Source organism: Pseudophryne corroboree, chromosome 3, assembly GCF_028390025.1.
Source record: "Pseudophryne corroboree isolate aPseCor3 chromosome 3, aPseCor3.hap2, whole genome shotgun sequence".
Classification (NCBI taxonomy): Eukaryota; Metazoa; Chordata; class Amphibia; order Anura; family Myobatrachidae; genus Pseudophryne; species Pseudophryne corroboree.
In genome coordinates, this window is record NC_086446.1 from 145,475,163 (window position 1) to 145,546,597 (window position 71,435).

General features: G+C 46.0%; 15 non-coding genes across 15 annotated transcripts; 7 read left to right on the top strand and 8 right to left on the bottom strand.

Moving 5' to 3' along the window:
- Positions 1-23,245: 23,245 nt before the first annotated feature.
- Positions 23,246-23,409, top strand: LOC134898860 (U1 spliceosomal RNA). The gene has a single exon (XR_010172548.1). It is a non-coding gene; the product is annotated as a U1 spliceosomal RNA (small nuclear RNA).
- Positions 23,410-23,561: 152 nt separating this feature from the next.
- Positions 23,562-23,724, top strand: LOC134899421 (U1 spliceosomal RNA). Its single transcript, XR_010173098.1, has one exon. It is a non-coding gene; the product is annotated as a U1 spliceosomal RNA (small nuclear RNA).
- Positions 23,725-24,398: 674 nt separating this feature from the next.
- On the top strand, positions 24,399-24,562 carry LOC134899136 (U1 spliceosomal RNA). The gene has a single exon (XR_010172818.1). It is a non-coding gene; the product is annotated as a U1 spliceosomal RNA (small nuclear RNA).
- Positions 24,563-24,714: 152 nt separating this feature from the next.
- LOC134899342 (U1 spliceosomal RNA) lies at positions 24,715-24,877 on the top strand. Its single transcript, XR_010173021.1, has one exon. It is a non-coding gene; the product is annotated as a U1 spliceosomal RNA (small nuclear RNA).
- A 675-nt stretch (positions 24,878-25,552) lies between these two features.
- LOC134899137 (U1 spliceosomal RNA) lies at positions 25,553-25,716 on the top strand. Its single transcript, XR_010172819.1, has one exon. It is a non-coding gene; the product is annotated as a U1 spliceosomal RNA (small nuclear RNA).
- Positions 25,717-25,868: 152 nt separating this feature from the next.
- LOC134899343 (U1 spliceosomal RNA) lies at positions 25,869-26,031 on the top strand. Its single transcript, XR_010173022.1, has one exon. It is a non-coding gene; the product is annotated as a U1 spliceosomal RNA (small nuclear RNA).
- A 675-nt stretch (positions 26,032-26,706) lies between these two features.
- Positions 26,707-26,870, top strand: LOC134898946 (U1 spliceosomal RNA). The gene has a single exon (XR_010172634.1). It is a non-coding gene; the product is annotated as a U1 spliceosomal RNA (small nuclear RNA).
- A 357-nt stretch (positions 26,871-27,227) lies between these two features.
- LOC134899616 (U1 spliceosomal RNA) lies at positions 27,228-27,390 on the bottom strand. Its single transcript, XR_010173269.1, has one exon. It is a non-coding gene; the product is annotated as a U1 spliceosomal RNA (small nuclear RNA).
- Positions 27,391-27,542: 152 nt separating this feature from the next.
- On the bottom strand, positions 27,543-27,706 carry LOC134898989 (U1 spliceosomal RNA). The gene has a single exon (XR_010172677.1). It is a non-coding gene; the product is annotated as a U1 spliceosomal RNA (small nuclear RNA).
- A 671-nt stretch (positions 27,707-28,377) lies between these two features.
- On the bottom strand, positions 28,378-28,540 carry LOC134899449 (U1 spliceosomal RNA). Its single transcript, XR_010173127.1, has one exon. It is a non-coding gene; the product is annotated as a U1 spliceosomal RNA (small nuclear RNA).
- A 152-nt stretch (positions 28,541-28,692) lies between these two features.
- Positions 28,693-28,856, bottom strand: LOC134899148 (U1 spliceosomal RNA). Its single transcript, XR_010172830.1, has one exon. It is a non-coding gene; the product is annotated as a U1 spliceosomal RNA (small nuclear RNA).
- Positions 28,857-29,526: 670 nt separating this feature from the next.
- Positions 29,527-29,689, bottom strand: LOC134899308 (U1 spliceosomal RNA). The gene has a single exon (XR_010172987.1). It is a non-coding gene; the product is annotated as a U1 spliceosomal RNA (small nuclear RNA).
- A 152-nt stretch (positions 29,690-29,841) lies between these two features.
- LOC134899189 (U1 spliceosomal RNA) lies at positions 29,842-30,005 on the bottom strand. Its single transcript, XR_010172870.1, has one exon. It is a non-coding gene; the product is annotated as a U1 spliceosomal RNA (small nuclear RNA).
- A 676-nt stretch (positions 30,006-30,681) lies between these two features.
- Positions 30,682-30,844, bottom strand: LOC134899271 (U1 spliceosomal RNA). Its single transcript, XR_010172951.1, has one exon. It is a non-coding gene; the product is annotated as a U1 spliceosomal RNA (small nuclear RNA).
- A 152-nt stretch (positions 30,845-30,996) lies between these two features.
- On the bottom strand, positions 30,997-31,160 carry LOC134898866 (U1 spliceosomal RNA). The gene has a single exon (XR_010172554.1). It is a non-coding gene; the product is annotated as a U1 spliceosomal RNA (small nuclear RNA).
- Positions 31,161-71,435: the final 40,275 nt, after the last annotated feature.

The following is a 71,435-nucleotide window of genomic DNA, read 5'->3' on the forward strand; positions in this document are numbered from 1 at the left end:
GAAGCCCCGCCCCCTCGGAGGCGGGCTTCTGTCCCGCTTAAACTGTAAAATTGGTGGGGGCTCCTACATATATACAGTGCCCAGCTGTATATATGTTATATTTTTGCGAAAGAGGTTTATATTGCTGCCCAGGGCGCCCCCCCTGCGCCCTGCACCCTTACAGTGACCGGAGTATGTGAGGTGTATGGGAGCAAAGGCACACAGCTGCAGTGCTGTGCGTTACCTCAGTGAAGATCATGAAGTCTTCTGCCGCCTCTGAAGTCTTCTTTTCTTCTCATACTCACCCGGCTTCTATCTTCCGGCTCTGCGAGGGGGACGGAGGCGCGGCTCTGGGACGGACGGCGAGGGTTAGCTCCCTCTGGAGCTAATGGTGTCCAGTAGCCTAAGAAGCAGGACCTTGCAACTCAGAGAGTAGGGCTGCTTCTCTCCCCTCAGTCCCTCGATGAGGGAGTCTGTTGCCAGCAGTGCTCCCTGAAAATTAAAAACCTAACAAAATACTTTCTGTCAGAAAGCTCAGGAGAGCTCCTGAAAAGCACCCAGTCTCCACTGGGCACAGTATCAAACTGAGGTCTGGAGGAGGGGCATAGAGGGAGGAGCCAGTGCACACCCAGAACTAAAGTCTTTCTTAAAGTGCCCATGTCTCCTGCGGAGCCTGTCTATCCCCATGGTCCTTACGGAGTCCCCAGCATCCTCTAGGACTTTAGAGAAAATAGGATTTTAATACCTACTGGTAAATCCTTTTCTCTTAGTCCGTAGAGGATGCTGGGCACCCGTCCCAGTGCGTACTGTGTCTGCAGTTATTAAATGGCCCTTAACTCCAGAACATTTATGTGGAGACAACTTTCCTGACTTGACCATCTTCCTTGGATGTTTTCCCCCTGTGTGACCGCTCCCCAGCCTCGGAGGGTTGCATCCGTGGTCCCTAGGATCCCGTCCTGGATCCCAAACCATCGCCCCTCTAGGTGGTGAGAACTGTGCAGCCACCAATGGAGTGAGATTCTGGTCTTGGAAGACAGTATTATCCTCCGGTGCATGTGTAGGTGGGATCCGGACCACTTGTCCAACAGGTCCCACTGGAACACTCTGGCATGGAGCCTGCCAAACTGAATGGCCTCGTAGGCCGCAACCATCTTCCCCAGCAACCGAATGCATTGATGGATTAACACTCTTGCTGGTTTCAGAATTTGTTAGACCAGACTCTGGATCTCCAGAGCCATTCCACTAGAAGAAAACCTCTTCTGTGTCCAGTATCACTCCCAAAAACAATAACCGCGTCATTAGGACCAACTGCGATTTTGGCAAGTTTAGGAGCCAACCATGTTGTTAAAGAACTGTCAGGGAGAGTAGATGTTTTGCACCAACTGGTACCTGGATCTCGCCTTTATCAGGAGATCATCCAAGTACGGGATAATTGTGACTCCTTGCTTGCGAAGGAGAACCATCATTTCCGCCATCACCCTGGTGAAAATCCTCGGAGCCGTGGACAGACCAAACGGCAACGTCTGAAATTGGTAATGACAATCCTGAATTGCAAACCTCAGGTAGCTTGATGCAGTGGCTAAATGGGAACATGTAAGTAGGCATCCTTTATGTCTACCAAAACCAGGAAATCTCCTTTATCCCCCGGACTGGAGATCACTACCCTGAGAGATTCCATCTTGAAATTGAATTTCTTTAGGTAGAAATTAAGGGATTTCAGATTTAAGATTGGTCTGACTGAGCCGTCCGGCTTCGGGACCACGAAGAGGCTTGAATAAAAACCTTCTCCCTGCTGACTAAGGCTGATTTGAACAATCGGTGAGGGGGAACTTCTTGAAACCCCAGTTTGTACCCTTGGGACACTATTTGTAAAACCCACGAGTCCAGGTCCGAATGAATCCAGAACTGACTGAAGAGTTTTAGACGTGCCCCCCAGTGGTGGAACTAGCGAGCAGTGGGCCCATGTGCGACAAAATGGCTTGCCCCCCCCCCCCCCATCCCTTCCCATCCAAGTCCACCCCCTCACCCCTGGAGAGGATCTGGTGAGGGGGGCCTGCTCAGGGAAGTGGATACCTAGCAACAGTGCCGTAACTAGACATTTTAGCAGTGTGTGCAAGAAACGGCATTGGAGCCCCACCCCTGCATGCAAAACAGGGGCAGTGCGCGCTGTAGGCGCGCGCAAAAAAACATAGTGGCGTGGCTTCGTGGTTAAGGGGTGTGGCCACAAAATAATACCAATTCATAAAACGGTGCACAGTAGTCTCCATTATTCGAATTACGCCGCACAGTAGCACCACTACACCAGGTAGAGACCCTTTTACACCTTACGGCGGACAGATTCCTCTTTTTACACATTACAGCAGACAGCGTCCTCTTTTTACACATTACAGCAGACAGCGTCCCCTTTTTACACATTACGGCAGACAGCATCCCCCTTTTTTACAAAACGGCAGACAGCGTGCCCTTGTTACACATAGCGGCAGACAGCGTACATTTTTTTCACATAACGGCAGACAGCCTGCCCTTGTTAAACATAGCGGCAGACAGCGTACACTTTTTACACATAACGGCAGACAGCCTGCCCTTGTTAAACATAGCGGCAGACAGCGTACACTTTTTTCACATAACAGCAGTCAGCCTGCCCTTGTTACACATAATGGCAGACATCGTACACTTTTTACACATTACAGCAGACAGCTTGCCCTTGTTACACATTACAGCAGACAGCTTGCCCTTGTTACACATTATGGCAGACAGCGTGCCCTTGTTACACATTACGGCAGACAGCATCCCCCTTGTTACACATTACGGCAGGCAGATTCCCCCTTGTTACACATTGCGGCAAGCAGATTCCCCCTTTTTACACATTGCGGCAAGCAGCTTCCCCCTTTTTACACATTGCGGCAGGCAGATTCCCCCTTTTTACACATTGCGGCAGGCAGTCCCCCTTTTTACACATAGCTGCAGGCAGATTCCCCCTTTTTACACATAGCGGCAGGCAGATTCCCCCTTTTTACACATTGCGGCAGGCAGTCCCCCTTTTTACACATAGCTGCAGGCAGATTCCCCCTTTTAACACATAGCTGCAGGCAGATTCCCCCCTTTTACACATAGCTGCAGGCAGATTCCCCCTTTTTACACATAGCGGCAGGCAGATTCCCCCTTTTTACACATAGCGGCAGGCAGATTCCCCCTTTTTACACATAGCGGCAGGCAGTCCCAACAAAGAAAGAAAGAGAAGAAAGAAAGAAAGAAAGAAAGAAAGAAAGAAAGAAAGAAAGAAAGAAAGAAAGAAAGAAGAATTATACTTACCCTCTCCGCTGGCTCAGGCTCCTCGTGCAGCTTGACGATTCCCGGGCAGTAGAGAAGGAGGAGGAGGGAGGTGGAGGAGGGAGCCGCAGCAGCGCTGTCTTATTGGTGGAGGCGCTGCTGCTGCTGCCCCTCTGCTTCACTATAGGCTGTTCTCGGAAGACAGCCTATAGTGAAGCAGAGGGGCAGCAGCGCCTCCACCAGTAACAAAGCGCTGCTGCAGCTCATTCCTTCACCTCCCTCCTCCTCCTCCTCCCCCCCGTGCCGCTGCTCCTCTCATCTCCAAGCGACCCTCCTCCCTCTTCGTGTGTTACAGAGGCGGCAGCGTGTCTGGTGCTGCGGCTGCTGCCCGTAGTGCCCTGGCCTGATCTGTTCGTTACGACGGGCGGGCGGCGGGAGTCGCAGGACGCAGACCTGACGGGAGCGCTGGTGTGCGGCTGCGGCATGATACAATGAGTCATTGTGACTCATTGTAATGCCGGCGGCTGTGGGCCCTTGAGTGCGGCGGGGCCCCAGTGCAATGCACTGCCTGCCCTGCCAGTAGTTTCGCCCCTGGTGCCCCCCACTGGTGTGGGCTCCTGCAAGAGAGCCCCAGCGTCATGCAGTGGATTTGGCAGAAGCAGAGGACTCTGCTCCTGCGATCTTGAAGAGTCAGCATCAGCATTCCCTTGGTGAATCCACAATGCCCTCCTATCCGAGACTGCCATGAAATTGGCCCGTGAGCACTTGTGCCCGGTGTAGGATTTTTAAATATGTGTAGTTTACTGTATGCAAGGGTTTAAAACCTTTTAGGAACTGAGATCTAAGGTGTATTACATGTAGTTTAAAAAAAACAAAAAAGGTTTATTTTATGGCAGTAGTTTCCAAACTGGGGTTCTTGCACTGGTAGCATAGTTTGGTGGTCCAGGACCAATTAAAATTATTTATACTTTATTAAATTGGCAAAACCATTCCCTCACAACATAACTGAACCTGAGGATGACATGCTATAAACACAATTTACTTAATTTTATATTTTTTTCTGAATTTCTCAAAAAAAAAAACTTTGGCCTAGGGGTGCCGTGAAACAAATTTTGATACTATTTATTTATATAGTGCTCTTTCTCCAACAGGACTTGAGATATGGCTTCTGGAACTGAACACAGGATTCTAAATGTGGCTGTACCAAGGACCTATACAGTGGCATTACAGGTTGAGTATCCCTTATCCAAAATGCTTGGGACCAGAGGAATTTTGGATATCGGATTTTTCTGTATTTTGGAATAATTGCATACCATAACGAGATATTATGGTGATGGGACCTAAATCTAAGCACAGAATGCATTTATGTTTCATATATACCATATACACACAGCCTGAAGGTCATTTTAGCCAATATTTTTTATAACTTTGTGCATTAAACAAAGTGTGTGTACATTCACAGAATTCATTTATGTGTCATATACACCTTATACACACAGTCTGAAGTTCATTTAATACAATATTTTTAATAACTTTGAGTATTAAACAAAGTTTGTGTACACTGAGCCATCAAAAAACAAAGGTTTCACTATCTCAGTCTCACTCAAAAAAGTCCGTATTTCGAAATATTCCGTATTTCGGAATATTTGGATATGGGATACTCAACCTGTATTACTTTTTTCTGCTACTGGTTCTTTACCTATGCAAACAAGCATCTGACTTGCCTTTCCTATTGCTTTGTTACATTGCTCACCTGAAATAGTAATACTTAGATAGCTTTCCTCTTGCCATTATAATGCCCTTAATATTATAGTTAGCCTTTGTATTTTTGAGACGTGTATGATTTTGCATTTTTTGGCATTAAATGTTGCCATGTTCTTGACCATTCCTCTAGTCCAGGGGCGGAACTGCCAGAGACAACGGAGTCAGTTGCCGCCGGGCTCCAGCCCTAAAGGGGCTTCCTCCATTGCCCTCCGGCTGTTACGTGCCCTTCCTACTAAATAGACAAAGGCGCTACCAGCAGGGTCTCGCAGTTTGTACATTCCATGCCGTAACACCCTTCTTTCCACCTTTTTCAAGACCCAGCCCAGCAGCCTCGCAGCTGCCACCACCGCTAGCTGCAGCACTGCCAGCGGTGGGGTGCCCCTGCTTCTTCTCACACCACAGATAGCTGGGCAGCACTGCAACTGCCTGCCTGATTGCTCCGCCCCCTTCCGGCTCCCAAGCACCTCTGCTGCCCAGTGATCCAGGAGCCTGCTGCTAGGAAGAAGTGGCCGAGCTTCAGCAAGCGAGTCTGGACACTGGCGGAGGAAGCCATGATAACCAGATAATGGGGAGTGGAGAGCCAGTTCCAAGGTAATACTTTATACAGCTGGTTGAGATCCTGGTCGGTGGATATGGATTCCAAGAAAACCCTGGAGGTGCTTCCTTTCAAGGGAGACACTCTCTTTGGAGAAGACCTCAATAAGATTGTAGCTGATCTGGCTACTGCTAAAACAGCTTGCCTACCTAGTATGACTCCTACCACGCAGAAGGCTAAAAGTACTTTCCCTTGGCCCTTTCATCCTCAAGGTAAAGCGTACCCAAGGTCAGGCATACCCAAAGCAAGCTCATGCTTCCAGACCTGCCAAGCCCAGACTGAAGCAAGCCTGGGCTGCCCATCAGCCTGCTTCCAAAACGGACAAGCCTGCCGCATGACGGTGCAGGCCTCCCTCTGGGGGATCCCAGGGTGGGGGGCCCGACTTCTAGGTTTGGCATAATTCTAAGCTAGAGAATTCTGTTTGGAGCTCACCTTGTACTTTGTGAAGAAATAATCAGCATTGTGGCTGAGCAGATACATGTAGTGTGTGGCTGCAAACTGCATGGATCTCCTGCGTTGTAATGCTGATACTTTTTTTTTCAAAGTACCAATAGCTTCATATAATGTTCACAATTTTTATGCAGGATCAAATAGCTCAATAGGTAGGGTGTTTGATTAGAATTCAACAGGTTATAGGTTTGAATCCTGGGTATGGTAGTTTGAGATGTGTTATTTAATAAAGTATGTTGTTCTGACTGCCGGCATCCTATCACCTGGGATATCATACTAAATAAATGGAGTTGATCAATTTTTTTTTATTTTTTTTTTAAACTAGGGACAATTTCCAGATACTTTTCTTTATAACTGAGATTGCCCCCTGGAACTTCACATCAGTTGACAACTATGCATGAGTGGGCAGTGCTTGCTCTGGATCTGCCCACCCATTTATGTGCCGTCATAAAAGAAAGCACAACTGACAGTTATCCTGGGCGTACACTACACAATTATCTGTCAGGCTATCTATCAAGTCTGGATGGATGGAATGAAAATCTGGTAATGTATAGGAGCAAATGTCAATTAACCATTTGCTCCCAAACACTAGAAAAGTGGTCAAAAATGGTCATTACACAAATTGGTTAAACCCAAAATTTAACCAATTTGTTTAGGGGACCATTTTTGTCCATTTTCTAGTGTTTGAGAGTAAATCGTTGATGGTCATTTGCTCACATAGATAACCGGATTTCTATTCCAACCAGCCAGTGTTGGAGATATGGTCTGCCAGATTACATAATGCATACCAGAGCCATAACTAGACTTTTTGGTGCCCTGTGACAGATAATTATATGCCCCCCCCCCTCCCCATTTTTGCAATATGGACAAAAGGCGCATGCCTTGTGGGGAAGGGGCATAACAAGATTGGTCTCAGAGAAAGCACATGAGATATGAAGATATATCTAGTATACTTGACACTCAATGGTTTGTGGTATTGCCGGGGTGCCCTCCTTAAATGCATATACAGTCACACATGGCGTGTTTGTGCAAATGGCATATCAGCAGTCAGCACTAACTGGTGACATGCCATTTGTACAAGTAAGCCATGTGTGACTAATATATAAACTGTCAAAGTCAGAAAAATGTCTCAATGCACGTTGCCATATTTGCACCGCACACTGGTCCGCGCTGCGTGTGCGTGCGCTCTCCCGTGGAAGCGCATACCCGCAATAGCGTGCACACGCAGGCGCGGTATGCGTATTTACGGTAGAGTTTATGTGGTCGTAGCGTGCGACTCATTCGTTACATATTTTCACAATTAATGTAGTTTATAGATCATGGTCCCTTTGATAGATTCTGAAAGTTTGGTTAAAATACAATGTCCCAGAGCTGAGGAATCCCTCTTTATATCGTACGAAGGGTCTAACAGGAATCATACAGCAGTGTTTGGTACCCATCGGAAGAGTATTTAATTAGCAATATTCCGGTGTTGGTTTGGAGCGTATTAATCGCTCGTGCGAATAGTTATGGACATAAGAAGTTTATGTCCATTTCTATTATTTACACATACTCAGGTATGCGGCGGGAAACCCAGTTTCCCACCCACCTGAGCTGTTGGAAATCGTCACAGCCCACCTGTATGAATCACCCTATGACCTTTTGTTATGATGCAGGGCCGAATTCCTTCGGCCAATGGACAATGGGATTGTAGGACCAGGAGATTGCATTGTGTGTGGGGCATAAATAGGCAGGCCGACCACATCCAGCTCTCACTCTCTCATCAACGGTTATCTGCTGATAGCCGGGAGCTGGATATCGAGGCGCAGGCGATCATACCCTTTGTGCGTAAGTTTCTCTCCGTAATCATTGTCTTTCTGTGAGCCAATTTCTCTCTCTCTCTCTCTCTCTCTCTCTCCCTCTCTCTCTCTGTTCTGTTCTCTCATATCTCCCCTAGACTAGGCTAGTATCGTATTGTATTAGATAGTATTGTATTGTATTGTATTTAGGTCAGTGTAGTATTGTCTTTTTGTATTTATTGTTTAGTTCTGTGGTTAGGAAGTCTCTGTTATATTGTAGTGTATCATTTGTACTGTTATCCCCTTTTACAAGTATATTAGATATAATACAGTTAATAGGCTTTGGAACCTAAACCAGTATCTGTGCATTTTCTATAGTGTTAAGTGTTCACTTGAGCGTCGGTGACGCTCAAGCAGCTTTGTAGTTAGTCAGGTTACACAAGGTTGCATTTACACCCTGTACTCACATTAAGGTATTCAGTGTATTTCATTGATATAAGGTTTTAACATAAAGGTATAGTGTTGTGAGCGTCTGCATCGCTGGTGACCTCCTCGTGGTCTCGAGCGTACGCTACGCTACAGCGAATAATTCCCCTAGACATAGCCAATAACGTGTCCTGTGATCACTGGGCCGTGAGCGAACGTGACGCTTGAGCGTCTCGCCTACGGCTGAGCGATCGCTACGCCAATAGCGTACCATTACGGTACTTCTTAAGTAAACAGCGTACAGTGTTCTTAGCTTCATAAAGGGTTGTTTATACGACAAGGAATTTAGCATTGTCAATTGGGGACTCGTCCTATACTTCTCACATCTGCACTAGGTAGATCAGCAGACATTATCCCCCAGCAAAGGGTGGGAGGTTGTCTCGCAGTTGCTGGCGGGATAAGCGTCTGCTTCGCTTAGACAAAGAGTGCTGAAGGAATCCGGTAACCGGAAGTAAGAACAAAACGCTTGTGTCTTTTAAAACTGTTTATTTTTCTTCTGTCTTGCGTATACACGCACGCATACATTTATCTGCATTTCTGTTTCATTTTCGTATATCACTATTCCTGTTTGCCAATTTTTATAGTTGATAGAAAGTGCTAAAAAGAGATTTGCTGTTATTTCATAGTAGAGGTAATAGTTAAAGTATAGAACAAACACACGGTTTGTCTGAGATACAAGGCAGTCAGTGTGGATTGCGGTAGATGATCAGGGATCATTTACATTGATAAAAATATATTGTGTTACGGTGGATCTTTGCATTGCGTACACGTGTCGCTAACAAAGACTAGCGTACGCAATCCAAAGGCAGACGCACGCAGCGTACATTACGCAACGTAGCGTCCGGTTACGCCCACGTAGCTCAAGTTGTGATAAAGTGAAGTAACGCAAAGGCGATAATTAACGCACAGCGGTAGATAACGCGACGCGGTAAATAACACAAATCTATTTTTGGAAAAATCTGAAATTTAGTTTAACAGATCCTGCTCCTAATTGGTAACACTTTTGGCCTAAAGACAATTTCTGCGCAGAAATAGATATAGAAACAAAGTGTACATGTGTTGAGTGAGTGTGTTTTGTATACAAAAGTTTATATAACTTTAAGGTGGAACCAAAAGGAAAGCCGGGTACTCGTCAAGGGACATACGTGTAAGTGACATATACGGTGGCTAGGGAGGCATCCCTGGTTAAATAATATTTGAGCATTAGAGTATAGCGGACCATAAGGTAACAAGACCAGGAGGTCATAAGGTAACAAGACCAGGAGGTCATAAGGGAACAAGACCAGGAGGTCATAAGGTAACAAGACCAGGAGGTCATAAGGAACAAGACCAGGAGGTCGTAAGGTAAAAGGTCCGCTATAAAAGTCCAGTGGCACAACGCCTGGGGTGTTGGTGCAGAACCCATATAGGCCATAAGCTCTTGCTGAAGGAATCGCGGCCGGAAACATCGATTCCATTGGTCTTTCAGTACATGACAAGTAGTGCTCGTGTACTGAACGATTGGACCGCACGTAATTGTGTGCAGTAGTTAGTAATCTGACCTAATACCATTAGAGTAAAGTGGTCACAAACGCTATTTGTACATTCTGACGTGATTTGTGTAATTTTTTATTTTTGGAAGGGAAGTTCGCTGGTCACTCAGGAACTATCTAACAACCCCACCTTTACTGGAAAGAGTAAGTGTCCTGCGGGTAACCCTCATATGTTCCAGTAAACTGAAGGTTCCATAGGGGCCCTGTATCGAGTACGCCAGCACCACGTTGGTGTGATCAGGTCGTATTGGTCGAGGTGGGCGAGTGAGTGGGGTACTCGGTAAACCGCCACCGCCGGCCTACTGTGGAGTAATTTGGTTGTCTGTAAAGGCTTGCTGAAAACCTTGATACAGAGATCCAAGGAGGACTAAGCAACACCTGCAGACTATGGGGGCCAGTTGCTCAGGTAGGGGGCGATCAACCCTGGTTCAGGTTGATTCTGTGAACCGACCAGTTGGGTCGGCACGATATGTAATGTGTGAAAAATACGGTAGTCACACAGAGGTTTTATGTGATGAATGGGAGAGAATGACAGTACAAGACAGGGACAAATTCCCAAGAATAGGTAGCTTCAGTCCAGAAGTGTTACAAAATTTAAGGAGGAGGATATGTCTCGTAAAATCAGCAAAGAGACGAATTCAGCATCATGATTGTTTACAGTTATGGCACCAGGAAGGTGAGATACAGAGAGGTTTGGCTCTGGCGGCAGGATCTGGGGCAGTCAGGAAGTTGATTGCCACAGCTCCTCCCCCACCATACATTGCAGGAGAGAAGTTGATTGCGGAGAGAAACGCACTGGGTTGTAAAACACAAACTCTTAGTAACACTGTAAATGTTAATGATGTTAACCAAATAACTCATGCAAGTATTAACCCGTGCAAGTTGTACCCTGTTGTGAACCTTCCTCAGGAGTGTGATCAAGAAGACGATTCAGCAACAATTTCAGCTCTCTCTCTTGCGGCCACCATAGCAGAGACCACAGTAGGCACAGCGACACCCACGAGATTAGTGAAAGCCCCTAGCGGAGGGATAGGTGAGGTCGTGTCAACGGGTAAGTACGGCACCATGCACTACACTGAAACAATTGTACCACAACAAGCAGTAGAATCTACACAGGAAGAGGCTGTTAGAATTGCTCCTGTAAGGGTAATAGCAGTTCCCAATGGAAAAACAGATGTGTCTGGAGCCACTCCCATAAGGAACATTGCCATGTACACTCCATTTTCCAGAATGGAATTAAGAACAATAGTGTCCGAATTTCCTGACCCCAGGAAGGATTTAGTTGCTAGCCAAAAATACATCAGGGATTTAGGTAACACGGTAGAACCCAACAACAAGGATTGGCAGATACTGCTAAGAGCTTGTTTACCTTCCAATGTTGATGCAACTCAATTTTTAGCTGATTGTGCATTGGATAAAGATGTACCGCTTACAGACGTGTACAACAAAGATAATGTAAAAAGGATAAATTTACAGCTAAAAGAGTATTTCCCTGCCGTTGTTAAATGGAATAAAATATTTTCCATTAAGCAAAAGGAGTCCGAAACGGCAACAGAATATTTTCACCGGGCACTATTAGAAATGGCAAAGTACACTGGTATAGAAGACATTAAGACCAACCCAAACCATCGAGAAGTAGCAGTATCTGTACTGATGGATGGTTTGAAAGAAACATTAAAAGCTAGGGTACAGACCACGCAGCCATGTTGGCGAGGTCTGTCAGTGTCCACCTTGAGAGAGGCTGCTATTGATCACGACAGAAATATCACTAGGCACAGGGAGTCGCAAAGTGATAAGTTGATGTCCGTAAGTATACAGGCGCTGACCACAAGGCAGCCTGCGTATGTACCACCGAATCCTGTGGGTAAGGCAAGTGTAATAACATGTTTTTCTTGTAACAGACCGGGACACTATGCACGAGAATGTAGAACAAAGAATGTACAAAGATCTTTTCAACCCCCTAGACAACAACACAACACACGACATTGGGAGCAGGGTCCACAGTAAAGCACATACATATAGTCAAGACCCAGTATCCCTTGGTAACAGCCGAGCAGACGAAGCCGCAAAGCTTGCAGCTGCTACCCCCACACGGACAGACACCACACAGTTGATGGTATTTAATACCATCAACACACAGAAGTTGTGTGAGATGCAGAATTTGTGTTCCACACAGGAAAGAGCAGTCTGGAAGGCAAAGGGATATGGCCAGGAGTCCTCAGGGCTCTGGACGGATGGACATGGTAAACCAGTGGCCCCCAGGGCATACCTTCCATGTCTGGCTGAAGCAGCTCACGGGCTGACTCATCTAGGCAAGGAGGGGATGTGCAAATTGGTAAGAGCATACTGGTGCGCCCCAGGATTCTCCTCTCATGCGAGTAAGAGAGCAATGTCATGCCTTACCTGTCTGAGAAAGAATATTGGAAAGGCAATACCTACAGAACCATCCCATATCCCACCTGCCGGCGGCCCTTTTCAAGTAATACAAATTGACTTCATTCAATTACCCCCATGTAGAAATTTGAAATATGTACTTGTTTGTATAGATGTTTTCTCGAATTGGGTCGAAGCTTTTCCAGCAGCTACAAATACCGCTATGTTTACAGCTAAGAAAATTGTGCAGGAATTTGTATGTAGATATGGTATCCCCAGAATCATTGAAAGTGATAGGGGTACCCATTTTACAGGTGATGTCTTTCAAGGAATGTGTAAGTTGATGGGAATTGATAGCAAGCTGCACACTCCGTACCGTCCACAGGCGAGTGCGAAGGTCGAAAGAGTGAACAGCACTATTAAAAATAAATTGAGTAAAGTAATGGCAGAGACAGGATTGACGTGGCCAGAAGCTTTACCCATTGTTTTGTATAGCATCAGAACCACTCCCAGGTCCCCTCTTAATCTGTCTCCTTTTGAAATCTTGTTTGGTCGACAACCGCATGTCATGATTAACCCTCAGGATGATTTGAAATGTAACAATGAAGTAACTGTAAAGTACTTGATTAACATGAGTAAACAGTTGAGGAATCAAAATGATAATCTGAAGTTGGTGATTCCTGATTTACCAGATAGTAATTGTCATGACATTGAACCTGGGGATTATGTAATGATACGAAATTTTCTACGCTCAGGTTGTCTTATTGATAGATGGGAAGGACCATACCAGGTCTTATTGACTAGCACCACAGCATTGAAGGTTGCTGAGAGAGAGACTTGGGTCCATTCATCCCACTGCAAGAAGGTTGCTGATCCAGAGAAGTCCCGTGATAAGGAACAGACGGTAGAGGTTGTATCACTAGAGTGTCTGTTCCAGGAGGACTGAGGCGGCACCTGAGCCTTGAAGATCGAAAGCAGCTGTCGACTCCCCTCTCCCTTTTATTGTTTTCTCCACTCCCCATCCCCTCTCCCTTAAAATTTCTTTTTCCCCCTTCTCATTCTTCTCTATTTCCTCCTCAAAGATGGACTTGCCCCAAGAGACTGTGATCCGGATTTTGATGTTAACCATGATGTTGACCAGAGCAGTCTGTTCCGGCGAGAGTACCATAGAGGTCGAGAGAGGTTCTGGAATGGGTTCCGATTATGATGATGGAGGCGTAGTTTTCCAAGATCAACCAAACCAACAAGCAAAGGCGAGTATCAGAAAACGATCCGATAGAAGAAATTGTGATGGATTGTTAGCTGAAGAAAATTGTATCTGTAGGCTCTGTGATAATCTGGTTGAAGATGGATGCATAAAGAAATGCCAATCTAGTTTTAATATCCATATGGACCGGCATCCATTGAGTGACTATCACTCTCTAGTGGGTAACGTGTTAAACAAGACCGATTGTTGGGTATGCTCTCAAGTACCTCAGGGACACAGTAAATCAGGGCTAGTACCATTTCCTTTAACGTTAGGGGAGGTACTTGAGCTAAGTGGTGGGAGACCGGTGGACCGGAGGTTTAACATCTCCAGCCCTCCTAGTTTGAAGCTCCACCAATACCATGTGGATAGGTCCCTCATATGTTTTAACATCTCCAATCCCAGAAAACCGGGAAATTGGGAAGTGTCATGGAGCAACCTTACCATGACCTTTTCACACAGAGCAGATAGAATGCCTACAGATACAGAGCTCGTACGCCACATAGCCAGTAGAGGAAAATCTTTCCGGTATCGATATACCTTAGGAAATAGGATTACTAGAGTTGGAGAGGTATCACCAGGATACTGTGCACATATCGTACAAACCGATACGTGCATTAGGCAGATGGAAGAATTAGGGTCAGGAGATTTCACCTGGAAGGTTTGTAACATGGTCATGTCCTTCTCCGTCCCATATGTTCTCCCCGATGATGCATATTTCATATGCGGGAGAAAGGCGTACAAGTGGCTTGCCCCAAACTCTGAAGGATTGTGTTATATTGGAAAAGTATTGCCTGAAGTGATGACTGTTACACATGACAAAATGAAGGACATACACCGTGGTGCCCAAGCTCCTTATACTCACACTCATTACGAGCACCGAGTTAAAAGACAACTGTCAGAAAGGTTAGAGCATCCGGCCTCTGATCTTATCCATGAATCCACCGGGATTCAGGTTCTGGTAGCGTTAGATTTCACTCGCACCGCTCGAGGTGTGATGAATTATAGATACATTTCCGCACTCGCCAATTTGTTAGATAATATCACTGAAATGTATGATGACACGTTTAGATACACTGGAAGAGAACTTCAAGCTTACAAAACAGAACTAGTTCAGCATAGGATGGTTCTTAATTATCTTACAGCAGTAACAGGCGGATATTGTGTTACATTGGCAACACAGTACGGCATAAAGTGTTGCACGTATATCACAAATAGCACCGAGGATCCGGTAGAGGTCATAGACCAAAAGATGGACGATATTCTGCAATTAAAGTGGGAATTTCGTCGAAAACACAATCTCACCCTTGCTGCTGTAGGTAATGAGCTGACTAGTTGGGTGTCATGGTTGAACCCGCGAAATTGGTTCTCCAGTTTAGGAGACTGGGCTCAAGGAGTCATAATGGATGTTGGAAAGTTTCTACTATGTATCTTGGGTGTCGTTATATCGATTGGATTGATATTTAGATGCGGGCAGGCTTTAATGAGGTGCAAACAAAGTACAAAAGTGATGAGCTTGAGGAGTGAGGAAACCGTAATTAACCTGGATTTGATTTATGACCCAATGATAGAAACCAGAATGTGATGAAAATGCGATTATACGGTCCGTTTCTTTCACCTGTTTTTCTGCTTTTCTCCAAGATACAAGGACCCCCTTGGACGAGGAAGCTGACGAGACGAGATGTATACAGACAACGGATTGACCAAAGAAGAAGATTTGACAACTTTAAATATGGACACTTGATGAACTTTGCCATGGATCCCCAGTTTCCCTAGTACTTTTAAACTCACGCTAGCCCAACATTTTTTTTTGTAAATCTGATGGCTCAGACAAAGCTATTTGCTCATGCCCAAGGAGCAATACAGCGCAAAGAAGACGACTCTCAACAGATACCGAAAACAACTTCGACGACAGATGTACATTTCCCTGACATAGAATATCATTGCATTTTTCGTAAGTGTTCTTTATCTTCATCTCTGCAACCCCCAGGTAACGACACACATAGACGATAGGGAATACAGGCACAGATAGCAGCAACCACATACCTCCCCCATTCATGTATCATCAACTAAAATGTGCATCCCCATTTTGTTACAACCACAGCCGAAATGAGCTCGGTAGAGTTTGACAGCCCATCCACAGACCTGTACCACAGGACAAGAAGGAATTCAAATGTATACTTCGCAATACCTCGAAGCTTGATTTACCACACGTACGGCACGATGATACATGACCCTCCAAACATGGACTCATACACACATGCTTCTACTTTCTCACTAGGTCATACCCTCTTCACACCTACTCCACTCTTCTCCCCTACCCAACCATGGAAATCAATTAACCCCTGACTTACATTTTTCTCCTTAAATGTTTTGTGGCAGTTATTATTGACTGCCAAAGGGTGGACTGTCAAAGTCAGAAAAATGTCTCAATGCACGTTGCCATATTTGCACCGCACACTGGTCCGCGCTGCGCGTGCGTGCGCTCTCCCGTGGAAGCGCATACCCGCAATAGCGTGCACACGCAGGCGCGGTATGCGTATTTACGGTAGAGTTTATGTGGTCGTAGCGTGCGACTCATTCGTTACATATTTTCACAATTAATGTAGTTTATAGATCATGGTCCCTTTGATAGATTCTGAAAGTTTGGTTAAAATACAATGTCCCAGAGCTGAGGAATCCCTCTTTATATCGTACGAAGGGTCTAACAGGAATCATACAGCAGTGTTTGGTACCCATCGGAAGAGTATTTAATTAGCAATATTCCGGTGTTGGTTTGGAGCGTATTAATCGCTCGTGCGAATAGTTATGGACATAAGAAGTTTATGTCCATTTCTATTATTTACACATACTCAGGTATGCGGCGGGAAACCCAGTTTCCCACCCACCTGAGCTGTTGGAAATCGTCACAGCCCACCTGTATGAATCACCCTATGACCTTTTGTTATGATGCAGGGCCGAATTCCTTCGGCCAATGGACAATGGGATTGTAGGACCAGGAGATTGCATTGTGTGTGGGGCATAAATAGGCAGGCCGACCACATCCAGCTCTCACTCTCTCATCAACGGTTATCTGCTGATAGCCGGGAGCTGGATATCGAGGCGCAGGCGATCATACCCTTTGTGCGTAAGTTTCTCTCCGTAATCATTGTCTTTCTGTGAGCCAATTTCTCTCTCTCTCTCTCTCTCTCTCCCTCTCTCTCTCTGTTCTGTTCTCTCATATCTCCCCTAGACTAGGCTAGTATCGTATTGTATTAGATAGTATTGTATTGTATTGTATTTAGGTCAGTGTAGTATTGTCTTTTTGTATTTATTGTTTAGTTCTGTGGTTAGGAAGTCTCTGCTATATTGTAGTGTATCATTTGTACTGTTATCCCCTTTTACAAGTATATTAGATATAATACAGTTAATAGGCTTTGGAACCTAAACCAGTATCTGTGCATTTTCTATAGTGTTAAGTGTTCACTTGAGCGTCGGTGACGCTCAAGCAGCTTTGTAGTTAGTCAGGTTACACAAGGTTGCATTTACACCCTGTACTCACATTAAGGTATTCAGTGTATTTCATTGATATAAGGTTTTAACATAAAGGTATAGTGTTGTGAGCGTCTGCATCGCTGGTGACCTCCTCGTGGTCTCGAGCGTACGCTACGCTACAGCGAATCATTCCCCTAGACATAGCCAATAACGTGTCCTGTGATCACTGGGCCGTGAGCGAACGTGACGCTTGAGCGTCTCGCCTACGGCTGAGCGATCGCTACGCCAATAGCGTACCATTACGGTACTTCTTAAGTAAACAGCGTACAGTGTTCTTAGCTTCATAAAGGGTTGTTTATACGACAAGGAATTTAGCATTGTCAAAACATACTTTATTAAATAACACCTCAAACTATCATACCCAGGATTCAAACCTATAACCTGTTGAATTCTAATCAAATACCCTACCCATTGAGCTACTTGATCCTGCATCTATTCTAACCTCCAAAAACAGATTCAGTTGCATTTTCCAGCGTGTTTTGTTTGCGCCTTTGCAAATGTCTTACATCGACAAACTTATTTAGTACTATTTTGCAAATAGGGTTACATTGTCGCAACATTGTGTTCCCTAATTGCTTGATTTTTTTAAATGCAACAATTGATAAAGACACCTGATAATTGCTCTGTGGAGTCTTATTTTGTGTCTACTTCTTATCTACATTTAATTCCCTACCTCTAATCAAGGCATTTTTAAATGCTGGGGGCTGCCAGGACGTGAGGCCTACCTAGACTTTAGATCTGAATTTGAATGTACTTGTGAACTAACTTAATTTCCTACTTCTAAATTCATTCCTAAATTCACTACTTACATTAATCCTGTAGTTGGGCATTTTGAGCCTTCAATTGTGGGCATTGTTTTGTGTCCAGACCAGCAGCTGGTGGTGTGCATTTGCTGGAAAGGCATCGAAGACCTCCGATATGCTGCATCTCCTGATGTGTGTCTCCCTCAAGTGGCTGTCAGCAAATGCATGCTAGACACCCCATTCCAAGCTGATTGTGACATCACGGAACATGCATCATAGAACAGGCATGCTAGAATATGGGTCTTCAACCTGCGACCCTCCAGCTGCTGTGGAACTACATATACCAGCATGCCCTGCCTCAGTTTTAGCATACCTTAATAGCAAAACTGTGGCAGGGCATGCTGGGATGTGTAGTTTCACAGCAGCTGGAGAGCCACAGGATGAAGACCCATGTGCTAGAGCCAAGCCGCAGGTACATTGAATGCTAGCAAGCTGATGTTTAAATCATTTTTGTTCCGCAGCATTCCAATGCGGAAGATTCCATGGAACCAGAGATTATTCCATTGAGAAGGACATGCTGCCTGGATGACTGCACTGTGCAAATTAAATCACGGAGCCAGTTGGCTTGTGGGTGGCTCTGGTGACTGGGTGGTTGGGTGGGCGGTGTGTCGGAGGTGGAGCACATGCAAATGAATGTGTATCATCCAGCTAGTGAGAGTGAAAACTCATGCAGGAGTGTGCCTGCTTGTCAGTGGGTTATGCACCTTGCCAGGCGTCAAATCTACATGGAGCAGCTGGAGGGGACAAGAGCAGGTTTGCAAAATATAGATAGAAGAGCATATATGCTGGCGCATTCTCCATGATTGTGTCAGCTTATGTTTTGGTGCACTGCACTTTCCTTCACTAAGTTTTAGCCATTTTGGTTAAACGCAAGTGTAGTTGCTTCTCGCCCTTTTGGCTGTGATCTTGTATCGTGGTTGAAGAGTCTGCTGGAGGGATTGTTTTCTTCATTGGCGAGAGACTGAAGATATTCCAGGATGGAAGGCTTGGGAACACTATCCGTTTTTCAGTTGTGGAAGAGTTGAAAGACCGGATTGGACTACATTCTATAGTAAAGGATATCTTTGTATTTATTAATCCTCTCTTTATATGTGTCTGTCTTTCAATAAAGCTTCGGGCTTGTGATTCCTTCACCCTCTTACACTCCACACCCATAGCCTTATTAACTGTTGTATTATTGTATTGTTTAAATGTATAGTGCAGTTCATGATTTATAGTGTAGGCTGGCCTGTGCTGTAGTTCTTGAACTGTACTATACCGACAGCATTTGTATTGTGTTTTGGCTGTGCTGCAACACAGTACTTATGTGTGTAATGTTTATGTATGTTTTTTTGCTTCTTTATGTCAATAAAGACTGCTTTTTCAATCCAATATCTGAAAACAATCAATGTTTATCTTTGATGGCAATAGTAGTGGTATGATATTTGATGCTTTTGAATGGCAATATCTGATATGTCCCCTATCTGGGAACCATATATTAAATGGCTTTTCAGAAAAGGGAGATGGGAGAAGAGCTTTCAGTACTTGTAGGACCGATGCTCATTTCCTATTCTAGCCTCCAAAAACAGATTCAGTTGCATTTTCCAGCGTGTTTTGGATGCGCCTTTGCAAATGTCTTACATCGACAAACTTATTTAGTACTATTTTGCAAATAGGGTTACATTGTTGCAACATTGTGTTCCCTAATTGCTTGATTTTTTAAATGCAACAATTGATAAAGACACCTGATAACTGCTCTGTGGAGTCTTATTTTGTGTCTACTTCTTATCTACATTTAATTCTCTACCTCTAATCAAGGCATTTTTAAATGCCGGGGGCTGCCTGGACGTGAGGCCTACCTAGACTTTAGATCTGAATTTGACTGTACTTGTGAACTAACTTAATTTCCTACTTCTAAATTCATTCCTAAATTCACTACTTACATGAATCCTGTAGTTGGGCATTTTGGGACTTCGATTGTGGGCAATGTTTTGTGTCCAGACCAGCAGCAGGTGGTGTGCATTTGCTGGAAAGGCATCGAAGACCTCCGATATGCTGCATCTCCTGATGTGTGTCTCCCTCAAGTGTCTGTCAGCAAATGCCTGCTAGACACCCCATTTCAAGCTGATTGTGACATCACGGTACATGCATCATAGAACAGGCATGCTAGAACATGGGTCTTCAACCTGCGACCCTCCAGCTGCTGTGGAACTACACATCCCAGCATGCCCTGCCTCAGTTTTAGCATACCTTAATAGCAAAACTGTGGCAGGGCATGCTGGGATGTGTAGTTTCACAGCAGCTGGAGGGCCACAGGATGAAGACCCATGTGCTAGAGCATGGGTCTTCATCCTGTGGCCCTCCAGCTGCTGTGAAACTACACATCCCAGCATGCCCTGCCACAGTTTTGCTATTAAGGTATGCTAAAACTGAGGCAGGGCATGCTGGGATGTGTAGTTCCACAGCAGCTGGAGGGTCGCAGGTTGAAGACCCATGTGCTAGAGCCAAGCCGCAGGTACATTGAATGCTAGCAAGCTGAATATTTAAATCCTTTTTGTTCCGCAGCATTCCAATGTGGAAGATTCCATGGAACCAGAGATCCTTCCATTGAGAAGGACATGCTGCCTGGATGACTACACTGTGCAAATTAAATCACGGAGCCAGTTGGTTTGTGGGTGGCTCTGGTGACTGGGTGGTTGGGTGGGTGGTGTGTCGGAGGTGGAGCACATGCAAATGATTGTGTATCATCCAGCTAGTGAGAGCGAAAACACATGCAGGAGTGTGCCTGCTTGTCAGTGGGTTATGCACCTTGCCAGACGTCAAATCTACATAGAGCAGCTGGAGGGGACAAGAGCAGGTTTGCAAAATATAGATAGAAGAGCATATATGCTGGCACATTCTCCATGATTGTGTCAGCTTATGTTTTGGTGCACTGCACTTTCCTCCACTAAGTTTTAGCCATTTTTGTTAAGCTCAAGTGTAGTTGCATCTCGGCCTTTTGGCTGTGATCTTGTATCGTGGTTGAAGGGTCTGCTGGAGGGAGGGATTGTTTTCTTCATTGGCGAAAGACCACAGATATTCCAGGATGGAAGGCTTGGGAACACTATCCGTTTTTCAGTTGTGGAAGAGCACAGAGGTCGGATTAGACTACATTCTATAGTAAAGGATACCTTTCTATTTATTGCCCCTCCCCTTATGAGTGTCTGTGTTACAATAAAGCTTCTGTCTTGTGATTCCCTCACCCTCTTACACTCCACACACATAGCCTTATTAACTGTTGTATTATTGTATAGTTTAAATGTATAGTGCAGTTCATGATTTATAGTGTAGGCTGGCCTGTGCTGTAGTTCTTGAACTGTACTATACCGACAGCATTTGTATTGTGTTTTGGCTGTGCTGCAACACAGTACTTATGTGTGTAATGTTTATGTATGTTTTTTTGCTTCTTTATGTCAATAAAGACTGCTTTTTCAATCCAATATCTGAAAACAATCAATGTTTATCTTTGATGGCAATAGAAGTGGTATGATATTTGCTGCTTTTGAAAGGCAATATCTGATATGTCCCCTATCTGGGAACCATATATTAAATGGCTTTTCAGAAAAGGGAGATGGTAGAAGAGCTTTCAGTACTTGTAGGACCGATGCACATTTCCTATTCTAGCCTCCAAAAACAGATTCAGTTGCATTTTCCAGCGTGTTTTGGATGCGCCTTTGCAAATGTCTTACATCGACAAACTTATTTAGTACTATTTTGCAAATAGGGTTACATTGTTGCAACATTGTGTTCCCTAATTGCTTGATTTTTTAAATGCAACAATTGATAAAGACACCTGATAACTGCTCTGTGGAGTCTTATTTTGTGTCTACTTTTTATCTACATTTAATTCTCTACCTCTAATCAAGGCATTTTTAAGTGCTGGGGGCTGCCAGGACGTGAGGCCTACCTAGACTTTAGATCTGAATTTGAATGTACTTGTGAACTAACTTAATTTCCTACTTCTAAATTCATTCCTAAATTCACTACTTACATGAATCCTGTAGTTGGGCATTTTGGGACTTCGATTGTGGGCATTGTTTTGTGTCCAGACCAGCAGCAGGTGGTGTGCATTTGCTGGAAAGGCATCGAAGACCTCCGATATGCTGCATCTCCTGATGTGTGTCTCCCTCAAGTGGCTGTCAGCAAATGCCTGCTAGACACCCCATTCCAAGCTGATTGTGACATCACGGTACATGCATCATAGAACAGGCATGCTAGAACATGGGTCTTCAACCTGCGACCCTCCAGCTGCTGTGGAACTACACATCCCAGCATGCCCTGCCTCAGTTTTAGCATACCTTAATAGCAAAACTGTGGCAGGGCATGCTGGGATGTGTAGTTTCACAGCAGCTGGAGGGCCACAGGATGAAGACCCATGTGCTAAAGCCAAGCCGCAGGTACATTGAATGCTAGCAAGCTGAATATTTAAATCCTTTTTATTCCGCAGCATTCCAATGTGGAAGATTCCATGGAACCAGAGATCCTTCCATTGAGAAGGACATGCTGCCTGGATGACTACACTGTGCAAATTAAATCACGGAGCCAGTTGGCTTGTGGGTGGCTCTGGTCACTGGGTGGTTGGGTGGGTGGTGTGTCGGAGGTGGAGCACATGCAAATGATTGTGTATCATCCAGCTAGTGAGAGAGAAAACTCATGCAGGAGTGTGCCTGCTTGTCAGTGGGTTATGCACCTTTCCAGACGTCAAATCTACATGGAGCAGCTGGAGAGGACAAGAGCAGGTTTGCAAAATATAGACAGAAGAGCTCTCCAGCCTAGTTTGCTGTCTGTTTCCACTTCTCTTTTCTTGAGCCGCTCCCTTCTATGCCCTTGCGCACTATCCTGACTTCTCCCATCTGCTTACTTTGTGCCTTCCAACGCACAATGCGAACTACAGGTAGTGCTGCAGGGCCCACACCCTTTTATTTGCCATACAGAGCATCTCTGGAGCTGTTACAGTGCCCAGCTTCTGCAAGAAATCAGCTTGAATGCTTCAGGGGCTGGGGCATAGCCAACATGAGCCCCACACCGAAGGAGGGTGGAGGTGTTTAATGCAAACTATAGGTCATCCAAGCGCCGCAAAAGGCCGCCATGCCCTGCACGCCCCTTTTCTCTTTTCATATGCAGACGAGGGTTGAAGCCAACTTTGACCCACTGCTTGGATGACATCACCATATGCAAATCCATCTGCTGCAGGCCTTCCCGCAGGAATGCTTGCACTAGTTGTTGCATTTGGTTTGTTGTTTGGGGGTGCTTCAGTATTAGGCAGCCTTCTGCCCTCCCATGTTCATCTGAAAATATGTGTTCTCCCTGCAGTTGTTGTCCCCAGATGAGAGTTCCCTTGTGCTGCCTCAGTTGAATCTTCTTTACTTGACAGAGATGTGCCTGAGCAGCGGCCCTCCCCAGCCCTATCCCAAATCATACTTATTTTGCATAGGAGATACCATGGTCATGAAGATTGTTCTCCCAGGGTGAGGTTCATTCATTGCATTCTGGGTATGCTGACCCCTGTGATTTCCCCAAATTTGGGAAACTTGACTGCATTATTTGTGGTAGTGGGGGACTGTGTTTGTGCTTTCCTCTGGTCAGCTCTGGTAAAAGTCAGATTTCTTTGTCTCAGATCTTCCTCTAGCCTTGTTCTTCTTTCGAGAGTTCCCTTGTGCTGCCTCAGTTGGATCTCCTTTACTTGACAGGGGGGTGCCCAAGCAGCGACCCTCCCCAGCTCTAGCCCAACTCCTACTTACCTGCCAGGTGAGATACTATGATCATGAAGGTGCTTCTCCCAGGGCAAGGGTCACTCATTGCACTCTGGGTGTGCTGCCCCTGTGATTTCCCCAAATGTGGGAAACTTGACTGCATAATTTGTGTTTCTACTGGTCGGCTTTCATATAATTCAGATCTCTTTGTCTCAGGTCTCTCTCCAGCCTAGTTTGCAGTCTGTTTCCACTTCTTCTTTTTTGAGCCCCTCCCTTCTATACCCTTGTGCACTATCCTGACTTCTCCTCCTGTCTGCTTACTTTGTGCCTTCCAATGCACAATGCAAACTACAGGTAGTGCTGCAGGGCCCACAAACTTTTACTTGCATTACAGAGCAGCTCTGGAGCTGTTACAGTGCCAAGCTGCTGCAAGAAATCAGCTTGAATGCTTCAGGGGCTGGGGCATTGCCAACATGAGCCCCACACCGAAGGAGGGTGGGGGTGTTTAATGCGAACTAAGGGTCATCCAAGCGCCGCAAAAGGCCGCCATTCCCTGCATACCCCTTTTCTCTTTTCATATGCAGATGAGGTTTCCAGCCAACTTTGGCCCACTGCTTGGATGACATCACTGTATGCAAATCCGGCTTCTGCAGACCTTCCCCCAGGAATGCTTGTACTAGTTGTTGCATTTGGTTTGTTGTTTGGGGGTGCTTCAGTATTAGGCAGCCTTCTGCCCTCCCATGTTCATCTGAAAATATGTGTTCTCCCTGCAGTTGTTGTTCCCAGATGAGAGTTCCCTTGTGCTGCCTCAGTTGAATCTCCTTTACTTGACAGAGATGTGCCTGAGCAGCGGCCCTCCCCAGCCCTATCCCAAATCATACTTATTTTGCATAGGAGATATCATGGTAATGAAGACTGTTATCCCAGGGTGAGGTTCATTCATTGCATTCTGGGTATGCTGACCCCTGTGATTTCCCCAAATGTGGGAAACTTGACTGCATTATTTGTGGTAGTGGGGGACTGTGTTTGTGCTTTCCTCTGGTCAGCTCTGGTAGAAGTCAGATTTCTTTGTCTCAGATCTTCCTCTAGCCTTGTTCTTCTTTCGAGAGTTCCCTTGTGCTGACTCAGTTGGATCTCCTTCACTTGACAGGGAAGTGCCCGAGCAGCGACCCTACCCAGCTCTAGCCCAACTCCTACTTACCTGCCAGGTGAGATACTATGATCATGAAGGTGCTTCTCCCAGGGCAAGGCTCACCCATTGCACTCTGGGTGTGCTGCTCTTGCGATTTCCCCAAATGTGGGAAACTTGACTGCATAATTTGTGTTTCCACTGGTCGGCTTTCATATAATTCAGATCTCTTTGTCTCAGGTCTCTCTCCTGCCTAGTTTGCAGTCTGTTTCCACTTCTTTTTTTTTGAGCCCCTCCCTTCTATACCTTTGTGCACTATCCTGACTTCTCCTCCTGTCTGCTTACTTTGTGCCTTCCAATGCACAATGCAAACTACAGGTAGTGCTGCAGGGCCCACAAACTTTTACTTGCATTACAGAGCAGCTCTGGAGCTGTTACAGTGCCAAGCTGCTGCAAGAAATCAGCTTGAATGCTTCAGGGGCTGGGGCATTGCCAACATGAGCCCCACACCGAAGGAGGGTGGGGGTGTTTAATGCGAACTAAGGGTCATCCAAGCGCCGCAAAAGGCCGCCATTCCCTGCATACCCCTTTTGCTCTTTTCATATGCAGATGAGGGTTCCAGCCAACTTTGGCCCACTGCTTGGATGACATCACTGTATGCAAATCCGGCTTCTGCAGACCTTCCCCCAGGAATGCTTGTACTAGTTGTTGCATTTGGTTTGTTGTTTGGGGGTGCTTCAGTATTAGGCAGCCTTCTGCCCTCCCATGTTCATCTGAAAATATGTGTTCTCCCTGCAGTTGTTGTCCCCAGATGAGAGTTCCCTTGTGCTGCCTCAGTTGAATCTCCTTTACTTGACAGAGATGTGCCTGAGCAGCGGCCCTCCCCAGCCCTATCCCAAATCATACTTATTTTGCATAGGAGATATCATGGTAATGAAGACTGTTATCCCAGGGTGAGGTTCATTCATTGCATTCTGGGTATGCTGACCCCTGTGATTTCCCCAAATGTGGGAAACTTGACTGCATTATTTGTGGTAGTGGGGGACTGTGTTTGTGCTTTCCTCTGGTCAGCTCTGGTAAAAGTCAGATTTCTTTGTCTCAGATCTTCCTCTAGCCTTGTTCTTCTTTCGAGAGTTCCTTTGTGCTGACTCAGTTGGATCTCCTTCACTTGACAGGGAAGTGCCCGAGCAGCGACCCTACCCAGCTCTAGCCCAACTCCTACTTACCTGCCAGGTGAGATACTATGATCATGAAGGTGCTTCTCCCAGGGCAAGGCTCACCCATTGCACTCTGGGTGTGCTGCTCTTGCGATTTCCCCAAATGTGGGAAACTTGACTGCATAATTTGTGTTTCCACTGGTCGGCTTTCATATAATTCAGATCTCTTTGTCTCAGGTCTCTCTCCAGCCTAGTTTGCAGTCTGTTTCCACTTCTTTTTTTTTGAGCCCCTCCTTTCTATACCCTTGTGCACTATCCTGACTTCTCCTCCTGTCTGCTTACTTTGTGCCTTCCAATGCACAATGCAAACTACAGGTAGTGCTGCAGGGCCCACACCCTTTTACATGCTTTACAGAGCAGCTCTGGAGCTGTTACAGTGCCCAGCTGCTGCAAGAAATCAGCTTGAATGCTTCAGGGGCTGGGGCATAGCCAACATGAGCCCCACACCGAAGGAGGGTGGAGGTGTTTAATGTGAATTAGGGGTCATCCAAGCGCCGCAAAAGGCCGCCATGCCCTGCACATCCCTTTTTTCTTTTCATATGCAGACGAGGGTTGAAGCCAACTTTGACCCACTGCTTGGATGACATCACCATATGCAAATCCATCTGCTGCAGGCCTTCCCCCAGGAATGCTTGCACTAGTTGTTGCATTTGGTTTGTTGTTTGGGGGTGCTTCAGTATTAGGCAGCCTTCTGCCCTCCCATGTTCATCTGAAAATATGTGTTCTCCCTGCAGTTGTTGTCCCCAGATGAGAGTTCCCTTGTGCTGCCTCAGTTGAATCTCCTTTACTTGACAGAGATGTGCCTGAGCAGCGGCCCTCCCCAGCTCTATCCCCAAATCATACTTATTTTGCATAGGAGATACCATGGTCATGAAGATTGTTCTCCCAGGGTGAGGTTCATTCATTGCATTCTGGGTATGCTGACCCCTGTGATTTCCCCAAATGTGGGAAACTGGACTGCATTATTTGTGGTAGTGAGGGACTGTGTTTGTGCTTTCCTCTGGTCAGCTCTGGTAAAAGTCAGATTTCTTTGTCTCAGATCTTCCTCTAGCCTTGTTCTTCTTTCGAGTTGCTCCCTCGGTGTGGGGCTCATGATGGCTATGCCCCAGCCCCTGAAGCATTCAAGCTGATTTCTTGCAGCAGCTGGGCACTGTAACAGCTCCAAAGCTGCTCTGTAAGGCAAGTAAAAGGGTGTGGGCCCTGCAGCACTACCTGTAGTTTGCATTGTGCGTTGGAAGGCACAAAGTAAGCAGACAGGAGAAATCAGGATAGTGCGCAAGGGCATAGAAGGGAGCAACTCAAGAAAAGAGAAGTGGAAACAGACTGCAAATTAGGCTGGAGAGAGACCTGAGACAAAGAGATCTGAATTATACGAGAGCCGACCAGGTGAAACACAAATTATGCAGTCATGTGTCCAACATTTGGGGAAACCGCAGGAGCAGCACACCCAGAGTGCAATGGGTGAGCCTTGTCCTGGGAGAAGCACCTTCATGATCATAGTATCTCACCTGGCAGGTAAGTAGGAGCTGGGCTAGAGCTGGGGAGGGTCGCTGCTCGGGCACCCCCCTGTCAAGTGAAGGAGATCCAACTGAGGCAGCACAAGGGAACTCTCGAAAGAAGAACAAGGCTAGAGGAAGATCTGAGACAAAGAAATCTGACTTTTACCAGAGCTGACCAGAGGAAAGCACAAACACAGTCCCTCACTACCACAAATAATGCAGTCCAGTTTCCCACATTTGGGGAAATCACAGGGGTCAGCATACCCAGAATGCAATGAATGAACCTCACCCTGGGAAAACAATCTTCATGACCATGGTATCTCCTATGCAAAATAAGTATGATTTGGGATAGAGCTGGGGAGGGCCGCTGCTCAGGCACATCTCTGTCAAGTAAAGGAGATTCAACTGAGGCAGCACAAGGGAACTCTCATCTGGGGACAACAACTGCAGGGAGAACACATATTTTCAGATGAACATGGGAGGGCAGAAGGCTGCCTAATACTGAAGCACCCCCAAACAACAAACCAAATGCAACAACTAGTGCAAGCATTCCTGGGGGAAGGCCTGCAGCAGATGGATTTGCATATGGTGATGTCATCCAAGCAGTGGGTCAAAGTTGGCTTCAACCCTCATCTGCATATGAATAGAGAAGAGGGGCGTGCAGGGCATGGCGGCCTTTTGCGGCGCTTGGATGACCCCTAGTTCGCATTAAACACCTCCACCCTCCTTCGGTGTGGGGCTCATGTTGGCTATGCCCCAGCCCCTGAAGCATTCAAGCTGATTTCTTGCAGCAGCTGGGCACTGTAACAGCTCCAGAGCTGCTCTGTAAGGCAAGTAAAAGGGTGTGGGCCATGCAGCACTACCTGTAGTTCGCATTGTGCGTTGGAAGGCACAAAGTAAGCAGACGGGAGAAGTCAGGATAGTGCGCAAGGGCATAGAAGGGAGCGGCTCAAGAAAAGAGAAGTGGAAACAGACAGCAAACTAGGCTGGAGAGAGACCTGAGACAAAGACATCTGAATTATACGAGAGCCGACCAGGGGAAACACAAATTATGCAGTCAAGTTTCCCACATTTGGGGAAATCACAGGGGCAGCACACCCAGAGTGCGATGGGTGAGCCTTGCCCTGGGAGAAGCACCTACATGATCATAGTATCTCACCTGGCAGGTAAGTAAGAGTTGGGCTAGAGCTGGGGAGGGTCGCTGCTCGGGCACCCCCCTGTCAAGTGAAGGAGATCCAACTGAGGCAGCACAAGGGAACTCTCGAAAGAAGAACAAGGCTAGAGGAAGATCTGAGACAAAGAAATCTGACTTTTACCAGAGCTGACCAGAGGAAAGCACAAACACAGTCCCCCACTACCACAAATAATGCAGTCAAGTTTCCCACATTTGGGGAAATCACAGGGGTCAGCATACCCAGAATGCAAAGAATGAACCTCAATCTGGGAGAACAATCTTCATGACCATGGTATCTCCTATGCAAAATAAGTATGATTTGGGATAGAGCTGGGGAGGGCCGCTGCTCAGGCACATCTCTGTCAAGTAAAGGAGATTCAACTGAGGCAGCACAAGGGAACTCTCATCTGGGGACAACAACTGCAGGGAGAACACATATTTTCAGATGAACATGGGAGGGCAGAAGGCTGCCTAATACTGAAGCACCCCCAAACAACAAACCAAATGCAACAACTAGTGCAAGCATTCCTGGGGGAAGGCCTGCAGCAGATGGATTTGCATATGGTGATGTCATCCAAGCAGTGGGTCAAAGTTGGCTTCAACCCTCGTCTGCATATGAAAAGAAAAAAGGGATGTGCAGGGCATGGCGGCCTTTTGCGGCGCTTGGATGACCCCTAATTCACATTAAACACCTCCACCCTCCTTCGGTGTGGTGCTCATGTTGGCTATGCCCCAGCCCCTGAAGCATTCAAGCTGATTTCTTGCAGCAGCTGGGCACTGTAACAGCTCCAGAGCTGCTCTGTAAAGCATGTAAAAGGGTGTGGGCCCTGCAGCACTACCTGTAGTTTGCATTGACGTTGGAAGGCACAAAGTAAGCAGACAGGAGAGGTCATAATAGTGCGCAAGGGCATAGAAGGGAGCGGCTCAAGAAAAGAGAAGTGGAAACAGACAGCAAACTAGGCTGGAGAGAGACCTGAGACAAAGAGATCTGAATTATACGAGAGCCGACCAGGGGAAACACAAATTATGCAGTCAAGTTTCCCACATTTGGGGAAATCGCAAGAGCAGCACACCCAGAGTGCAATGGGTGAGCCTTGCCCTGGGAGAAGCACCTTCATGATCATAGTATCTCACCTGGCAGGTAAGTAGGAGTTGGGCTAGAGCTGGGTAGGGTCGCTGCTCGGGCACTTCCCTGTCAAGTGAAGGAGATCCAACAGAGTCAGCACAAGGGTACTCTCGAAAGAAGAACAAGGCTAGAGGAAGATCTGAGACAAATAAATCTGACTTTTACCAGAGCTGACCAGAGGAAAGCACAAACACAGTCCCCCACTACCACAAATAATGAAGTCGAGTTTCCCACATTTGGGGAAATCACAGGGGTCAGCATACCCAGAATGCAATGAATGAACCTCACCCTGGGATAACAGTCTTCATTACCATGATATCTCCTATGCAAAATAAGTATGATTTGGGATAGGGCTGGGGAGGGCCGCTGCTCAGGCACATCTCTGTCAAGTAAAGGAGATTCAACTGAGGCAGCACAAGGGAACTCTCATCTGGGGACAACAACTGCAGGGAGAACACATATTTTCAGATGAACATTGGAGGGCAGAAGGCTGCCTAATACTGAAGCACCCCCAAACAACAAACCAAATGCAACAACTAGTACAAGCATTCCTGGGGGAAGGTCTGCAGAAGACGGATTTGCATACAGTGATGTCATCCAAGCAGTGGGCCAAAGTTGGCTGGAACCCTCATCTGCATATGAAAAGAGAAAAGGGGTATGCAGGGAATGGCGGCCTTTTGCGGCGCTTAGATGACCCTTAGTTCGCATTAAACACCCCCACCCTCCTTCGGTGTGGGGCTCATGTTGGCAATGCCCCAGCCCCTGAAGCATTCAAGCTGATTTCTTGCAGCAGCTTGGCACTGTAACAGCTCCAGAGCTGCTCTGTAATGCAAGTAAAAGTTTGTGGGCCCTGCAGCACTACCTGTAGTTTGCATTGTGCATTGGAAGGCACAAAATAAGCAGACAGGAGGAGAAGTCAGGATAGTGCACAAGGGTATAGAAGGGAGGGGCTCAAAAAAAAAAAGAAGTGGAAACAGACTGCAAACTAGGCTGGAGAGAGACCTGAGACAAAGAGATCTGAATTATATGAAAGCCGACCAGTGGAAACACAAATTATGCAGTCAAGTTTCCCACATTTGGGGAAATCACAGGGGCAGCACACCCAGAGTGCAATGGGTGAGCCTTGCCCTGGGAGAAGCACCTTCATGATCATAGTATCTCACCTGGCAGGTAAGTAGGAGTTGGGCTAGAGCTGGGGAGGGTCGCTGCTTGGGCACCCCCCTGTCAAGTAAAGGAGATCCAACTGAGGCAGCACAAGGGAACTCTCGAAAGAAGAACAAGGCTAGAGGAAGATCTGAGACAAAGAAATCTGACTTTTACCAGAGCTGACCAGAGGAAAGCACAAACACAGTCCCCCACTACCACAAATAATGCAGTCAAGTTTCCCACATTTGGGGAAATCACAGGAGTCAGCATACCCAGAATGCAATGAATGAACCTCACCCTGGGAGAACAATCTTCATGACCATGGTATCTCCTATGCAAAATAAGTATGATTTGGGATAGGGCTGGGGAGGGCCGATGCTCAGGCACATCTCTGTCAAGTAAAGAAGATTCAACTGAGGCAGCACAAGGGAACTCTCATCTGGGGACAACAACTGCAGGGAGAACACATATTTTCAGATGAACATGGGAGGGCAGAAGGCTGCCTAATACTGAAGCACCCCCAAACAACAAACCAAATGCAACAACTAGTGCAAGCATTCCTGGGGGAAGGCCTGCAGCAGATGGATTTGCATATGGTGATGTCATCCAAGCAGTGGGTCAAAGTTGGCTTCAACCCTCGTCTGCATATGAAAAGAGAAAAGGGGCATGCAGGGCATGGCGGCCTTTTGCGGCGCTTGGATGACCTATAGTTCGCATTAAACACCTCCACCCTCCTTCGGTGCGGGGCTCATGTTGGCTATGCCCCAGCCCCTGAAGCATTCAAGCTGATTTCTTGCAGAAGCTGGGCACTGTAACAACTCCAGAGCTGCTCTGTATGGCAAGTAAAAGGGTGTGGGCCCTGCAGCACTACCTGTAGTTCGCATTGTGCGTTGGAAGGCACAAAGTAAGCAGATGGGAGAAGTCAGGATAGTGCGCAAGGGCATAGAAGGGAGCGGCTCAAGAAAAGAGAAGTGGAAACAGACAGCAAACTAGGCTGGAGAGCTCTTCTGTCTATATTTTGCAAACCTGCTCTTGTCCTCTCCAGCTGCTCCATGTAGATTTGACGTCTGGAAAGGTGCATAACCCACTGACAAGCAGGCACACTCCTGCATGAGTTTTCTCTCTCACTAGCTGGATGATACACAATCATTTGCATGTGCTCCACCTCCGACACACCACCCACCCAACCACCCAGTGACCAGAGCCACCCACAAGCCAACTGGCTCCGTGATTTAATTTGCACAGTGTAGTCATCCAGGCAGCATGTCCTTCTCAATGGAAGGATCTCTGGTTCCATGGAATATTCCACATTGGAATGCTGCGGAATAAAAGGATTTAAATATTCAGCTTGCTAGCATTCAATGTACCTGCGGCTTGGCTTTAGCACATGGGTCTTCATCCTGTGGCCCTCCAGCTGCTGTGAAACTACACATCCCAGCATGCCCTGCCACAGTTTTGCTATTAAGGTATGCTAAAACTGAGGCAGGGCATGCTGGGATGTGTAGTTCCACAGCAGCTGGAGGGTCGCAGGTTGAAGACCCATGTTCTAGCATGCCTGTTCTATGATGCATGTACCGTGATGTCACAATCAGCTTGGAATGGGGTGTCTAGCAGGCATTTGCTGACAGCCACTTGAGGGAGACACACATCAGGAGATGCAGCATATCGGAGGTCTTCGATGCCTTTCCAGCAAATGCACACCACCTGCTGCTGGTCTGGACACAAAACAATGCCCACAATCGAAGTCCCAAAATGCCCAACTACAGGATTCATGTAAGTAGTGAATTTAGGAATGAATTTAGAAGTAGGAAATTAAGTTAGTTCACAAGTACATTCAAATTCAGATCTAAAGTCTAGGTAGGCCTCACGTCCTGGCAGCCCCCAGCACTTAAAAATGCCTTGATTAGAGGTAGAGAATTAAATGTAGATAAAAAGTAGACACAAAATAAGACTCCACAGAGCAGTTATCAGGTGTCTTTATCAATTGTTGCATTTAAAAAATCAAGCAATTAGGGAACACAATGTTGCAACAATGTAACCCTATTTGCAAAATAGTACTGAATAAGTTTGTCGATGTAAGACATTTGCAAAGGCGCATCCAAAACACGCTGGAAAATGCAACTGAATCTGTTTTTGGAGGCTAGAATAGGAAATGTGCATCGGTCCTACAAGTACTGAAAGCTCTTCTACCATCTCCCTTTTCTGAAAAGCCATTTAATATATGGTTCCCAGATAGGGGACATATCAGATATTGCCTTTCAAAAGCAGCAAATATCATACCACTTCTATTGCCATCAAAGATAAACATTGATTGTTTTCAGATATTGGATTGAAAAAGCAGTCTTTATTGACATAAAGAAGCAAAAAAACATACATAAACATTACACACATAAGTACTGTGTTGCAGCACAGATAAAACACAATACAAATGCTGTCGGTATAGTACAGTTCAAGAACTACAGCACAGGCCAGCCTACACTATAAATCATGAACTGCACTATACATTTAAACAATACAATAATACAACAGTTAATAAGGCTATGGGTGTGGAGTGTAAGAGGGTGAGGGAATCACAAGCCCGAAGCTTTATTGAAAGACAGACACATATAAAGGGAGGATTAATAAATACAAAGATATCCTTTACTATAGAATGTAGTCCAATCCGGTCTTTCAACTCTTCCACAACTTAAAAACGGATAGTGTTCCCAAGCCTTCCATCCTGGAATATCTTCAGTCTCTCGCCAATGAAGAAAACAATCCCTCCAGCAGACTCTTCAACCACGATACAAGATCACAGCCAAAAGGGCGAGAAGCAACTACACTTTTGTTTAACCAAAATAGCTAAAACTTAGTGGAGGAAAGTGCAGTGCACCAAAACATAAGCTGACACAATCATGGAGAATGCGCCAGCATATATGCTCTTCTATCTATATTTTGCAAACCTGCTCTTGTCCCCTCCAGCTGCTCCATGTAGATTTGACGTCTGGCAAGGTGCATAACCCACTGACAAGCAGGCACACTCCTGCATGAGTTTTCACTCTCACTAGCTGGATGATACACATTCATTTGCATGTGCTCCACCTCCGACACACCGCCCACCCAACCACCCAGTCACCAGAGCCACCCACAAGCCAACTGGCTCCGTGACTTAATTTGCACAGTGCAGTCATCCAGGCAGCATGTCCTTCTCAATGGAATAATCTCTGGTTCCATGGAATCTTCCGCATTGGAATGCTGCGGAACAAAAAGGATTTAAACATTCAGCTTGCTAGCATTCAATGTACCTGCGGCTTGGCTCTAGCACATGGGTCTTCATCCTGTGGCCCTCCAGCTGCTGTGAAACTACACATCCCAGCATGCCCTGCCACAGTTTTGCTATTAAGGTATGCTAAAACTGAGGCAGGGCATGCTGGGATGTGTAGTTCCACAGCAGCTGGAGGGTCGCAGGTTGAAGACCCATGTTCTAGCATGCCTGTTCTATGATGCATGTTCCGTGATGTCACAATCAGCTTGGAATGGGGTATCTAGCAGGCATTTGCTGACAGCCACTTGAGGTAGACACACATCAGGAGATGCAGCATATCGGAGGTCTTCGATGCCTTTCCAGCAAATGCACACCACCTGCTGCTGGTCTGGACACAAAACAATGCCCACAATCGAAGTCCCAAAATGCCCAACTACAGGATTCATGTAAGTAGTGAATTTAGGAATGAATTTAGAAGTAGGAAATTAAGTTAGTTCACAAGTACATTCAAATTCAGATCTAAAGTCTAGGTAGGCCTCACGTCCTGGCAGCCCCCAGCATTTAAAAATGCCTTGATTAGAGGTAGGGAATTAAATGTAGATAAGAAGTAGACGCAAAATAAGACTCCACAGAGCAGTTATCAGGTGTCTTTATCAATTGTTGCATTTAAAAAATCAAGCAATTAGGGAACACAATGTTGCAACAATGTAACCCTATTTGCAAAATAGTACTAAATAAGTTTGTCGATGTAAGACATTTGCAAAGGCGCATTTAAAACACACTGGAAAATGCAACTGAATCTGTTTTTGGAGGCTAGAATAGGAAATGTGCATCGGTCCAACAAGTACTGAAAGCTCTTCTACCATCTTCCTTTTCTGAAAAGCCATTTAATATATGGTTCCCAGATAGGGGACATATCAGATATTGCCTTTCAAAAGCAGCAAATATCATACCACTTCTATTGCCATCAAAGATAAACATTGATTGTTTTCAGATATTGGATTGAAAAAGCAGTCTTTATTGACATAAAGAAGCAAAAAAACATACATAAACATTACACACATAAGTACTGTGTTGCAGCACAGCCAAAACACAATACAAATGCTGTCGGTATAGTACAGTTCAAGAACTACAGCACAGGCCAGCCTACACTATAAATCATGAACTGCACTATACATTTAAACTATACAATAATACAACAGTTAATAAGGCTATGTGTGTGGAGTGTAAGAGGGTGAGGGAATCACAAGACCAAAGCTTTATTGTAACACAGACACATATAAGGGGAGGGGCAATAAATAGAAAGGTATCCTTTACTATAGAATGTAGTCCAATCCGACCTCTGTGCTCTTCCACAACTGAAAAACGGATAGTGTTCCCAAGCCTTCCATCCTGGAATATCTTTGGTCTTTCGCCAATGAAGAAAACAATCCCTCCCTCCAGCAGACCCTTCAACCACGATACAAGATCACAGCCAAAAGGCCGAGAAGCAACTACACTTGAGCTTAACAAAAATGGCTAAAACTTAGTGGAGGAAAGTGCAGTGCACCAAAACATAAGCTGACACAATCATGGAGAATGTGCCAGCAGATATGCTCTTCTATCTATATTTTGCAAACCTGCTCTTGTCCCCTCCAGCTGCTCTATGTAGATTTGACGTCTGGCAAGGTGCATAACCCACTGACAAGCAGGCACACTCCTGCATGAGTTTTCTCTCTCACTAGCTGGATGATACACAATCATTTGCATGTGCTCCACCTCCGACACACCACCCACCCAACCACCCAGTCACCAGAGCCACCCACAAACCAACTGGCTCCGTGATTTAATTTGCACAGTGTAGTCATCCAGGCAGCATGTCCTTCTCAATGGAAGGATCTCTGGTTCCATGGAATCTTCCACATTGGAATGCTGCGGAACAAAAAGGATTTAAATATTCAGCTTGCTAGCATTCAATGTACCTGCGGCTTGGCTCTAGCACATGGGTCTTCATCCTGTGGCCCTCCAGCTGCTGTGAAACTACACATCCCAGCATGCCCTGCCACAGTTTTGCTATTAAGGTATGCTAAAACTGAGGCAGGGCATGCTGGGATGTGTAGTTCCACAGCAGCTGGAGGGTCGCAGGTTGAAGACCCATGTTCTAGCATGCCTGTTCTATGATGCATGTACCGTGATGTCACAATCAGCTTGGAATGGGGTGTCTAGCAGGCATTTGCTGACAGACACTTGAGGGAGACACACATCAGGAGATGCAGCATATCGGAGGTCTTCGATGCCTTTCCAGCAAATGCACACCACCTGCTGCTGGTCTGGACACAAAACAATGCCCACAATCGAAGTCCCAAAATGCCCAACTACAGGATTCATGTAAGTAGTGGATTTAGGAATGAATTTAGAAGTAGGAAATTAAGTTAGTTCACAAGTACATTCAAATTCAGATCTAAAGTCTAGGTAGGCCTCACGTCCTGGCAGCCCCCAGCATTTAAAAATGCCTTGATTAGAGGTAGAGAATTAAATGTAGATAAGAAGTAGACACAAAATAAGACTCCACAGAGCAGTTATCAGCTGTCTTTATCAATTGTTGCATTTAAAAAATCAAGCAATTAGGGAACACAATGTTGCAACAATGTAACCCTATTTGCAAAATAGTACTAAATAAGTTTGTCGATGTAAGACATTTGCAAAGGCGCATCCAAAACACGCTGGAAAATGCAACTGAATCTGTTTTTGGAGGCTAGAATAGGAAATGAGCATCGGTCCTACAAGTACTGAAAGCTCTTCTCCCATCTCCCTTTTCTGAAAAGCCATTTAATATATGGTTCCCAGATAGGGGACATATCAGATATTGCCTTTAAAAAGCAGCAAATATCATACCACTTCTATTGCCATCAAAGATAAACATTGATTGTTTTCAGATATTGGATTGAAAAAGCAGTCTTTATTGACATAAAGAAGCAAAAAAACATACATAAACATTACACACATAAGTACCGTGTTGCAGCACAGCCAAAACACAATACAAATGCTGTCGGTATAGTACAGTTCAAGAACTACAGCACAGGCCAGCCTACACTATAAATCATGAACTGCACTATACATTTAAACAATACAATAATACAACAGTTAATAAGGCTATGGGTGTGGAGTGTAAGAGGGTGAAGGAATCACAAGCCCGAAGCTTTATTGAAAGACAGACACATATAAATGGAGGATTAATAAATACAAAGATATCCTTTACTATAGAATGTAGTCCAATCCGGTCTTTCAACTCTTCCACAACTGAAAAACGGATAGTGTTCCCAAGCCTTCCATCCTGGAATATCTTCAGTCTCTCGCCAATGAAGAAAACAATCCCTCCAGCAGACTCTTCAACCACGATACAAGATCACAGCCAAAAGGGCGAGAAGCAACTACACTTGCGTTTAACCAAAATGGCTAAAACTTAGTGAAGGAAAGTGCAGTGCACCAAAACATAAGCTGACACAATCATGGAGAATGCGCCAGCATATATGCTCTTCTATCTATATTTTGCAAACCTGCTCTTGTCCCCTCCAGCTGCTCCATGTAGATTTGACGCCTGGCAAGGTGCATAACCCACTGACAAGCAGGCACACTCCTGCATGAGTTTTCACTCTCACTAGCTGGATGATACACATTCATTTGCATGTGCTCCACCTCCGACACACAGCCCACCCAACCACCCAGTCACCAGAGCCACCCACAAGCCAACTGGCTCCGTGATTTAATTTGCACAGTGCAGTCATCAAGGCAGCATGTCCTTCTCAATGGAATAATCTCTGGTTCCATGGAATCTTCCGCATTGGAATGCTGCGGAACAAAAATGATTTAAACATTCAGCTTGCTAGCATTCAATGTACCTGCGGCTTGGCTCTAGCACATGGGTCTTCATCCTGTGGCTCTCCAGCTGCTGTGAAACTACACATCCCAGCATGCCCTGCCACAGTTTTGCTATTAAGGTATGCTAAAACTGAGGCAGGGCATGCTGGTATATGTAGTTCCACAGCAGCTGGAGGGTCGCAGGTTGAAGACCCATATTCTAGCATGCCTGTTCTATGATGCATGTTCCGTGATGTCACAATCAGCTTGGAATGGGGTGTCTATCATGCATTTGCTGACAGCCACTTGAGGGAGACACACATCAGGAGATGCAGCATATCGGAGGTCTTCGATGCCTTTCCAGCAAATGCACACCACCAGCTGCTGGTCTGGACACAAAACAATGCCCACAATTGAAGGCTCAAAATGCCCAACTACAGGATTAATGTAAGTAGTGAATTTAGGAATGAATTTAGAAGTAGAAAATTAAGTTAGTTCACAAGTACATTCAAATTCAGATCTAAAGTCTAGGTAGGCCTCACGTCCTGGCAGCCCCCAGCATTTAAAAATGCCTTGATTAGAGGTAGGGAATTAAATGTAGATAAGAAGTAGACACAAAATAAGACTCCACAGAGCAATTATCAGGTGTCTTTATCAATTGTTGCATTTAAAAAAATCAAGCAATTAGGGAACACAATGTTGCGACAATGTAACCCTATTTGCAAAATAGTACTAAATAAGTTTGTCGATGTAAGACATTTGCAAAGGCGCAAACAAAACACGCTGGAAAATGCAACTGAATCTGTTTTTGGAGGTTTGAATAGATGCAGGATCAAGTAGCTCAATGGGTAAGGTATTTGATTAGAATTCAACAGGTTATAGGTTTGAATCCTGGGTATGATAGTTTGAGGTGTTATTTAATAAAGTATGTTTATATATTAGTCACACATGGCTTACTTGTACAAATGGCATGTCACCAGTTAGTGCTGACTGCTGATATGCCATTTGCACAAACACGCCATGTGTGACTGTATATGCATTTAAGGAGGGCACCCCGGCAATACCACAAACCATTGAGTGTCAAGTATACTAGATATATCTTCATATCTCATGTGCTTTCTCTGAGACCAATCTTGTTATGCCCCTTCCCCACAAGGCATGCGCCTTTTGTCCATATTGCAAAAATGGGGAGGGGGGGGGCATATAATTATCTGTCACAGGGCACCAAAAAGTCTAGTTATGGCTCTGGTATGCATTATGTAATCTGGCAGACCATATCTCCAACACTGGCTGGTTGGAATAGAAATCCGGTTATCTATGTGAGCAAATGACCATCAACGATTTACTCTCAAACACTAGAAAATGGACAAAAATGGTCCCCTAAACAAATTGGTTAAATTTTGGGTTTAACCAATTTGTGTAATGACCATTTTTGACCACTTTTCTAGTGTTTGGGAGCAAATGGTTAATTGACATTTGCTCCTATACATTACCAGATTTTCATTCCATCCATCCAGACTGGATAGATAGCCTGACAGATAATTGTGTAGTGTACGCCCAGGATAACTGTCAGTTGTGCTTTCTTTTATGACGGCACATAAATGGGTGGGCAGATCCAGAGCAAGCACTGCCCACTCATGCATAGTTGTCAACTGATGTGAAGTTCCAGGGGGCAATCTCAGTTATAAAGAAAAGTATCTGGAAATTGTCCCTAGTTTATAAAAAAAATAAAAAAAAATTGATCAACTCCATTTATTTAGTATGATATCCCAGGTGATAGGATGCCGGCAGTCAGAACAACATACTTTATTAAATAACACATCTCAAACTACCATACCCAGGATTCAAACCTATAACCTGTTGAATTCTAATCAAACACCCTACCTATTGAGCTATTTGATCCTGCATAAAAATTGTGAACATTATATGAAGCTATTGGTACTTTGAAAAAAAAAGTATCAGCATTACAACGCAGGAGATCCATGCAGTTTGCAGCCACACACTACATGTATCTGCTCAGCCACAATGCTGATTATTTCTTCACAAAGTACAAGGTAAGCTCCAAACAGAATTCTCTAGCTTAGAATTATGCCAAACCTAGAAGTCGGGCCCCCCACCCTGGGATCCCCCAGAGGGAGGCCTGCACCGTCATGCGGCAGGCTTGTCCGTTTTGGAAGCAGGCTGATGGGCAGCCCAGGCTTGCTTCAGTCTGGGCTTGGCAGGTCTGGAAGCATGAGCTTGCTTTGGGTATGCCTGACCTTGGGTACGCTTTACCTTGAGGATGAAAGGGCCAAGGGAAAGTACTTTTAGCCTTCTGCGTGGTAGGAGTCATACTAGGTAGGCAAGCTGTTTTAGCAGTAGCCAGATCAGCTACAATCTTATTGAGGTCTTCTCCAAAGAGAGTGTCTCCCTTGAAAGGAAGCACCTCCAGGGTTTTCTTGGAATCCATATCCACCGACCAGGATCTCAACCAGCTGTATAAAGTATTACCTTGGAACTGGCTCTCCACTCCCCATTATCTGGTTATCATGGCTTCCTCCGCCAGTGTCCAGACTCGCTTGCTGAAGCTCGGCCACTTCTTCCTAGCAGCAGGCTCCTGGATCACTGGGCAGCAGAGGTGCTTGGGAGCCGGAAGGGGGCGGAGCAATCAGGCAGGCAGTTGCAGTGCTGCCCAGCTATCTGTGGTGTGAGAAGAAGCAGGGGCACCCCACCGCTGGCAGTGCTGCAGCTAGCGGTGGTGGCAGCGGCGAGGCTGCTGGGCTGGGTCTTGAAAAAGGTGGAAAGAAGGGTGTTACGGCATGGAATGTACAAACTGCGAGACCCTGCTGGTAGCGCCTTTGTCTATTTAGTAGGAAGGGCACGTAACAGCCGGAGGGCAATGGAGGAAGCCCCTTTAGGGCTGGAGCCCGGCGGCAACTGACTCCGTTGTCTCTGGCAGTTCCGCCCCTGGACTAGAGGAATGGTCAAGAACATGGCAACATTTAATGCCAAAAAATGCAAAATCATACACGTCTCAAAAATACAAAGGCTAACTATAATATTAAGGGCATTATAATGGCAAGAGGAAAGCTATCTAAGTATTACTATTTCAGGTGAGCAATGTAACAAAGCAATAGGAAAGGCAAGTCAGATGCTTAGGTAAAGAACCAGTAGCAGAAAAAAGTAATACAGGTTGAGTATCCCATATCCAAATATTCCGAAATACGGAATATTCCGAAATACGGACTTTTTTGAGTGAGACTGAGATAGTGAAACCTTTGTTTTTTGATGGCTCAGTGTACACAAACTTTGTTTAATACTCAAAGTTATTAAAAATATTGTATTAAATGAACTTCAGACTGTGTGTATAAGGTGTATATGACACATAAATGAATTCTGTGAATGTACACACACTTTGTTTAATGCACAAAGTTATAAAAAATATTGGCTAAAATTACCTTCAGGCTGTGTATATATGGTATATATGAAACATAAATGCATTCTGTGCTTAGATTTAGGTCCCATCACCATAATATCTCGTTATGGTATGCAATTATTCCAAAATACAGAAAAATCCGATATCCAAAATTCCTCTGGTCCCAAGCATTTTGGATAAGGGATACTCAACCTGTAATGCCACTGTATAGGTCCTTGGTACAGCCACATTTAGAATCCTGTGTTCAGTTCCAGAAGCCATATCTCAAGTCCTGTTGGAGAAAGAGCACTATATAAATAAATAGTATCAAAATTTGTTTCACGGCACCCCTAGGCCAAAGTTTTTTTTATTGAGAAATTCAGAAAAAAATATAAAATTAAGTAAATTGTGTTTATAGCATGTCATCCTCAGGTTCAGTTATGTTGTGAGGGAATGGTTTTGCCAATTTAATAAAGTATAAATAATTTTAATTGGTCCTGGACCACCAAACTATGCTACCAGTGCAAGAACCCCAGTTTGGAAACTACTGCCATAAAATAAACCTTTTTTGTTTTTTTTAAACTACATGTAATACACCTTAGATCTCAGTTCCTAAAAGGTTTTAAACCCTTGCATACAGTAAACTACACATATTTAAAAATCCTACACCGGGCACAAGTGCTCACGGGCCAATTTCATGGCAGTCTCGGATAGAAGGGCATTGTGGATTCACCAAGGGAATGCTGATGCTGACTCCAAGAAGCCTCTTCAAGATCGCAGGAGCAGAGTCCTCTGCTTCTGCCAAATCCACTGCATGACGCTGGGGCTCTCTTGCAGGAGCCCACACCAGTGGGGGGCACCAGGGGCGGAACTACTGGCAGGGCAGGCAGTGCATTGCACTGGTGCCCCACCGCACTCAAGGGCCCACAGCCGCCGGCATTACAATGAGTCACAATGACTCATTGTATTATGCCGCAGCCGCACACCAGCGCTCCCGTCAGGTCTGCGTCCTGCGACTCCCGCCGCCCGCCCGTCGTAACGAACAGATCAGGCCAGGGCACTACGGGCAGCAGCCGCAGCACCAGACACGCTGCCGCCTCTGTAACACACGAAGAGGGAGGAGGGTCGCTTGGAGATGAGAGGAGCAGCGGCACGGGCGGGAGGAGGAGGAGGAGGGAGGTGAAGGAAGGAGCCGCAGCAGCGCTTTGTTACTGGTGGAGGCGCTGCTGCTGCTGCCCCTCTGCTTCACTATAGGCTGTCTTCCGAGAACAGCCTATAGTGAAGCAGAGGGGCAGCAGCAGCAGCGCCTCCACCAATAAGACAGCGCTGCTGCGGCTCCCTCCTCCACCTCCCTCCTCCTCCTTCTCTACTGCCCGGGAATCGTCAAGCTGCACGAGAAGCCTGAGCCAGCGGAGAGGGTAAGTATAATTCTTCTTTCTTTCTTTCTTTCTTTCTTTCTTTCTTTCTTTCTTTCTTTCTTTCTTTCTTTCTTTCTTTCTTTCTTTCTTTCTTTCTTTCTTTCTTTCGTCTCTTTCTTTCTTTGTTGGGACTGCCTGCCGCTATGTGTAAAAAGGGGGAATCTGCCTGCAGCTATGTGTAAAAGGGGGGAATCTGCCTGCAGCTATGTGTTAAAAGGGGGAATCTGCCTGCAGCTATGTGTAAAAAGGGGGACTACCTGCCGCAATGTGTAAAAAGGGGGAATCTGCCTGCCGCTATGTGTAAAAAGGGGGAATCTGCCTGCAGCTATGTGTAAAAAGGGGGACTGCCTGCCGCAATGTGTAAAAAGGGGGAATCTGCCTGCCGCAATGTGTAAAAAGGGGGAAGCTGCTTGCCGCAATGTGTAAAAAGGGGGAATCTGCTTGCCGCAATGTGTAACAAGGGGGAATCTGCCTGCCGTAATGTGTAACAAGGGGGATGCTGTCTGCCGTAATGTGTAACAAGGGCACGCTGTCTGCCATAATGTGTAACAAGGGCAAGCTGTCTGCTGTAATGTGTAACAAGGGCAAGCTGTCTGCTGTAATGTGTAAAAAGTGTACGATGTCTGCCATTATGTGTAACAAGGGCAGGCTGACTGCTGTTATGTGAAAAAAGTGTACGCTGTCTGCCGCTATGTTTAACAAGGGCAGGCTGTCTGCCGTTATGTGTAAAAAGTGTACGCTGTCTGCCGCTATGTTTAACAAGGGCAGGCTGTCTGCCGTTATGTGAAAAAAATGTACGCTGTCTGCCGCTATGTGTAACAAGGGCACGCTGTCTGCCGTTGTGTAAAAAAGGGGGATGCTGTCTGCCGTAATGTGTAAAAAGGGGACGCTGTCTGCTGTAATGTGTAAAAAGAGGACGCTGTCTGCTGTAATGTGTAAAAAGAGGAATCTGTCCGCCGTAAGGTGTAAAAGGGTCTCTACCTGGTGTAGTGGTGCTACTGTGCGGCGTAATTTGAATAATGGAGACTACTGTGCACCGTTTTATGAATTGGTATTATTTTGTGGCCACACCCCTTAACCACGAAGCCACGCCACTATGTTTTTTTGCGCGCGCCTACGGCGCGCACTGCCCCTGTTTTGCATGCAGGGGTGGGGCTCCAATGCCGTTTCTTGCACACACTGCTAAAATGTCTAGTTACGGCACTGTTGCTAAGTATCCACTTCCCTGAGCAGGCCCCCCTAACCAGATCCTCTTCAGGGGTGAGGGGGTGGACTTGGATGGGAAGGGATGGGGGGGGGGGCCCAAGCCATTTTGTCGCACATGGGCCCACTGCTCGCTAGTTCCACCACTGGGGGGCACGTCTAAAACTCTTCAGTCAGTTCTGGATTCATTCGGACCTGGACTCGTGGGTTTTACAAATAGTGTCCCAAGGGTACAAACTGGGGTTTCAAGAAGTTCCCCCTCACCGATTGTTCAAATCAGCCTTAGTCAGCAGGGAGAAGGTTTTTATTCAAGCCTCTTCGTGGTCCCGAAGCCGGACGTCTCAGTCAGACCAATCTTAAATCTGAAATCCCTTAATTTCTACCTAAAGAAATTCAATTTCAAGATGGAATCTCTCAGGGTAGTGATCTCCAGTCCGGGGGATAAAGGAGATTTCCTGGTTTTGGTAGACATAAAGGATGCCTACTTACATGTTCCCATTTAGCCACTGCATCAAGCTACCTGAGGTTTGCAATTCAGGATTGTCATTATCAATTTCAGACGTTGCCGTTTGGTCTGTCCACGGCTCCGAGGATTTTCACCAGGGTGATGGCGGAAATGATGGTTCTCCTTCGCAAGCAAGGAGTCACAATTATCCCGTACTTGGATGATCTCCTGATAAAGGCGAGATCCAGGTACCAGTTGGTGCAAAACATCTACTCTCCCTGACAGTTCTTTAACAACATGGTTGGCTCCTAAACTTGCCAAAATCGCAGTTGGTCCTAATGACGCGGTTGTTGTTTTTGGGAGTGATACTGGACACAGAAGAGGTTTTCTTCTAGTGGAATGGCTCTGGAGATCCAGAGTCTGGTCAAACAAATTCTGAAACCAGCAAGAGTGTTAATCCATCAATGCATTCGGTTGCTGGGGAAGATGGTTGCGGCCTACGAGGCCATTCAGTTTGGCAGGCTCCATGCCAGAGTGTTCCAGTGGGACCTGTTGGACAAGTGGTCCGGATCCCACCTACACATGCACCGGAGGATAATCCTGTCTTCCAAGACCAGAATCTCACTCCATTGGTGGCTGCACAGTTCTCACCACCTAGAGGGGCGATGGTTTGGGATCCAGGACGGGATCCTAGGGACCACGGATGCAACCCTCCGAGGCTGGGGAGCGGTCACACAGGGGGAAAACATCCAAGGAAGATGGTCAAGTCAGGAAAGTTGTCTCCACATAAATGTTCTGGAGTTAAGGGCCATTTAATAACTGCAGACACAGTACGCACTGGGACGGGTGCCCAGCATCCTCTACGGACTAAGAGAAAAGGATTTACCAGTAGGTATTAAAATCCTATTTTCTCTAAAGTCCTAGAGGATGCTGGGGACTCCGTAAGGACCATGGGGATAGACGGGCTCCGCAGGAGACATGGGCACTTTAAGAAAGACTTTAGTTCTGGGTGTGCACTGGCTCCTCCCTCTATGCCCCTCCTCCAGACCTCAGTTTGATACTGTGCCCAGTGGAGACTGGGTGCTTTTCAGGAGCTCTCCTGAGCTTTCTGACAGAAAGTATTTTGTTAGGTTTTTAATTTTCAGGGAGCACTGCTGGCAACAGACTCCCTCATCGAGGGACTGAGGGGAGAGAAGCAGCCCTACTCTCTGAGTTGCAAGGTCCTGCTTCTTAGGCTACTGGACACCATTAGCTCCAGAGGGATTGGTACGCAGGATCTCACCCTCGCCGTCCGTCCCAGAGCCGCGCCTCCGTCCCCCTCGCAGAGCCGGAAGATAGAAGCCGGGTGAGTATGAGAAGAAAAGAAGACTTCAGAGGCGGCAGAAGACTTCATGATCTTCACTGAGGTAACGCACAGCACTGCAGCTGTGTGCCTTTGCTCCCATACACCTCACATACTCCGGTCACTGTAAGGGTGCAGGGCGCAGGGGGGGCGCCCTGGGCAGCAATATAAACCTCTTTCGCAAAAATATAACATATATACAGCTGGGCACTGTATATATGTATGAGCCCCCACCAATTTTACAGTTTAAGCGGGACAGAAGCCCGCCTCCGAGGGGGCGGGGCTTCTCCCTCAGCACTCACCAGCGCCATTTTTTCTCCACAGCACCGCTGAGAGGAAGCTCCCCGGACTCTACCCTGCTTATACCACGTTAGACAAGAGGGTTGAAAAGAGGGGGGGGGGGCACATAATTCGCAAATTACATACAGCAGCACTACTGGGCAAACATTAAGTTACTGTTTTATTCCTGGGTTATATAGCGCTGGGGTGTGTGCTGGCATACTCCCTCTCTGTCTCTCCAAAGGGCCTTGTGGGGAAACTGTCTTCAGAAAAAGCATTCCCTGTGTGTGTGGTGTGTCGGTACACGTGTGTCGACATGTCTGAGGAAGAAGGCTATATTAGAGAGGAGCGGGAGCAAATGAATGTGGTGTCTCCGCCGACAGCTGATTGGATGGATATGTGGAATGTTTTAAATGCTAGTGTAAACTCATTGCACAAAAGATTAGACAAGGCAGAAGCTTTGGGACAGTCAGGGTCTCAACCCATGCCTGATCCTATGTTGCAGGGACTGTCAGGGTCTCATAAGCGCCCACTATCCCAGTTTGTTGACACAGATACCGACACGGATTCTGACTCCAGTGTCGATTACGATGATGCAAAGTTACAGCCAAAATTGGCAAAATCCATTCGATTTATGATTATGGCAATAAAAAATGTTTTGCACATCACAGAGTAACCCCCTGTCGCTGACAAGAGGGTACATATGTACAAGGGAAAGAAGCCTGAGGTAACCTTTCCCCCCTCACACGAGCTGAACGAGTTATGTGAAAAAGCTTGGAAATCTCCAGATAAAAGACTGCAGATTTCCAAAAGGATTCTTATGGCGTATCCTTTCCCATCAACGGATAGGTTACGATGGGAATCCTCCCCTAGGGTGGACAAAGCATTAACACGCTTATCCAAGAAGGTAGCCCTCCCGTCCCAGGATACGGCTACCCTCAAAGAGTGTGCTGACCGCAAACAGGAGATTACCCTGAAGTCCATTTATACACATTCAGGTACCTTACTCAGACCGGCAATTGCGTCGACCTGGGTGTGTAGTGCTGTAGCGGCATGGACAAATGCCTTATCTGAGGGGATGGATAGCCTAGACAAGGATACTATTTTATTGACCCTGGGGCATATAAGAGATGCTGTCCTATATATGTGTGTATGCAAACTACCGGTGGTGCTGCAGGGCCCACACCCTTTTACTTGTCTTGTAGATCAGCTCTGAAGCTGTTACAGTGCCCAGCTGCTGCAAGAAATCAGCTTGAATGCTTCAGGGGCTTGGGCATGGCCAACATGAGCCCCACACCGAAGGAGGGTGGGGGTGTTTAATGCAAACTTGGGGTTATCCAAGCGCCGCAAAAGACCGCCATGCCCCACATGCCCCTTTTCTCTTTTCATATACAGATGAGGGTTCCAGCCAACTTTGGCCCACTGCTTGGATGACATCACTGAATGCAAATCCGTCTGCTGCAGACCTTCCCCCAGGAATGCTTGCAATAGTTGTTGCATATGGTTTAATGTCTGAGGGTGCATCAGTATTAGGCAGCCTTCCGCCCTCCCATGTTCATCTGAAAAGATGTGGTCTCCCTGCAGTTGTTGTCCCCAGACGAGAGTTCCCTTGTGTTCCTCAGTTAAATCTCCTTAACTTGACGAGGGTGTGCCCGAGCAGCCGCCCTCCCCAGCCCTTTCCCAACACATACTTATCTTGCATATGAGATCTCTTGATCATGAAGATAGTTCTCACAGGTTGAGGTTCATCCTGGCCCCGCTCCCCGCTGGAGAGCGCTGATGGGGACAGCAGCGGGCTTCAGCAGCAGGGTGAGTATGTGTGGCCAGAGACCTCCCTTCCCATGTGCAGGCCTGCAGAGTGTGCCGCGCAGGATGGGGCATGTGACACTCTCCCTCCCTGGGGCTCTTCCAGATGTAGCTCCTCAGCAGTATTTTTCCCGGGCTGCGCAGCGCTCTCCCCGACTGGCATCCGCCCTGGAACACTGCCTTCCTCAACGCAACATCAGCAGGGGGCCCGGGCCTCATCACCATCCCAGGTCTTTCTCATGTATGTATCATGTATGTGTGTGTGATATATGTATGAATCATATATGTTTGTGATATATATATATATATATATATATATGTATCTATCTATCTATCTATCTATCTATTTATCTATCTATCGTATGTGTGTGTATATATGTATCTATCATGTATGTATGTATGTATGTATCTATCTATCTTGTATGTATGTGTTCTATCTATCTATCTATCTATCTATCTATCTATCTATCTATCTATCTATCGTGTGTGTGATATATGTATGTATCTATCATGTATGTGTTATATGTATGTATCACACCTTCCTCTATACATATACATACATACATACATACACACACCTATATCTGTACGTACACTGATATACACACACCAACATCTATACATAAACACGCTGACCCCTAAACGTACACCAACGTACCCACATGTGAATCTATACATACATGTGCTGACACCTGGACATACACTGATGTACCCACACCTAACATCTATACATACACATGCTAACAACTGGACGTATACAGACGTACCCACATTTGCATCCATGCATATATAGATGTAGGTGTGTGTACGTCAGTGTACGTCCAGGTGTCAACGCGTGTATGTATAGATGCAGGTGTGGGTACGTCTGTGTATGTCCAGGTGTCAGAATGTGTATGTATAGATGCAGGTGTGGGAACGTCAGTGTAGGTTCAGGTGTCAGCGCGTGTATGTATAGATGCAGGTGCTTGTATGTCCAGATGTCAGTGCATGTATGCATAGATGCAAGTGTGGGTACGTCGGTGTATGTCCATTTGTCAGCGCGTGTATATATAGATGCAGGTGCTTGTATGTTGGTGTATGTCCAGGTGTCAGCATGTGTATGTATAGATGCAGGTGTGGGAATGTTGGTGTATGTCCAGGTGTCAGGGCGTGTATGTATGGATATTAGGTGTGGGTACATCAGTGTATGTCCAGGTGTTAGCGCATGTATGTATAGATGCAGGATAATAATCGCACAGCGTGCCCCCCGCCAACCACAAACCTCCCCCACCCCCCTGTATGACATAAACACCGCTAATTCCACTTACACACAATAATTTCAGTTTGCGACCAGGAGTCGGCAATGTATGTGCACCCAAATGAAGCCACTGTACATGCCCTGCAGGCTGCTATGTACTGCACAGGTGCAACAAATTTAAATGCCCTATCTTTAAAATGGGGCATATTTTACTAAATTTAAAAAAACTGTAACTTTCTGTAAAACCTTAACCCCAAAAGGCACTACACTAACATCGGGGTGTAGAGTTGGATGTTGATCCAAGGCACCAACAGGCTAAAGCTTTGACTGTTCCCAGGATGCCTTGCACCGCCTCCTCTATAACCCTGCCCAGTGGCGTAACTAGACCTTTGTGGGCCCCATAGCAAAATTCTGAATGGGCCCACCAGCACTCAACAAGAATGAGTGGCGTTTGGGGTCAGAAAAGTAGAGGGGAAGGGGTCTGACAGAGTAGGGGGCAGGACATGAATGAATAGAAACTGAGGTGTCCATTATATAAAGAAATACAGTATGTGTGTCTGTTTGTATATCACACACACACATATAAGGGAAATTCAAATGCATTCAATTATTGCGCCCATTACACTCTGGTTTAGGTGCACAAAGCACCTAAACCTGAATAAAGTAATGGGCGCGATCGTGAAAAGACACCGTTTGGTTGCCCAAATGGGTCTCTTTGCACACATTTCAGCTTGTTTCCCCTGGGGGTAGCGAGCTGAAATAAACATGTCGCACCCGTTGGCAGCAACATTAGAATAGCTGCTGACGGGCACGATTGAGGGAGGAAAGGGACATTTGAATCCAGCCCATAGATGCAATGTGAATATGTAATTTGTACCTTCCTATCTTAAAATGTATATAGTAGTGTATACACTAGAGGTCTTTCCGAACCCCCTAATCCTAACATTGTAATTTGCTTTAGGGCGCACCTCCAATTAGTCTAGTGTTTCGTATTTTCACATTAAATACTTTCTTGCATTGGTTGGTTAAAGATTAGATCGTATATTTTTCTAGATATAGCTGTGCATAGTCTACAAGGCTACATGCTTCTCCCCTAACTAGAGATGTGCAGCGGGCATTTTTCGTGTTTCATGTTTTGGTTTTGGTTTCGGATCCGCAGTTGTGTTTTGGATACGGACGCGTTTTGGCAAAACCACCCTTTCGGGTTTTGGATTCGGGTGATTTTTTTTTAAAACCTCAAACAGCTAAAATCATAGAATTTGGGGGTAATTTTGATCCTATAGTATTAAGCTCAATAACCAATTTCTACTTCTTTCCAGTCTATTCTGAACACCTCACACCTCCCAATATTATTTTTAGTCCTAAAATTTGCACCAAGGTCCCTGGATGACTAAGCTAAGCGACCCAAGTGGGCAGCACAAACACCTGGCCCATCTAGGAGTGGCACTGCAGTGTCAGACAAGATGGCACTTAAAAAAATAGCCCCAAACAGCACATGATGCAAAGATAAATAAAAAAAGAGGCGCAAGATGAAATTGTAGTGTGTCTCTCCTGCTCAGTGTCAGTTCTCAGTAGTATCCTCATCAGTGCTCAGTATCACTGCTCATTGTCTTGTGCTGCATTGTGGTGCTCAGTATACTAGAGTACATTACTAATAGTCCAGTGCTGCATCTTGCTGCTCAGTGTCAGTTCTAGTATCCTCATCAGTGCTCAGTATCACTGCTCATTGTTTTGTGCTGCATTGTGGTGCTCAGTATACTACAGAACATTACTAATAGTCCAGTGCTGCATCTGGCTGCTCTGTGTCAGTTCTAGTAATCTCATCAGTGCTCCGTATCACTGCTCATTGTCTTGTGGTGCTCAGTATACTACAGTACATTACTAATACTCCAGTGTCTTGTGCCGCATATGGCTGCTGTAGGGTGCTGTGGTAGTGTCCTGTCACTGTGCATATGTCATCATTCCAGTCACAGTGACATACCCTCCAACTGTACCTTTTTAATAGGTATTTTCTCTGACGTCCTAGTGGATGCTGGGACTCCGTAAGGACCATGGGGAATAGCGGCTCCGCAGGAGACAGGGCACAAGAATAAAAGCTGTAGGATCAGGTGGTGTGCACTGGCTCCTCCCCCTATGACCCTCCTCCAAGCCCCAGTTAGATTTTTGTGCGCGAACGAGAAGGGTGCAGGCTAGGTGGCTCTCCTGAGCTGCTTAGAATAAAAGTATATTTTAGGTTTTTTATTTTCAGTGAGTCCTGCTGGCAACAGGCTCACTGCATCGTGGGACTAAGGGGAGAAGAAACGGACTCACCTGCGTGCAGAGTGGATCGGGTTTCTTAGGCTACTGGACATTAGCTCCAGAGGGACGATCACAGGTTCAGCATGGATGGGTCCCGGAGCCGCGCCGCCGGCCCCCTTACAGAGCCAGAAGAGCGAAGAGGTCCGGTGAAATCGGCGGCAGAAGACGATCCTGTCTTCAGACTAAGGTAGCGCACAGCACCGCAGCTGTGCGCCATTGCTCTCAGCACACTTCACACTCCGGTCACTGAGGGTGCAGGGCGCTGGGGGGGAGCGCCCTGAGACGCAATATAACATGATATACCTTAGATTGGCTAAAGAATACATCACATATAGCTCTGGTGCTATATGGATGTATTTTAACCCCTGCCATTTTTTACAGAAAAAGCGGGAGATAAGGTGGTCGTGAAGGGGCGGAGCCTATCTCCTCAGCACACAAGCGCCATTTTCCCTCACAGCTCCGCTGGAAGGACGGCTCCCTGACTCTCCCCTGCAGACTTGCTACTGAATCAGGGTAAAAAAGAGAAGGGGGGGCACTATTGGCAGCTAAAAACTATATAAACAGCAGCTATAAGGGATTAACACTTATATAAGGTTATCCCTGTATATATATATAGCGCTTGGTGTGTGCTGGCAGACTCTCCCTCTGTCTCTCCAAAGGGCTTGTGGGGTCCTGTCCTCTATCAGAGCATTCCCGGTGTGTGTGCTGTGTGTCGGTACGTGTGTGTCGACATGTATGAGGAGGAAAATGATGTGGAGGCGGAGCAATTGCCTGGGTTAGTGATGTCACCCCCTAGGGAGTCGACACCTGACTGGATGATCGTATTTAAAGAATTAAGTGATAATGTCAGCACTTTGCAAAGAACGGTTGATGACATGAGACAGCCGGCAAATCAATTAGTGCCTGTCCAGGCGTCTCAGACACCGTCAGGGGCCCTAAAACGCCCGTTACCTCAGTGGGTCGACACAGATCCAGACACAGATACTGAGTCTAGTGTCGACGGTGAGGAGACAAACGTAATGTCCAGTAGGGCCACACGTTACATGATCACGGCAATGAAGGAAGCATTGAACATTTCTGACACTACAAGTACCACAAAGAAGGGTATTATGTGGGGTGTGAAAAAACTACCAATAGTTTTCCCTGAGTCAGATGAGTTAAATGAGGTGTGTGATAAAGCGTGGGTTTCCCCCGACAAAAAACTGCTAATTTCTAAAAAATTATTGGCACTATATCCTTTCCCGTTAGAGGTTAGGACACGTTGGGAAACACCCCCTAGGGTAGATAAAGCGCTCACACGTTTATCTAAACAAGTAGCGTTACCGTCTCCTGATACGGCCACCCTCAAAGAACCAGCAGATAGAAGGCTGGAAAATATTCTTAAAAGTATATACACACATACTGGTGTTATACTGCGACCAGCAATCGCTTCAGCCTGGATGTGCAGTGCTGGCGTCGCGTGGTCGGATTCCCTGACTGAAAATATTGATACCCTGGATAGGGACAATATACTGTTAACTATAGAGCATTTGAAGGATGCATTACTATATATGCGTGATGCACAGAGGGATATTTGCACCCTGGCATCAAGAGTAAGTGCTATGTCCATTTCTGCCAGAAGAGCGTTATGGACGCGACAGTGGTCAGGCGATGCGGATTCCAAACGACATATGGAAGTATTGCCGTATAAAGGGGAGGAGTTATTTGGGGCTGGTCTATCGGACCTGGTGGCCACGGCAACGGCTGGAAAATCCACCTTTTTACCCCAGGTCACTTCACATCAGCAGAAAAAGACACCGTCTTTTCAAACTCAGTCCTTTCGTTCCCATAAGTACAAGCGAGCTAAAGGCCATTCCTTCCTGCCCCGGGGCAGAGGAAGGGGAAAAAGACTGCACCATGCAGCCGCTTCCCAGGAGCAGAAGCCATCCCCTGCTTCTGCCAAGTCTTCAGCATGACGCTGGGGCTTTACAAGCAGACTCAGACATGGTGGGGGCCCGTCTCAAGAATTTCAACGCGCAGTGGGCTCACTCACAAGTGGACCCCTGGATTCTACAGGTGGTATCGCAGGGGTACAAACTGGAATTCGAGGCGTTTCCCCCTCGCCGGTTCCTGAAGTCTGCTCTACCAAAGTCTCCCTCCGACAGGGAGGCAGTTTTGGAAGCCATTCACAAGCTGTATTCCCAGCAGGTGATAATCAAGGTACCCCTCCTACAACAGGGAAAGGGGTATTATTCCACGCTGTTTGTGGTACCGAAGCCGGACGGCTCGGTGAGACCAATTTTAAATCTAAAATCCCTGAACACTTACATAAAGAGGTTCAAATTCAAGATGGAATCACTCAGAGCGGTGATAGCAAACCTGGAAGAAGGGGACTATATGGTGTCTCTGGACATCAAGGATGCTTATCTCCGCGTCCCAATCTACCCGTCTCACCAAGGGTACCTCAGGTTTGTAGTACAAAACTGTCATTATCAGTTTCAGACGCTGCCGTTTGGGTTGTCCACGGCACCTCGGGTCTTTACCAAGGTAATGGCCGAAATGATGATTCTTCTTCGAAGAAAAGGCATCTTAATTATCCCTTACTTGGACGATCTCCTGATAAGGGCAAGGTCCAGGGAACAGTTAGAAATCGGAGTAGCACTATCTCAGGTAGTGTTACGTCAGCACGGGTGGATCCTAAATATTCCAAAATCGCAGCTGATTCCAACGACACGTCTACTGTTCCTAGGAATGATTCTGGACACAGTCCAGAAAAAGGTGTTTCTCCCGGAGGAGAAGGCCAGGGAGTTATCCGAGCTAGTCAGGAACCTCCTAAAACCAGACCAGGTGTCAGTGCATCAGTGCACGAGGGTCCTGGGAAAAATGGTGGCTTCTTACGAAGCGATTCCATTCGGAAGATTCCATGCAAGAACGTTTCAGTGGGATCTACTGGACAAATGGTCCGGATCGCATCTTCAGATGCATCAGCGGATAACCCTGTCGACAAGGACAAGGGTGTCTCTTCTGTGGTGGCTGCAGAGTGCTCATCTACTAGAGGGCCGCAGATTTGGCATTCAGGATTGGGTCCTGGTGACCACGGACGCCAGCCTGAGAGGCTGGGGGGCAGTCACACAGGGAAAAAATTTCCAGGGCTTGTGGTCAAGCATGGAAACATCTCTTCATATAAACATTCTGGAACTAAGGGCCATTTACAATGCCCTAAGTCAAGCGAAACCCCTGCTTCAGGGTCAGGCGGTATTGATCCAATCGGACAACATCACGTCAGTCGCCCACTTAAACAGACAGGGCGGCACGAGAAGCAGGAGGGCAATGGCAGAAGCTGCAAGGATTCTTCGCTGGGCGGAAAATCATGTGGTAGCTCTGTCAGCAGTGTTCATTCCGGGAGTGGACAACTGGGAAGCAGACTTCCTCAGCAGACACGACCTTCACCCGGGAGAGTGGGGACTTCACCCAGAAGTCTTCCACCTGATTGTAAACCGTTGGGAAAAACCAAAGGTGGACATGATGGCGTCACGTCTAAACAAAAAACTAGACAGATATTGCGCCAGGTCAAGGGACCCTCAGGCAATAGCGGTGGACGCTCTGGTGACACCGTGGGTGTACCAGTCAGTGTATGTGTTCCCTCCTCTGCCTCTCATACCAAAAGTACTGAGAATCATAAGAAGGAGAGGAGTAAGAACGATACTCGTGGTTCCGGATTGGCCAAGAAGGACTTGGTACCCGGAACTTCAAGAGATGCTCACGGAAGACCCGTGGCCTCTACCTCTAAGAAAGGACCTGCTCCAACAGGGGCCTTGTCTGTTCCAAGACTTACCGCGGCTGCGTTTGACGGCATGGCGGTTGAACGCCGGATCCTGAAGGAAAAAGGCATTCCAGATGAAGTCATCCCTACCCTGGTCAAAGCCAGGAAGGATGTAACCGCAAAACATTATCACCGCATTTGGCGAAAATATGTTGCGTGGTGTGAGGCCAAGAAGGCCCCTACAGAGGAATTTCAACTGGGTCGTTTCCTCCATTTCCTGCAAACAGGACTGTCTATGGGCCTAAAATTAGGGTCCATTAAGGTTCAAATTTCGGCCCTGTCGATTTTCTTCCAGAAAGAACAGGCTTCAGTACCTGAAGTTCAGACATTTGTAAAAGGGGTACTGCATATACAACCTCCTTTTGTGCCTCCAGTGGCACCTTGGGAACTCAATGTTGTTTTGAGGTTCCTTAAGTCACATTGGTTTGAACCACTCACCACTGTGGACTTAAAATATCTCACATGGAAGGTGACGATGCTGTTAGCCCTGGCTTCAGCCAGGCGTGTGTCAGAATTGGCGGCTTTATCATATAAAAGCCCTTACTTAATTTTTCATTCTGACAGGGCAGAATTGAGGACTCGTCCTCAATTTCTCCCTAAGGTGGTTTCTGCTTTTCACATGAACCAACCTATTGTGGTGCCTGCGGCTACTAGGGACTTGGAGGACTCCAAGTTACTTGACGTTGTCAGGGCCCTGAAAATATATGTTTCCAGGACGGCGGGAGTCAGAAAGTCTGACTCGCTGTTTATCCTGTATGCACCCAACAAGCTGGGTGCTCCTGCTTCTAAGCAGACTATTGCTCGTTGGATTTGTAGTACAATTCAACTTGCACATTCTGTGGCAGGCCTGCCACAGCCAAAATCTGTGAAAGCCCATTCCACAAGGAAAGTGGGCTCATCTTGGGCGGCTGCCCGAGGGGTCTCGGCTTTACAACTTTGCCGAGCAGCTACTTGGTCAGGGGCAAACACGTTTGCTAAATTCTACAAATTTGATACCCTGGCTGAGGAGGACCTGGAGTTCTCTCATTCGGTGCTGCAGAGTCATCCGCACTCTCCCGCCCGTTTGGGAGCTTTGGTATAATCCCCATGGTCCTTACGGAGTCCCAGCATCCACTAGGACGTCAGAGAAAATAAGATTTTACTTACCGATAAATCTATTTCTCGTAGTCCGTAGTGGATGCTGGGCGCCCATCCCAAGTGCGGATTGTCTGCAATACTTGTACATAGTTATTGTTACAAAAATCGGGTTATTATTGTTGTGAGCCTTCTTTTTAGAGGCTCCGCTGTTATCATGCTGTTAACTGGGTTCAGATCACAGGTTGTACAGTGTGATTGGTGTGGCTGGTATGAGTCTTACCCGGGATTCAATATCCTTCCTTATTATGTACGCTCGTCCGGGCACAGTATCCTAACTGAGGCTTGGAGGAGGGTCATAGGGGGAGGAGCCAGTGCACACCACCTGATCCTAAAGCTTTTATTCTTGTGCCCTGTCTCCTGTGGAGCCGCTATTCCCCATGGTCCTTACGGAGTCCCAGCATCCACTACGGACTACGAGAAATAGATTTATCGGTAAGTAAAATCTTATTTTTTCATGGTCTGTACCTATTTTTGGCTCTCCAAACTTCCATTGAAAGTATAGGAAAAGGGGCGTGACAACGCCCCCTTTACATGTGACCACGCCCCTTTTTCTAATTTGTACCGATTTTTGTGTGTAAAATGTTGGAGGGTATGCAGTGATATCTGGTATCTATCTAGTGGTATCTAATTCCAGACATTACCACCGTCTAATTCCAGATATATTACTGGCATATAATTCCACACATTAAAAAATGGAGAACAAAAAGGTGGAGGGTAAAATAGGGAAAGATCAAGATCCACTTCCACCTAGTGCTGAAGCTGCTGCCACTAGTCAAGGCAGAGACAATTCAATGCCATCAACATTATGTAATGATTATACGATACATTATATATCATATCATTGTATGGTTGTAAAATACAACTTAAAAACTTTAATGAATAAATACATAAAGTAGCTTTTATGTAACCTTTTTAAACCTATTAGCATAGACCGAATCTCATCGTGTGTATAGGCCTTTAGTTCAACAACAGCATGGGACCAGTTAGTGTGTTTTGACCACTGCACAGCACCTGGTGTTATATAGTAAGCACCACTATGGCATAGTATACAGCATTATGGGCCTGATATGAGTGTGACCAGCGGTGATGTGGAATGCAGTAGGAGGTGCTGTTTAGTAAGCACCACTTCTATATTCACCATGCAGTATATTGTGTGAATATAGAAGTGTTGGCTGTGTTATGTATTAGAGTAATTATTGCAGCTCCCAGCTAAAATTGCAACAATGTAATTTAGTGACAAGCTGCAGAGATTAACCCTTTCTGTGGCTGCTGCACAACCTCTATTCATATCGCTGAATTCAATTAGGGAGATGTTCTCACCCCAAGAGCAAGCGCAGGTATATGCCACACTTATGGTAACATTGGATTTGCAGATATTTTCTTGCAGGGGTGTTTCTAAACAATTTGGCTTCAAATGCGTGCCCCCCGCCACCATTGGCATTAAAAATTGTGCCCCTCCCCCATATATATATATATATATAAAAAAAAACTATATTTGCGTGAGCGCTCCGGACGGGATGGGGGGGCGTGACCTCGCAAAAATGGGTATGGTCTCCATAAAATGGGCGTAGCCTTGCAGGCAAAGACTACCTTACACCCCAGTTCTTGACCCTGCACCAACAGACCTCGGCCACCACAGGGAAAAAAGTACAGTAATTTCCACCATGTTAAGCCCCACACATTAATGCCCTTTGGAACATATTATGTCACTCACCACAATATCTGTGATACACTATGCCCTACAGTAAAGCTTCTAATTACTTTTACAAAAACTGCTCAATGCCAAGAGTTTCACGTGCTGGGTGTCATGCTCATTGCCAGGGGTTTCACTCTCTGGGTGTCATGCTCATTGCCAGGGGGAACGCAGTAGGAGGTGTTATATAGTAAGCACCACTATGGCATAGTATATATCATTATATATATTGTGAGCACTGGTGATGTTGAGTGCAGTAGAGCTGCTGCTGGGTAATTACAATTGACTACAACCACCAATATATTCTGCTGCACTATATATATGCAAAGCTAATTCTGCTGGGTAATTACAACTGACTACAACCACCAATATATTCTGCTGCACTATATCTATATTTGCAAAGCTAATTCTGCTGGGTAATTACAATTGACTACATCCACCAATATATTCTGCTGCACTATATCTATATATGCAAAGCTAATTCTGCTGAGTAATTACAATTGACTACAACCACCAATATATTCTGCTGCACTATATCTATATATGCAAAGCTAATTCTGCTGGGTAATGCAAATTGAAACATTAATGCATAGTATGTGATTTTGAAGTACTTTTTTAAAGTTTTGAATGATATAGACCCAGTTTAATCTTTGTGGAATGCCTGGTTGTTGTTTTTAAGGTAATTTATTGCCTGGCATTTGAGGGGGTGGGGTGTGGTTACAGATTTCAATTATTGGTTTCACTTGTAATAGTCTTCTACTTAAGTCCAATGGTGTAGGCTGTGCAAAGCCGTTTGGCTGTGCATTTATTGATCTAAGCGTGCATTTTTATCAAAGCGTGATAAAATTGACACATAACAGCAGTGTTCAATCAGCATTAATTTATCTTCAGCTGATATTGATTGTGAATTGACGTTTCTTCTCTTCTTGTCACCTACAGGTAATTACAATTGACTACAACCACCAATATATTCTGCTGCACTATATCTATATATGCAAAGCTAATTCTGCTGGGTAATGCAAATTGAAACATTATTGCATAGTATGTGATTTTGAAGTACTTTTTTAAAGTTTTGAATGATATAGACCCAGTTTAATCTTTGTGGAATGCCTGGTTGTTGTTTTTAAGGTAATTTATTGCCTGGCATTTGAGGGGGTGGGGTGTGGTTACAGATTTCAATTATTGGTTTCACTTGTAATAGTCTTCTACTTAAGTCCAATGGTGTAGGCTGTGCAAAGCCATTTGGCTGTGCATTTATTGATCTAAGCGTGCATTTTTATCAAAGCGTGATAAAATTGACACATAACAGCAGTGTTCAATCAGCGTTCAATCGAAGTGAAAAAGAAGGAAAACAGAAGCACACCAATCTAACAAAACAAAGAAAACTGAAGAACTAATAACAAATGTGAGTCACTTACTCCTCAGATCACTCACCTCCTGATTGTTGCATCTGATTACATAGCACATAACTACCTTACTTGGACATTTCATAAACCATCCATTTCACCTACAAATGCCTGTATCTGTATTATTGTAATTTTGTTTTTTAAGCACAGCTGCACCAATGCAATTTTACCTGCAAACACTTAAAACATCTAACATAATTACCATTGCTTCTTAAACCTCTCACAATCCTTTCATTTCTTACACTCCAAATTCTTTTCTGCACCCACTTTATCTACGCTTTTGACTCATTTCATACTAAATCTACACCCCTTGAGCCTACACTGCTTTTCTCACCTGCATTTCTGCAATTCTTCTGCTCGGATTGCCTTACAGTCTCCTCTCCTACTTCCACTTTCCCTCAACCTATTTACCTACTTAACACTATGTCAAGGTTTTCTTATACTCCCCACATCACTCAGTGTCTACCTAATAATGTATCTTTAGCCTTCCCCCCTAGTCTCCTCCACCTCCTCCTCTCTCCCCTCCTCTGTCTCCCCTCCATCCCTCTGTTTTCTTCCCCCACCTTTCCTGTTACCCCACTTTCATTCACCTCTGCCCCATGGTCCTGCTACCCCACAACTCAGCCCTGCTCCCTCTCTCCCTTCCCTGTCACCTCCCCACACCCCCATCCACATCACACTGACCTCCCTCCCTGCCCACCTCCTGCAGTTTCCCCTCCTAGCTCAGGCACCCGTACCATCACTACTCTCTCATCATCCCTGCCCTCAAAGTTAATCCCACCTCATCGCTACAGCAACCCTGAAAATCTAATTCACATCTCTCCCACAAACTCATACCCCCTATCCTGTGCCCTCTGGAATGCCAGATCTGTTTATAACAAACTGGTCCCCACTCATGACCTTTTCATTTCCAACTCCCTACACCTACTAGCCATTACTGAAACTTGGATTACGCCCTCTGACACTACTTCTGCTGCTGCTCTCTCTGCTGGGGGCCTTACATTCACACACACACCCCGACCTGGGGGTCGCCATGGGGGTGGTGTTGGGGTCCTTTTACCTTCTAGTTACTCCTACCAACTCATACCACCAGAACCATCCCTTATATTCTCTACATTTGAGGTCCACGCCATATGCCTCTTCCAACCAGTCCATCTTAGAGTAGCTGTCATTTACCGCCCCCCTGGCACTGCTTCCAAATTAATCGACAACTTTGCTTCCTGGCTTCCTCACTTCCTCTCTTCTGACATTCCCACCATTATCCTAGGCGATTTCAACATCCCTATTGACATCCCCACACAATCCCCTGCCTCTAAACTCCTTAACCTCACCTCTTCACTTGGTCTCTCCCAGTGGACCTCCTCACCCTCCCATGTGAATGGGAGCTCACTGGATCTGGTCTTCACTCACCGCTGTGATATTTCTGATTTTTCCAACTCCCCATTTCCCCTCTCTGACCACCACCTGCTCTCCTTCAACCTATCTCTCTCGACTTCCCCATCTCTACCTCCTAAGGCCACCATCACTAAGCGTAACATTGAAGCTATTGACACCACATTCCTTTCCTCCCTGTTTGACTCACTTCTCTCTCCTATTCTCTCTCTCTCATGCCCTGAACAAGCCACTTCCACATACAATGCTTCCCTTACTTCTGCTCTTGACTCTGTTGCTCCACCAACCACTATTCACCCTCACAAATTAACACCTCAACCCTGGCACACCAAATGCACCAGATATCTGCAAAAATGCTCACGTACGGCTGAGCGACACTGGAGGAAATCACGCTCTAAGGCAGACTTCCTCCATTTCAAACTTATGCTCTCATCCTTCAGTGCTGCCCTTTCTCTTGCTAAACAGTCATACTTCAAGAACCTCATCTCCTCCCAGTCTTCCAACCCCCGGCGCCTCTTTGCCACTCTCAACTCACTCCTCTGCCCACCTCCACCTCGTCTCCCTTCCTCACTCTCTGCTCTTGACTTTGCCACTTACTTCACATCCAAAATTGACTCCATACGTCAGGACATCACATCACACCAGACTATCAGTAACCAGCCTTCTCCCAACCCTTACGAACCCTCCCCATCCCTCGCACCAACTCTGTCATCTTTCTCCCATGCATCTGGAGAGGAAGTCATGGCCCTCATTCGTTCCTGTCCCCTCACCACCTCCCCACTTGACCCAATCCCCTCCTGCCTCCTTTGCCACCTCTCTTCTTCTGCTTTTTCCCATCTTTCCCACCTTCTCAATCTCTCCCTCTCATCAGGCACTGTCCCCTCTGCCTTCAAGCACGCTCTCATCTCTCCTATTCTTAAAAAACCTACCCTTGATCCAAACACTCTCTCCAACTACCGACCCATCTCTCTCCTCCCTTTTGCCTCCAAACTCCTTGAGCGTATTGTCTACAACCGCCTTACTTCCTTTCTTTCCTCACACTCACTGCTTGACCCATTCCAGTCTGGCTTCCGTCCTCTCCACTCCACTGAAACTGCCCTTACAAAAGTATGCAATGACCTCCATTCTGCTAAATCTAAGGGACACTACTCTCTACTTATTCTACTTGATCTCTCTGCTGCTTTTGACACTGTGGACCATCCTCTCCTACTGCAAATCCTTCACTCCATTGGTCTGCGTAACACAGCCCTCTCTTGGTTGTCGTCCTACCTTTCTGACCGTTCATTCTCTGTCTCCTCTCATGACTCCACCTCCCCCTCACTTCCACTAACTGTAGGGGTACCCCAAGGTTCTGTCCTTGGTCCTCTTCTCTTCTCTCTCTATACGTCCTCACTAAGTAAGCTCATTAGTTCTTTTGGTTTCCAATATCATCTCTATGCTGATGACACTCAAATCTATCTTTCCTCTCCAGACCTCTCCCCTACTCTCCTCACTCGTATCTCCAACTGTCTCTCTGCTATCTCTTCCTGGATGTCCCAGCTCTTTCTTAAACTTAACATGTCTAAGACCGAGCTGATCATCTTCCCTCCCTCCCGCATAACCTCACCTCCTACAATCTCATTATCTATTGATGGCACTACTATCTCCTCTACCCCCCAAGTGCGCTGTCTTGGAGTAATCCTTGACTCCTCCCTCTCCTTCAAACCACACATTCAGCACCTCTCACAAACCTGCCGTTTTCATCTAAAAAATATTTCCAGGATCAGACCCTTTCTGACCCAGGATGCTACTAAGTAAGACTCTTATCCACTCACTGGTCATCTCCAGACTGGACTGCTGTAATCTCTTCCTGACTGGCATTCCTGACAAATACCTCTCTCCACTCCAATCTATCCTCAATGCTGCTTCCCGGCTCATTTTCCTCACCAAACGCACTACGTCCACCTCTCCTCTCTTACTAGTCCTTCACTGGCTCCCCTTCCCTTTCAGAATCCATTTCAAGCTTTTCACACTTGCTTACAAAGCCCTCACCCACTCCTCTCCCATCTACATCTCTGATCTTATCTCGCTTTACACTCCCACCCGTCCTCTTCGCTCTGCTAATGCACACCGACTCCTGCCTACGGATTACTTCCTCCCACTCCTACCTCCAAGATTTTTCACGTGCTGCACCACTTCTCTGGAATTCCCTACCTCTCCCCCTCAGACTCTCCACCTCTCTACAAAACTTCAAACGGGTTCTCAAGACCCACTTCTTCACCAAACCCAGCCAAATCTCATCCTAAACCTCTGTTCCACGCTCTCTATGTACCCCATCTGTCTCACCCCTGTCTGTCTACCCCTCCCTTTTAGAATGTAAGCTCTCACGAGCAGGGCCCTCTTCCCTCATGTGCTTACTCTTTTCTTACTTTAATAATCTTCAGCTGCACCAAATCCAGCAGTCTTCTGCCACCTGATACTTATTCCAGTGTCATCTGCTGATGTAGCTATGTTTATTTACCCTGTACTTGTCCTATATTGTCGTCAACTGTAAGTTGCTGTTTTCCTGTTTGATTATTTATTTATGTACTCTGTAATTGGGCACTGCGGAACCCTTGTGGCGCCATATAAATAAAGGATAATAATAATAATAAATAATATAATATATAGCAGTACGGTACAGTAGGCTACTGCTCTACCTACCTCTGTGTCGTCAAGTATACTATCCATCCATACCTGTGGTGCATTTTAGAAAAAAACATGTCTCGGCAGAGCAATCTATAAATCCATAATTTTTCAGACAGGAACAGTGGGTATTGTAATAGTCACCCAATCCATCACTTTTATAGGGTTACATGCACCCACATGCTACAGCCTGTCTTAATAATTTTACTGTCACGCTGTGTGTGTTTGTGTTTTTATTTGGGTATTTTTTGTTGTTGTAGAACTACAGGTACCAGCAAGCCCGTTATTTCCCCGCCTGCTGGTACTTGAGGTTCTCCAAGTACCAGCAAGCGGGGGAGGCTTGCTGGGCCTTGTAGTTCCACAACAAAAAAAACAATATTCTTTTTTTACACACATGGCTATCAGCCCGGCACCCACCACCCAGGGGTGCTGGGGACAGCCTCGGGCTTCACCTCTGGCCCTTGGGTGCCTCGAGGGGAGGAACCTCTTGATTTAAGGGGTCCCCACTCCTCCAGGGAACCCCGGCCAGGGGTGACTAGTTGGAGGGGTAATGCCAGGGCCGCAGGGACCTACATAAAAGTGTCCCCCGGCTGTGGCATTATCTCTCTGGCTAGTGGAGCCCGGTGCTGGTTTTAAAAATATGGGGGACCCCTACATCTTTTGTCCCACGTATTTTTGGAACCTGGACCGTTCTAAGAGCCCGGTGCTGGTTGTCTAAATACGGGGAACCCCTGTCCAGTTTTCCCCCCAGTATTTAAATAACCAGGACCGGCTCAAAGAGCCCGAGGCTGGTTATACTAAGGAGGGGGGACCTCACGCATTTTTTTTTAACCCATGCAGACCCTTCTCCTTTAAGTTAATGGAAGCCCTGGACAACAAAATTGCATTCATGTTGTCAAAGTCAGAAAAATGTCTCAATGCACGTTGCCATATTTGCACCGCACACTGGTCCGTGCTGCGCATGCGTACGCTCTCCCGTGGAAGCGCATACCCGCAATAGCGTGCACTCGCACGCGCAGTATGCGCATTTACGGTAGAGTTTATGTGATCGTAGCGTGCGACTCATTAGTTACAAATGTTCACAATTAATGTAGTTTATAGATCATGATCCCTTTGATAGTTTCTGTAAGTTTGGTTAAAATATAATGTCCCAGAGCTGAGGAATCCCTCTTTGCATCGTACGAAGGGTTTAACAGGAATCATACAGCAGTGTTTGGTACCCATCGGAAGAGTATTTGATTAGCAATATTCCGGTGTTGGTTTGGAGCGTATTAATCGCTCGTGCGAATAGTTATGGACATAAGAAGTTTATGTCCATTTCTATGACTTGCACATACTCAGGTATGCGGCGGGAAACCCAGTTTCCCACCCACCTGAGCTGTTGGAAATCGTCACAGCCCACCTGTATGAATCACCCTATGACCTTTTGTTATGATGCAGGGCCGAATTCCTTCGGCCAATGGACAATGGGATTGTAGGACCAGGAGATTGCATTGTGTGTGGAGCATAAATAGGCAGGCCGACCACATCCAGCTCTCACTCTCTCATCAACGGTTATCTGCTGATAATCGGGAGCTGGATATCGAGGCGCTGGCGATCATACCCTTTGTGCGTAAGTTCTCTCCATAATCATTGTCTTTCTGCGAGCCAATCTCTCTCTCTCTCTCTATCTCTCTCTCTCCTCTTTTTCCCTTAAATACCTTATAGTATTATAGTATTGTATCGTATTGCATTTAGGTCAGTGTAGTATTGTCTTTTTTGTATTTATTGTTTAGTTCTGTGGTTAGGAAGTCTCTGTTATATTGTAGTGTATCATATGTACTGTTATCCCCTTTTACAAGTATATTAGACATAATACAGTTAATAGGCCTTGGAAACCTAAACCAGTATCTGTGTATTTCCTATAGTGATAAGTGTTCATTTGAGCGTCGGTGACGCTCATGCAGCTTTGTAGATAGTCAGGTTCCACAAGGTTGCACTTATATGTGTATTTCATCGGTATAAGGTTTAACATAAAGGTATAGTGTTGTGAGCGTCTGCATCGCTGGTGACCTCCTCGTGGTCTCTAGCGTACGCTACGTTACAGCGAATCTTTCCCCTAGACATAACCAATAACGTGTCCTGTGATCACTGGGCCGTGAGCGAACGTGACGCTTGAGCGTCTCGCCTACGGCTGAGCGATCGTTACGCAAATAGCGTATCATTACGGTATTTCTTAAATAAACAGCGTACAGTGTTCTTAGCTTCATAAGGGTTGTTTACACGACAAGGAATTTAGCATTGTCAATTGCGGGCTCGTCCGGTCCTTTTCACATCTGCACTAGGTAGATCAGCAGACGTTATCCCCCAGCAAAAGGGTGGGAGGTTGTCTCGCAGTTGCTGACGGGATAAGCGTCTGCTTCGCTTAGGTAAAGAGTGCTGAAGGAATCCGGTAACCGGAAGTAAGAACAAAACGCTTGTGTCTTTTAAAACTGTTTATTTTTCTTTTGTCTTGCGTACGCATACATTTATCTGCATTTCTGTTTCATTTTAGTATATCACTATTCCTGTTTGCCAATTTTTTATAGTTGATAGAAAGTGCAAAAAAAAAAAAGAGATTTGCTGTTATTTTAGAGGTAATAGTTAAAGTATAGAACAAACACACGGTTTGTCTGAGATACAAGGCAGTCAGTGTGGATTGCGGTAGATGATCAGGGATCACCTACATTGATAAATAAATATATTGTGTTACGGTGGATCCTTTGCATTGCGTACACGTGTCGCTAACAAAGACTAGCGTACGCAATCCAAAAGGCAGACGCACGCAGCGTTCACTACGCAACGTAGCGTCTGGTTACGCCCACGTAGCCCAAGTCACGAAAAGTTGAATTAGCGCAAAGCGATAATTAGCGCAAAAGCGATAAGTAACGCACAGCGGTAGATAACGCGACGCGGTAAATAACGCAAATCTATTTTTTGGAAAATCTGAAATTTAGTTTAACAGATCCTGCTCCTAATTGGTAACACTTTTGGCCTGAAGACAATTTCTGCGCAGAAATAGATATAGAAACAAAGTGTACATGTGTTGAGTGAGTGTGTTTTGTATACAAAAGTTTATATAACTTTAAGGTGGAACCAAAAGGAAAGTCGGGTACTCGTCAAGGAACATACGTGTAAGTGACATATACGGTGGCCAGGGAGGCATCCCTGGTTAAATAATATTTGAGCATTAGAGTATAGCGGACCATAAGGTAACAAGACCAGGAGGTCATAAGGAACAAGACCAGGAGGTCGTAAGGTAAAAGGTCCGCTATAAAAGTCCAGTGGCACAACGCCTGGGGTGTTGGTGCAGAACCCATATAGGCCATAAGCTCTTGCTGAAGGAATCGCGGCCGGAAACATCGATTCCATTGATCTTTCAGTACATGACAAGTAGTGCTCGTGTACTGAACGATTGGACCACACGTAATTGTGTGCAGTAGTTAGTAATCTGACCTAAATACCATTAGAGTAAAGTGGTCACAAACGCTATTTGTACACTCTGACGTGATTTGTGTAATTTTTTATTTTTGGAAGGGAAGTTCGCTGGTCACTCAGGAACTATCTAACAACCCCAACTTTACTGGAAAGAGTAAGTGTCCTGCGGGTAACCCTCATATGTTCCAGTAAACTGAAGGTTCCATAGGGGCCCTGTATCGAGTACGCTGGCATCATAACGGTGTTTACAGGTCGTATTGGTCGAGGTGGGCGAGTGAGTGGGGTACTCGGTAAACCGCCACCGCCGGCCTACTGTGGAGTAATTTGGTTGTCTGAAAAGGCTTGCTGAAAACCTTGATACAGAAAATCCAAGGAGGATTAAGCAACACCTACAGACTATGGGGGCCAGTTGCTCAGGTAGGGGGCGATCAACCCTGGTTCAGGTTGATTCTGTGAACCGACCAGTTGGGTCGGCACGATATGTAATGTGTGAAAAATATGGAATTCACACCGAATCTTTATGTGATGAATGGGAGAGAATGACTGTACAAGACAGGGACAAGTTCCCAAGAATAGGTAGCTTCAGTCCAGAGGTGTTACAAAATTTAAGGAGGAGGATATGTCTCGTAAAATCAGCAAAGAGACGAATTCAGCATCATGATTATTTACAGTTATGGCACCAGGAAGGTGAGATACAGAGAGGTTTGGCTCTGGCGGCGGGATCTGGGGCAGTCAGGAAGTTGATTGCCACAGCTCCTCCCCCACCATACATTGCAGGAGAGAAGTTGATTGCGGAGAGAAACGCACTGGGTTGTAAAACACAAACTCTTAGTAACACTGTAAATGTTAATGATGTTAACCAAATAACTCATGCAAGTATTAACCCGTGCAAGATGTACCCTGTTTTGAACCTTCCTCAGGAGTGTGATCAAGAAGACGATTCAGCAACAATTTCAGCTCTCTCTCTTGCAGCCACCATAGCAGAGACCACAGTAGGCACAGCGACACCCACGAGATTAGTGAAAGCCCCTAGCGGAGGGATAGGTGAGGTCGTGTCAACGGGTAAGTACGGCACCATGCACTACACTGAAACAATTGTACCACAACAAGCTGTAGAATCTACACAGGAAGAGGCTGTTAGAATTGCTCCTGTAAGGGTAATAGCAGTTCCCAATGGAAAAACAGATGTGTCTGGAGCCACTCCCATAAGGAACATTGCCATGTATACTCCATTTTCCAGAATGGAATTAAGAACAATAGTGTCCGAATTTCCTGACCCCAGGAAGGATTTAGTTGCTAGCCAAAAATACATCAGGGATTTAGGTAACACGGTAGAACCCAACAACAAGGATTGGCAGATACTGCTAAGAGCTTGTTTACCTTCCAATGTTGATGCAACTCAGTTTTTAGCTGATTGTGCATTGGATAAAGATGTACCGCTTACAGACGTGTACAACAAGGATAATGTAAAAAGGATAAATTTACAGCTAAAGGAGTATTTCCCTGCCGTTGTTAAATGGAATAAAATATTTTCCATTAAGCAAAAGGAGTCCGAAACGGCAATAGAATATTTTCACCGGGCACTATTAGAAATGGCAAAGTACACTGGTATAGAAGACATTAAGACCAACCCAAACCATCGAGAAGTAGCAGTATCTGTACTGATGGATGGTTTGAAAGAAACATTAAAAGCTAGGGTACAGACCACGCAGCCATGTTGGCGAGGTCTGTCAGTGTCCACCTTGAGAGAGGCTGCTATTGATCACGACAGAAATATCACTAGGCACAGGGAGTCGCAAAGTGATAAGTTGATGTCCGTAAGTATACAGGCGCTGACCACAAGGCAGCCTGCGTATGTACCACCGAATCCTGTGGGTAAGGCAAGTGTAATAACATGTTTTTCTTGTAACAGACCGGGACACTATGCACGAGACTGTAGAGTAAGAAATGTACAAAGATCTTTTCAACCCCCTAGACAACAACACCACACACGACATTGGGAGCAGGGTCCACAGAGGCGGAGTTTTGAGCCACATACAGGGGAAACAAAAAGATATCCCCCAAACAGAGATTGGCATGCCTCTGGTAGTTCCCAGCTAACTCCCTCACAAGTAGTTGCTGCCAGCGGGATTCAGGGAGGTCAGCATACCCAATAGGGGTGTGGCCATACCTGTAATCTGCAACCAGTTAAATTGATTGCCAGTCTTGGAAGCGAACCAGAGATTGCAATCAATGTAGCCGGTAAAACTTTAAACTTTCTTGTAGACACAGGGGCGGCCAAGTCAGTGATCAATTCGACAGTGGGCATGAGAACCACTGGTAGGACAGTTCCAGCCATAGGAGTAACAGGAGTAGTCCAGCACTACCCTGTTAGCAAACCAGCCGAGATTACAATAGGGCCTTTGCATACCAAGCATTCCTTTTTGCTGGCTGCATCGGCACCGACCAATCTCCTGGGAAGAGACTTACTATGTAAAATGGGTTGCGTCATTTATTGTACTCCTGAAGGTGTATTCTTGGACATCCCTGAGAATCACGCTCAGGAAGTACGAGACATGTTAGACTCCCCATCAAAATTAATGTCACATTCCATTATGACAAATAGGAATCCATCCCAAGTAGAAGAGATGACATCTCAGATACCAGAGTCGCTTTGGACAAAAGATGGACAGGACACTGGATTAATGGCAAATGTAGCCCCAGTAGTAGTACAAGTAAAAGATGGTAGGATAGCTCCAAAAATCCCACAGTATCCTCTGAAGCCAGAGGTGGAGTTAGGAGTTTTCCCGGTAATAGAGCGCTTGCTACAACAGGGCATTCTAGTAAGAACGTCCAGCACAGCAAATAGTCCCATCTTCCCTGTTAAAAAGAGTGGGGGGAGGGGTTACAGGCTAGTGCAGGATCTAAGGGGGATTAACAAAATAGTTGAGAGTCAGTTCCCCGTAGTGCCTAATCCAGCTGTCATCCTAATGCAAATTCCTCCCACTGCCAAATTTTTCACTGTTATTGACCTCTGCTCCGCTTTCTTTTCGGTACCTCTGCACCCTGACAGCCAATATTTGTTTGCATTCACATACAGAGGAGTCCAATACACGTGGACTCGGTTACCCCAAGGTTTCATAGATAGTCCAAGTATATTTTCTCAGGCTTTGCATGATTGTTTACAGTCTTTCCAACCGGAAAGTGGATCAGTGTTGATACAGTACGTGGATGATCTACTACTGTGTTCTGATTCATTGGAGGCATCCCTGAAGGATACGAAACAGCTCCTGTTTCATCTTTCAGACACAGGTCACAAGGTCTCCAAAGACAAGTTGCAATTATGCCAAGCTAAGGTAAAATACTTGGGACACTGTCTAACACAAGGACTGAGACACCTGACCGCTGATAGAATCCAAGCCATTAGAGACATGACACTGCCACAAACCCAGCAACAGATCAGGACGTTTTTAGGAATGTGTGGGTATTGCCGTAATTGGATCCCAGGGTTTTCCATATTAGCGCTACCTTTGCAGGAAATGGTCTCTTCAAACAAACCTGATCGGATTTCGCATACAGACGAATCCGAAACAGCATTTGAGAGACTCAAACAGTGCCTAACGCAGGCACCAGCACTAGGTATGCCAGACTATGGGAAACCCTTTGAGCTATACGGAACAGAAAGTGCTGGGTGCGCAGCAGGGGTACTAACACAAAAACACGGTGATGCCAGCAGGCCAATTGCATACTACAGCGCGCAGCTAGACACGGTAGCGCGATCCCTCCCCACATGCTTGCGTAGCGTTGCAGCGATAGCATTGCTAGTGACGAAAAGCGAAGATGTCGTGCTAGGCCACAACCTCACAATCCATACACCACATGCGGTATCGGCCTTATTGAATTCTGCCCAAACCAGACATGTCTCATCAGCAAGGTTTACGAGATGGGAATTGGCATTAATGGCCCCAGTAAACATCACCATAAGGAGATGCAGCGCATTAAACCCTGCAACATTTCTCCCAGGTGTGCCTGGACAGGCACAAAGGGTGGGAGGTGAGAGTGATGGGGAAGGAGGATTTAATGCAAAGGAAGATACACATGATTGTATGGAATATTTGACCCAAAATTTTACCGCAAGGCCTGACATCAGTGACAATCCACTAGAAGATGCAGAACTCACGTTCTACACGGACGGTAGTTGTCACAGACAGTCAGACTCGGGAGACTTGTGTACTGGATACGCAGTCGTAGATGACCAAGACACCATAGAAGCGGAACCGCTAGGCCCACCTCACTCAGCCCAGGTTGCTGAACTGGTCGCCCTAACCAGAGCATGTGAATTGGCTAAGGGTAAGTCTGCCAATATCTACACCGATTCTAGATACGCGTTCGGGGTAGTCCATGATTTCGGAGCGCTATGGCGTCTCAGAAATTTCATGACGGCAGCTGGTACACCGATAGCGCATGCAGCTCACATAAAAAGGCTTCTAACAGCGATACAGGAACCCGACAGAGTGGCTGTTATCAAATGTAAAGCACATACATATAGTCAAGACCCAGTATCCCTTGGTAACAGCCGAGCAGACGAAGC